General features: G+C 35.6%; 5 protein-coding genes and 1 long non-coding RNA gene across 8 annotated transcripts; 1 reads left to right on the forward strand and 5 right to left on the reverse strand.

The window, feature by feature from the left end:
• Positions 1–3,017: 3,017 nt before the first annotated feature.
• LOC129789713 (splicing factor 3B subunit 4) lies at positions 3,018–4,408 on the reverse strand. The gene is made up of 3 exons (XM_055826727.1): positions 4,341–4,408; positions 4,095–4,178; positions 3,018–4,029 (listed from the first exon to the last, which is right to left on the reverse strand). The coding sequence occupies exons 1-3, from the start codon at positions 4,372–4,374 to the stop codon at positions 3,059–3,061; spliced, it is 1,089 nt and encodes a 362-aa protein (XP_055682702.1). The 5' UTR covers positions 4,375–4,408; the 3' UTR covers positions 3,018–3,058.
• A 2,420-nt stretch (positions 4,409–6,828) lies between these two features.
• Positions 6,829–26,753, reverse strand: LOC129789645 (protein lozenge). The gene is made up of 6 exons (XM_055826634.1): positions 25,641–26,753; positions 24,472–24,711; positions 19,073–19,186; positions 15,133–15,402; positions 8,653–8,793; positions 6,829–8,103 (listed from the first exon to the last, which is right to left on the reverse strand). Exons 1-6 carry the CDS (start codon positions 25,879–25,881, stop codon positions 7,484–7,486), a joined length of 1,626 nt encoding a protein of 541 aa, XP_055682609.1. The 5' UTR covers positions 25,882–26,753; the 3' UTR covers positions 6,829–7,483.
• A 4,774-nt stretch (positions 26,754–31,527) lies between these two features.
• LOC129789574 (phosphoribosylformylglycinamidine synthase) lies at positions 31,528–37,752 on the reverse strand. 3 transcript variants are annotated; one of them, XM_055826459.1, is made up of 3 exons: positions 37,593–37,752; positions 36,109–36,226; positions 31,528–35,579 (listed from the first exon to the last, which is right to left on the reverse strand). In XM_055826459.1, the coding sequence occupies exons 2-3, from the start codon at positions 36,184–36,186 to the stop codon at positions 31,617–31,619; spliced, it is 4,041 nt and encodes a 1,346-aa protein (XP_055682434.1). In that variant the 5' UTR covers positions 36,187–36,226; positions 37,593–37,752; the 3' UTR covers positions 31,528–31,616. The 3 variants fall into 3 exon arrangements, with proteins under 3 accessions (XP_055682434.1, XP_055682436.1, XP_055682435.1); XM_055826461.1 differs by having other exon boundaries at positions 37,609–37,689; XM_055826460.1 differs by lacking the exon at positions 37,593–37,752 and adding an exon at positions 36,566–36,610.
• A 145-nt stretch (positions 37,753–37,897) lies between these two features.
• On the reverse strand, positions 37,898–52,166 carry LOC129789625 (mitogen-activated protein kinase kinase kinase 7). Its single transcript, XM_055826597.1, has 8 exons — positions 51,853–52,166; positions 51,417–51,716; positions 49,930–50,424; positions 49,416–49,679; positions 49,293–49,350; positions 38,989–39,233; positions 38,801–38,911; positions 37,898–38,682 (listed from the first exon to the last, which is right to left on the reverse strand). Exons 1-8 carry the CDS (start codon positions 51,925–51,927, stop codon positions 38,347–38,349), a joined length of 1,884 nt encoding a protein of 627 aa, XP_055682572.1. The 5' UTR covers positions 51,928–52,166; the 3' UTR covers positions 37,898–38,346.
• Positions 40,874–43,385, forward strand: LOC129789799 (uncharacterized). The gene is made up of 4 exons (XR_008750496.1): positions 40,874–42,133; positions 42,223–42,477; positions 42,576–42,635; positions 42,721–43,385. It is a non-coding gene; the product is annotated as an uncharacterized LOC129789799 (long non-coding RNA).
• Positions 52,167–57,661: 5,495 nt separating the features above from the next.
• LOC129789262 (uncharacterized) lies at positions 57,662–60,374 on the reverse strand. The gene is made up of 2 exons (XM_055825914.1): positions 59,675–60,374; positions 57,662–57,789 (listed from the first exon to the last, which is right to left on the reverse strand). Exons 1-2 carry the CDS (start codon positions 60,372–60,374, stop codon positions 57,662–57,664), a joined length of 828 nt encoding a protein of 275 aa, XP_055681889.1.
• Positions 60,375–60,948: the final 574 nt, after the last annotated feature.

A 60,948-nucleotide genomic window follows, 5' to 3' on the forward strand; every position in this document is an offset into this window, starting at 1 on the left:
TAGAAGAATGAGAGCTGTTATAGTCATTTGAATGTTCTACCATCGAAATGAGAAAGCTATGAACTTAATGAATTCCTGGATAGGGTTGATCAAGTTTAAGCAGTGTCACCTTTCTTTAAAGTGGACGTGATACGAGTTGCTCACGTGATCAAGAATTCTTGTCAGAAGTTGTGGTAGCGTTTGCCTCACCGAATTTGGCTGACGCAGTCAGGAAGTCCGGTGATTGTAGAAGTGCGAATGTCAGCAGAATTTATGTTCTGATCGGAAGAAGGAATCAGTCGATTATAGCATTGCTCGAGTTAATTATATACATATTCAGCGAGTTCAGATTGAACGGAATGGCCGATATTGGTGTCGAAGCAAATCTAAAAAGAGGCAAAGGTAAAGACAAGTTACAAAGGCAGAATTAGCATCTCGTTGATCGTAAGAAGCATTCGTATAATTGGAAAATGAACGAGAATCTGTAGTGACGAACTCCCTTATCAACTGCGTTCTAATAATAAGAAACATTCAGTGAAGAAAACCGTAGTTGAAGGTAATTAAATGACAAGGTGTTAAGTCACAGATCCGGATGGAAGTAGCATTTGTGACATGAGTTGCAAGATTTCCCGTAGGGTTCAGACAGGAGGCGTGTAAGGCAATTAAGCAGATTTGCATTCGTAGGCTGATGTTTTTAGAAAATAAATCCGATGGTGAAGTATGCTGCGATTCATATGAAGCCTTTAGGAAGATGTTAAGGGTCGGTGAGTAGACCTCCCGAGTAGCGATTCGGCGGGATCGCTCCAAATAATGTTGCAGTAAGAAGATCTTGCAGGTTGGGAAGTGAAGCCTGAAGTTTAGCATAGCGTCAAACGTGTAGAAGAGGATGTCAAAGAATTCTAAGTATGGTTGGCACTGGCGTTACAGTGGCAGCCCTTGTAGATGATATCAAGTACGCAGTGGATAAGATTGACAATAGCGTAACTGTGGCTATCGCTAGAGAATTTGACAATAATTACATGAGGTAGATCTATAAATTGAGGTTCTAGAGGATTTCTAAGGGTAAAAGATACATATTAGAGCTCGTGGAGTCAGTAATGTCCATTGAGCTGAATACATCGAGACATAGTGGATAAATTACGAATTAGAAATTCGACAGCTGGAAGTTGTCGAGAAGCAGTAACATTAATGGAAGCGGAACTCAATAGTAGCTGGAAGTTGAAGAATTTAGTTGTAGAGTGTCAACAGGAACTATGAGGTAATAGCAGTTGCAGAGGAATTTTTTGTCAGCTAGGGATAGTAGCGTTTGACAAAGGAAACAGTTGAGAAGGACGCTACACAATGAATAAGTCGAGCTATCGAAAGGAGATCATAAGTAGTAAAGCAGGACCGCCAAATCTTTCCATTTTTTGTGGAAATCGAAAAGAAGAGATGTTTGATGCTCAGCGGTATGCTTCCGCTCAAAGAGGGGACTGTTCGGAAAACTTATGAAATAAAATAATATTTGAATTTGGCGCGCACTCGAAGTGGTGAATTCGTGTGGTGAAAATAGAGAATGTAGGGAAAAAAGAATGATTTGGCGGCAAAAATGACAGATCGGTTTTGGAAGGCAAGGAATACGGATGCAAACGTGCCTGCTCCGTAATAAAGTGTAATTTATCGCGTATAATTCGGGGAATTTCGCGAACAGCCTCTATCAAGTACCGTTAAGCCGATATAAGGCAATATTACAACAATCGGTACATATGGAAACCTGTTTTGGTCTATATCTCTGAAACCGCGACATAAATTTTTTTTATTTTTTTTTTATTAAAAGGTGTACCTATCACCTATAACATACTAAAATTTAATCGAAATCTATCGTCCAGTTTTTGAGATATTAATCGAAAACTGGTCGAAAACTCATCGAAACTTTGGTTTTTGATTGTAGGCCCTCTAGCGGTAACTTTTGAAACTTCCTATGTATAGATAATTGTAGACCTTTTTGAGATCTTTCATTCAAAACCGGTTTGGTTAAAATCGGTCAACCGGTTTAGGAGTTATGGCCGACTTTCGATAAAAGTCTATATTTGCTAAACCGCTTGTCCGATTTTTGGAAATGGGGTATCGTTGAAAAGGTCTTAAGGGCCCCTACAACATATTAAAATTTCAGACCTCTAGCTATAATAGAGGCTGAGATATAGCGAAAACAAAATTGAAAAAAATTCAAAATGGCGGATGCAGGGGTGGGGGGTCGAATTTGATATCATAGTTGGACGACTTCCAGTCGATAATTGAACTTTGCCGGTGACCGCAAGTCTCTATCTATTACCGTTCTCTTGTAATTGAGCTTCAAACTACGGCCGGACGGACGGCCGGACGGCCGGACGGCCGGACGGCCGGAAAAGTTTTTCGGCGCATACGTTTTTTGGAATGTGGGGACCCTAATTCGTGCTCATACCAAGTTTGAGCCCGATCCGACGACCTTGAGTTTTAGAGTGGACACAGAAGCTGTGCTATTCTTTTCTTCGAAAGAATCACAGCTAAAATGTCATACAAAATGTCGCAAAATTTATTTTAGAATCCACGCGTTCTTTGGGCCGTGATAAAGAGCGCATGTTTCAATGGTGTACTACGCTGAAAGAGTTTTGGCGGCTGTGGAAAATTCCATTTTCTTCACTCTTACGCAATTTTCAGAGTTTTCCTGTCACAGGGGGTTTGTGGGGGTAGGGGACGCGTGTTCTGGGGGTTTTCCGGGGAGCCTTTGGCCGCCGGCAGTTTTGTTTTATACTTTCTTACGACTTTTTCTTCCCAGAAATGGATTTTTTAAAAATATGTCAGAATTTTTTTGTCAATTGACGCGGCGTCAATTTCTGGTCACAAAAAACTACTTCCGGTTGGAAAAATTGACGAAAAACGCGAGAAAATTGCGAAAAAGAGATCGTGTGAGGGAGACGGATAGCGGTGAAATGTGCCAAAAAGCAGTGGCGTTTTTTGGAACTAGAATTAAGGGCGCCAAATTAAAAAAAATTGCTAAAAATGCATGAAAATTGGGAAAATTAGACGCGAAATCCTTTATTAAATTAAAAGATGGTTATAATTAAAAAGTATTGAATGTATCGCTGCTGAAATTGGCTGGAGGCGGGGGCGGCAAGCCCCTTGGAGGAAATGGTGGCCTGGGAAGATTGGTTTGAGGTGGAGGCGGCATTCGGGGAAAATTCGGCGGTGGCGGAGGAGCAGGCCCTGGTGGAGGCGGAGCAGGCGGAAATGCCCCACCGGGAAAGCCTGTTCCTGGTGCTGGATTTTGTGCCCATGGTGGCTGCTGTGGCATCATCCGCGGTGCCGGTGGAACTCCCATCGGGGTAGGCGGAAGTGGTGGCTGTGAAGGCGGAATAGGCGGCTGCATGGGGGGCAAAGGTGGTGGAGGAACACTCGATGGGAATGGAGCATTTGGTGGCGGCACCGGTGGTGGGGGCGGTGCAATCAGAGGCGGGGGAATCATTGCTCCCATCATTCCGGGTCCCATTGGCATCATCGGCGGCACTGGTGCGTCCGCAAAGAGCTGATGTGGACGATCGGCGTGTGAAAGGGGATTCTGAGCAGCCAGAAGACGTTCAGCAGCTGATCCGTGTCGCTCCCCTTTGGAATCCTTCTTGAATGCATAAGACACGGAAATGGGGCGATTGCAGAGGTACTGCCCATTCATGGCATCCATCGCAGCATCAGATGCCTCGAAGCTGGCAAAGTTAATAAATGCAAAGCCCTTGGAATTCCCCGTCTCTGGATCACGCATAATCTTTGGAGTCTGCAGAATTACTCCAAATGCGGAGAATGTGTCGTACAGGAGCTTCTCATCAACTTCCGTATCGAGATTTCCAATGAAAATATTGGCTCCTACATCGAGATTCTTCTGATGAGCCGATGCTTTGTTCACTCGGATGGGCTTCCCGTACAATTTAATCATATTCATGATTTTTATGCCATAGTCAGCATCCTCCTCACCAAGAAACTCCACAAATCCATAGCCCTGATGCATCTGAGTTACTCGGTCCTTTGGCATATGGACATTTACTGGAACCCCAAAAAAAAAGTTAGAATAGCGGCAAAGTAACTTGCAAGATCATGAGGAAACTTACCCACAGGTCCTGCCTGGACAAACAGCTCCCACAGCAGGGATTCCGAGACTTTATCGTCCAAACCTCCGACGTAAATCGTTGCATCTGCAAAGAGAAAGTGAGGTTATCATTGCAAAAACATTGGTTAATTCCATGCAAAGAACAATACTAAATGAGCAATTTCAATTGAATGATGGAAAAGGAAAGTTTTTCCCTCATTTCGAATCATTTTTACACAATAAAATTGCTTATTTCTGTGAAAATTACCTTGATTTCGCTCTGCAATCGGTCCGGCTGCCATCGTTTGTTTACGTTTGCTACTTTATCTATCGTCCACCAGAATTATAAAGAGTAAAAGAGATAAATATATCGGATTTCTCATTTCTTGTTAACGATTCAAACCTTTCAAAGTTACAACATTATGCAATAACTGATAATTTAATAGACGATCAAAACCTTTCAAAGTTACCGGTCGGTGTTTTTCCCAACTTTTCCTTCTGAAACGCGTTTCCGGTAAAAAAAGTAATCGAGAAGCACCAAAAAAGCGAAAAAAATTGTCAATAAACCGAAAATTGTTTTTTGGATGAAAAAAAAAATACAAACTAAAATTTGAATTTCAAATAACCGTTAAAAAATTGCAACAGATTTTCGTGGGAAAACTTCGAAGTCTTTCCGGAATGTGCATTTTCAGCTCTCACGGGTCCCCAGGCAGCTACAGGAATAGCTGGAAAACTCCATTTCAGCGGAGAAAATTAAAAGGAAAAAAAGGAGGCAAAAATGTAAAAATAAGCAGAGGAAAAATCGCGGTTTAGGTTTTTTTTTAGTTGGGGTGAATAGGGACACATTTGCATTTTTTCCTTATTTTCGGTTGATCCAATAATGTAAGAACTTAAATGTTGAGTCTTATCGCAATTTTCTTTTTTTTTTTTTAAACTCAAAAAAAAAAAGAAATCAATTTGGAGAATTTTGGTTAAAACTGCGGTTTTCAACCTTCTCATAGACATATTAAATTTCAAATATATGCTTAAAGACACTCTTTAAGATCTTAAAGATCTCCAGCAGATAATTTATTTTAATGCTAATTGAATTACTTCTGTGGTCATGGGGGCTCGGTCGTCTTTCCCTTTCTTTTGTGAGAACTCCCTTTAATTGCCTAAATTTGCATTCTGATTTTTGTAGGCCGCCCCCGCAGAATTCCCACCACGAGGCATTGTGGCCACAAGAGGCGGTCAGAGGGCTCCAGAAGTGTGGCTATACGAGCGTGTCAGGGCAAGTCCTAAATGTGGGTTTGTCTCACAGGGTGAGAATCACTTTGCCCAAATAAAAAAAAAAACCATAAAAATGTCCCGAAAGCCACATCGTTTGTGGTCAATGGGCATACCTATTCAGGTGTGTGTGTGCAATGGGAAAATTAAAGGGAAAATTAATTTCATCTTAATCGGGTGCGAATAGAAGAATAAGGCTCATTGAGCAAGGAAGGGGGTCCGCGGTTTCAATGGCACAAAGCTTAAATTAAATGTCTATAAAGGAAAATAGATTTTCCAATTTATGTGGTCTTCTTTTCTCTATAAGAAATTGTGTTAAAATTTCGCCAAATACATTAAATTAATTTTAAATTAGAAGAATTTGAAGCTCCTGGCGGCCATTTTGTTTTTTTTTCTAAAGTTTCTTAATACAGCTCATTAGTGCATATTATTTAAGCGTAAAAACCATAAAAGGGTATGTAAAGCAAGTTAGAGAGGAAATCAGAGTTCATTTATGCCCCAAAATACCTCATTTGGGTTGCTGAAAACTTAAGCCTTTAAGCTCGTTTCACCAAAAGTTTAACAAAACCGGGGCAAAAACAACATTTATGTTCATTTTTTTCAAGAACCATCCATCCATATACCCATCACACAGATAACGCACACAAATAGGAAAAGCGATGGGAAATGTTAATTTTCTTTCTCATTGTCTGTGGCTCTCGTGTTTTAAAAATAAATCATATTTTTTTGTTCATTGATTCATTTTGAAATTGATTCATTTTTTCTTCCCTGCTATTGGTGGGCATGAAAAGAGGCTGGAAAAAAAGATAGCAGAAGGAATAATCTGACGAAGAAACATCACACTTGGCAGCATTTCAATTTTGCAATATGCACTGTACATTAAATCTTGAACAATAACCGCAAAGAAAATGCATGGAACTGTTTTATTTTTACCTCGCTCCTTCGCAAAGCACCATGTCCCAAAAAAACTGTTGCAAAATTAAATTAAAAAAAAATGAGAAAGAATTTTCCTCAAGGGATCTAATATAAGGCTACAGACAAGTTATATACAATAGTTATTTGAAAAGTATGTAAAATAAGTAGGTATAGGTAGTTATTATTAGTTGTTTAAATCTAAGAGCTAATATATTAAATGTTTGAAAATAAAATTCAAACGTTAGAAAAGAAACGTCAGAGAACGTTGAATTTTATAAAAAATGTCAAAAATCACAAAATTTTAATGAAACTGACGGTAAAAAAGTTTAATTTTTTGCGTTCTTAAAATAAAAAAAATCCCATAAACAAAAAAAATTCTCGCTACACTCGTGCTGTACATTTTCTGAGTTTCTCGACAATTTCTTAGGGACACGGTGTGCATCAACTTAAAGTTAAAAAAAATAATACCTACCTACCTATTTTTTATTTCATCCATATGTGTCTCATTTTTGTATCAATATTATATTTATCCATAGATAGAAAAACCACAATGTGCACAATATTATTTTATTTTCATTTACTTTCATTATACAAATTTCATTAATAAATCAACAAAGTCTCTCTCCTTGGCTTCTCACTCACTCAATATTCTCTACCTATAATTCACAAAAAGACCATAAAAGTATTTTCACGTGGAAACTAAAAATTGATCATAGTAGTGACATCAAAGATTCAGAATTTTCTTGATTAGTTGGCGTCATTGAGTGAATTGAGAAGTTAATTTTTTTATTACACTATTTTCATTTTAAATAATAGCTTATATACATTGTTATAAGAGAGTTTTTATTATGGCCAAGAAATTCTTTTTTTGCATGGAAATGATTTTTCTTATAGTTTCACCATTTCCACGGTCTAAAAAACAATTTTGATTTATTATAGTTTTCAATGGCGGTAGAAATTAGGTAGACAAGGACCTAGCTTTCTACACTAACCATTAAGCCGTTATAATTTTTCAAAGCTTGATGGAGTTGCAAATTTTTCATAGAAAGAATTTTCCAATCCACATAAAGCTTTGATTTAGGGAATTTATTAAATATATTTAATTTACTTATTTATTTATTTTATGTTAAATTATATATTTTCAATGTCTTGGAACGACGATATGCTTTTATTTAACTAAAAGGGTCGTTTAACTAAATACTAATTTATGTTAAAAGTGCCATTTTGTCTTCAGTACGGACGCCACACGCTGTTGGGATCCCCACCTTGGACGTCCCTCGTGTGCTGCGTTGAGTCTTCATTTGGATCTTCCTGATCATCTGTGGACATCAGGGTGGGCCCTGTCACTCCCGGGGGTTCAATTTCAATCTCAATACAACCACGACTAGCACCCAAGGAGCTAATTGTGAGGGAGTTCTCTGGATTAAGGTACTGCTCAATTTTATCCGTTCCACCGTGAAGGTGCAAATGGATTTGATTTTGATTCACGGTGGAATACAGCTGGGGGTAGAGCAGCATTGCTGGAGCTCCATGATTGGGATATTGATGTTGAACGGAGGAAGAGTGTGGGGGTGCAGGTGGTGGAGGTGGAGGTGGCGGTGGACATGAACTGTACTGGTAGTTGTTGTAGCCGTTGGACCAGTTTGTGTTGTAGGGTGCATATGAGTTCATGGGGTCAAGTTCTGTGGTCATTTTAGTGAGACCCGATGTGGCTGATGGGTTGAAGGAGCCAACATGGCAGCCAGATTGGGGATGATGACTCGGGGCACTCACACTGGCCAGATGATGTGATTGGCTTGTTGTGGAGTGATGGTAATCTGTGGCACAAAATGGTGGTTGATCTGTAAGAACTGAAAAGTCATGCAAAACCCTAATTAGATCACGAGATCTTTTTTTTTGTAATTCTCCAGTGGCATTGCTAGGAGTTTAAGTATTTTTGTTAAAGAAATTTGTGTCATGTGATCTTAAAATGTTAGAAAAAAGGTGTAAAACATTAGAGAACAACCGTCGAACATTTGAAAGCAACGAATATTAGAAAATCAATGTATGCATTATCAAACGTTAGAAAATAAGTGTCATACATAAGAAAAAAAAATGTCAGATCTTTGAATTCCACAAATTAATTGTCAAAGGCTTTTGAAAAGAATAGCACAGCTTCTGTGTACCATCTAAAATGCTACGTCGTTAGATCGGGCTCAAACTCGAGATGAGCATGAATTAGGATCCTTTTAACCTTTCTTTAATTTTAAAAGTTTAAAAATTAAGTTTTACATTTTGATTAGCCGTGACCTAATGGTCGCGAAATGGTTAAAAAATATATTGAAAAAGTGTAGTACGAAATTAATTTTTAATGTACATATTTCAACAAGAGATTCTATGTTAAATCCAGATTAGTTTACCTGTAGGCAGGTGAAGATTTGTGTGATCAATGGGTGTTGCTGCTTCATAGCCATACGACGCCGGGGTTGGATACGGTGAATATGTTGAACATGATGAACTCGTGTATCCTGTCCATTCAGCTGCACCCATCATATTACTTTCTGAAATTAAAAAAAAACGTTTTAAATTTAAAAGAAAGCCGACATATGGACTTAGCAAAAAGTTTGTGAATCATCAGTGAATATTTTGCATTATTATAGTATAGAAGTCAGCTATACAAGAGAGTATTAGGTAGGAATAGGCATTTGTCACGACGAGATTTATATCTTTTAAAAATTTGCATGGATAAGCAATTTGCACAGCAGTTTGCGCACATTAATTTAATTGATCGACTTTATACAGAAATAAGTGTTAAATTCTATTTTTATCAATCATGTAGAATTAAAAAGAATTTTGTGCAATGCTAATGAGGAAAATCCCGGAAACTTCTTGGAAAATTAAGGCATCGTCATTTTCCAATGAGGAAGATTTTGCAATTGACTGATAAATTGTCGTACATTGACTGACAGGCAAACACCTCATGAAATTACTGAGAAACAATAAAAGTTTTTTTTTCATCAAGATCTTCCCGATTCTGGAGGATTATTTCTCCTTCATATTATGAATAATTTCTCTATAGAGTCAAAAATCATATGGTGCGTTTTATTGAATCATTTTTGCTTTAAAAATATTTCACCAACTAAACGACCTTGTCGATTATGCGGCGTTTTTTATGCTTCTCACCAATTTACACGTGAGATTTATTTCTCTTTTTCCCCCACATTGCCTTATCTCGAGTCATCATCATTAAATTGAAGATATGTGTGGCCATTTGTAATTTGTGTGTTTGTAGAGCTAAACCGTCTAAAAATCAAAGAATTTCCGGTGGATTCTCTCAAGTCAACTAATCATGTCTCAATGTGTTTCTTGTTTTCCGAATTGAGAAGTTTAGCGCCAATTGATTGGATCTTTTTATTCTTTCTCTAGGAACATTAAGGGAGAAGTTAAAGTGAGATGGAAGATGCATAGAATGAGGAACTATTAAATTCACAGACAAATTTTTAGTCATGGATTTTTTCTGCGGTATTTGTTTGATGATGGACGAGACAAATTTACCAACAGGTATATATTCGGATTAATGTATCCATTGAAATGTCCCGGAAATCATTCGCCAGCAAAAATTTTCACTTCTTGCGAGGGCCTTTTACATTTTTTTTTGGTAGGTATCAGAAACTTTATGGGATTTTCATTGGCGGTAGAGACCAAAGTGTGGGATTCTTGAGCAATTTAATACACCTGAGAGGAGGCACTTCAATTGGGTTAGCAACTGTCCTCACGTTTTCAACTCATAACGTGATTTCCTCTGCGTGCCCCGATGGATCCTGCATTAATAAAAAAAATAACAATTCAAGTGGGAGCAAGAAGTAAGAAGCAATAATGGGGATTATTTCTCAGTGCAAATTGTGAAGATGCAAATGTGAAAATGTGCGTACTTGTGCCCTCTGTGACCCAAAATGCAATCAAGAATCACGGTGTACATAATCAGAAGCTGCAGCCACCTCCCTTTTTTTCTTACCTTCACCTCCACATCACACCAATCGATTGGATTGGATTGCGTGATCAACCTTCCCTGGGACGCAAATGCATAAAATATCTCATTGTATATTTCCCAATGGTGCGGGGTGAGAAATAACAGCATTCCATCAGCCCAAATTAGACAGCTCATTATACAACACACATCAATTTCACACTTCAAAAGTGCAATCATATCGTCCAATCTTCATTTCTTCTCACTCTTCCATCATATTTTTTCTGCACTCTATTCCATTCATATTATGTATGAATGAACACACGATGCCGTGTCAAATTAACAGTTGCTGATATTTTTTTCCTTATTTAATATAATTTCTGATCGAAGAAAATGATCATGTATGTTGTACCAGGTATTAGCTTCCTTTTCTTCCTCATCCACGCACATATGTCTCCCCCACGCAGTATAAGGAAATTAAATGAGTCCGTGTATCGCGTGAATTTCATTGTTCCACCCTGAATGCAAACACCGCCCCATTTGACCCCTCATTCAAAAACATCCTTTTGTATTCACACTAAATATCAACATCCTCTCCTTACACACCAGGCTCTATTGAAATCCCGTATGTATCCAAATACAAAAAAAAAAAGAATTCTTGCAGTATTCTTAGTAAGATTTTTTTTAACACGATACTTTGCTGAACTGAAAGCTTTCTTTTGTGAAGCATACAGAGTGAAGTACCCCCTAATCAATGAATTATATTTAGTTGGTACTTTGTAATTTACGAAAGAAAAGGTAAAGGTTCACTGTGCATGTTATTGACTTCCTGACCTCTGCGCTTGCCAGGAAGTGCGCCAAGAAGATAAAAAGCTGAGATTGAAGTTTTTTTGTTAAAAAAATTTTGAAGATTCATTTCTTATTTATTGTTAAAAATCATACTCGATTTATTTTGATAAAAATTGTGAAAATGATCATCAAAGAATAAAAAAAATGAATTGAGTTTGTTCGAATCAGATTAATAATTTGATTAAAATATAAAAAATAATATAATAACTTAATTTCAATATGTCTCAAAAATAAAATTATTTAAATTTTTTTTTATTGATATACAACTAATACAACTAATATTCACCAGAAGTATCCAAACCACATAATTTACAGGTTTTAAGAACGTATATTTGTGTTGTTTTTTAACGTTTAATGGTTTTTAACATTGAACGTTTATTTTTCTAAAGAATTTTAATCTTTTTCTACGGTTTGTAAATCTCACTTATAAACTTTTTTACATAAGTTTTTGCCTGTAATTGATATGGTAGGCATATGTAATATTTGGACACTAAAACGTCCTCCTTGACTATACATTCTATTAAAAAAATATTTTTTTTTGCTATTCCTATTAAAGGAAAAACTTATTTATTTCACTTTTCATTATTATGTCAAGAACATAAATCTTTGCTTACATTAAACATAGAAGATGCGAGTTAACGGAGGTTTTCTTTACATTTTGCCAATTCCTCGAGATGACGAGAAAAAGAGCACGCGAGTGCAAAAGAAAATGATGATGGTGATCGATGAAGCGAGAAATTCAAACAAAATTGAACTCAAATTATTCTAATATTGTACTTTTTTTCTTCGTTTTTTTTTTCAAACACATTATTTTCTTATGTAAAATCACTGCACTTTTTCACCTTAATATTCTTTTTTTTATAATATTGAAAATATTATTCTCTTGCAATTGAAAAATAAATTAAAAAAATGGCTGTCGAGGAAGTTCTTTTGCTGAGATTCCTTGTGAAGTTTAATCTCCCTCACGTATCAATTTCAATGAAAATATTGAGCAAAAAAATATCTTCTCATTTACATCTCCTTTTTATTTATACGGTATATTGATATTTTTAAGGTGCAATTTTTTTTCACCTTTGATTGAATAAAATGTGTGTGGTAAGGTCGTTGTAGTCAACACTTTGCAAAATTGCAGCTGAAAAGGCAACGTAAATTGATACATAAACACGAGATTTTCTTCTTCAATCAACTTTTTTCTCATTCGCTTGACTGTTCAATGATACGGAGAAGAAAATCATTTTGCACGGTGAAATACGATCCTCCTAATGAAATTGTGACGACACCGTTGGGCTTCTGCTCGAGAGCGATAAGTTTCATCGAAAAATTATTTTATGCACAATGGCGGAATTATGATTTTCTCTACAATTTTTCTCCATAAAATAATTATTTTAAACTTTAAAAGTATGTTTAATTGTAGAAAAACAAACTTTATTTTTTTTTGCATGTGTTGCAAATAATTCCGTTCTTATGCACTATATACATTGATTGCATTCACATCCGGTGTATTATTGAATTTTTGTTCACAGAGAAATCGACATTATTGAAACAAATAATAATAAATGGAAAGAATATGAGTGTAAGAGGTTTAAGGAATAATAACAACAATTTTCACTCATCCCAATGGGTTCAGTGATGAGCACACAATCAATATATTCTTCTTTTCGATGCACTGACTCCGAGTGCAAAAGGGTCGCTCGCGAAAGAGATCAGTATCATACAGAGGTTGTGCTGGATGCATTAATAATAATGATTATTAGGTATAAGAATGGAAATGTACAAAGGGGTGGAGGTGAATTGTTTGCATCAAAATTACATTGATGGATGAATTTATTGAAAGAACTTTATGGAGTGTTGAAGAGTAAAATAATGTGCTGCTAAATTTGCCAAAAACACTTCAGCTTGTCGTAATTATATTGGAGAAAATAATATAAATTTGGGGTTTAATATTTAACTTTGGAATTAGCACCCAAAAATACATTTAAGCAAAGGTGCTTCAGGGTGGGCAATCAATATTTCAATATTTTCTGGGTTTTTGTGGCTGTACACCAGAAGGGTGCGGGAGCTAAATTAAATGTGGTTTTTTTCGTGTTAAATTCTCGATTTAGATTTTAAATTGAGGAAATTTGCTTAATATAACGTACAAATTGTTGCAGAAAATTAATATATAACAGTGTTGTATTAAATTTTCGGGCAATATTTGAGGAGGTAAACCTGTCAAAGATATCCTTGATGTGTAAGTTAATTAATAGAATTACAAAGTTGCCGTGCAGACATTGTAAATATCTTCCAAAGCGTCTATGTCACTGGGAAGGATAATTAATCTAAATATGCTGCATATTTATGGTATGAGGATGAGGGGAAATCTTAACGTGGACGCTTACCTTAACAAATACATTGGAAGAAAATTTTATGTTGAAATTACTACTTTAAAAAAAATGTTAATCCACACAGGAGACTGAATTACTTTTAAGAAAATCTTAACATTAATTTCTAAATAATCTGAGGATTTTTAAATACTTTAAAGAAAGAACAATTTAGCTGTATGGATGATTTAAAGATAATAAATCCCAGATTCCAGCATTTATAGTTTATTGAAGAAATATCTTTAAGGATATTTTGCAATATACGAAACTGTGTATATCTTGACGAGATTTTAACTAATATATTGCCATGATTCCTTAAGTTCCTAAAGCATCACCCTCCACATTTACGATGAAATTTAAAATGAAGCATGAGGAGTGACGGAATTGTTTGACTGCTTCGTCAATTTGATATTAAGGACAAAAACACATCAACAAACTCTGCGTTTGACATATTTTGTTATTAATTACCCTGGCATGCTTTTATAATATCCTTGTTGAGCGTTTAACAGCAATTTTCAAGCATACGTACCTCGCATGTTTTCCCTTTTCTTTCAAATTTCCCGCGAAAAAAATCACATACATAGCATACATACATATAAATTTTGAAAGTGGATTCCAAAGGAATTTTCTTGAAAAGGATATTGCTTGGAAGCACTTCAAACGGGGTGGGTGTTTTTTTTTTTTTTGTTTAACTGAATGAACCACTTGAATGTGAATGGAAAAGACTATATGTTGTATCAATGAAAGTGTCTCAAAACCACATAGCGGGAAGCTATATATGTTTTTTTTTCAACCTCAGGAGAACCTTATTGAGTGGTTAAAATGTATGTAATTTCATTAAATTGAGGAGCCACGAATATGTGGTCAAAACTCCCAATGACCACAAACTTTGTCGAATTTGATTTCATTTGGATCTTTCGTGGGTGATGCACCGACTAAATTTGTGTAGTTTGTGTTTTACTGGTTTACCTAATTATAATTAAATTGTTTTCCCCACTAAATCACGCATTCATCATGATTAGATTTTGGTTTTGGCTCAATCAACCGTCCCCGCAACTGATTTTCTCTTTTTCAATTTTCGGTGCGAATTAAAATAAAAAGAAAACTGTGGGGAAGAGACTGATTCCAACAAGGCAAGTTAGTAATTTGATGCTCTTTCAATATATAGGGGTTAATTTTGTCCAAATAACACTCAAAGGTAATCTGAGGAATGAGGTATAATATAATCTGCATCACTTCCCATGCATATGAGTAGGGAAATGATCTTAACAATCAACAAGAATACAAAGAGAATGGAAAAGAATGAAATTCAAGTTACTTTTGATTTTCAAGTTCGTTTTCTTTAATATTTCTTTTTGATCATTCTGTTGTCCTTATGGCTAAAATTGAATTTTGGTTGGACTGCTCATTGAAATCTCTAAAATATTGAGCATTTTAATCCATATTGCTCACTGTATGTTCGGTTAATCTATGTTGATTTGGGAGATTTGGGATGAAGATTGCACAATGATTCGGTTAAAAAAAATAAGTTTTAGAACTTCTTGTGAGAAATTTCAAGAATTTTAATTTAATTAAGTTAGAAGGTTTTACTCTTTATCATACTCTACGATTAAAATACATATTGAGCTGAAAATTTTCTAATTTTCTAATTCATAATACAAAGTAGAGATTTATTCTATAATAAATCATTTTAGGAGTTTGCAGAAAATAAAACATTTTCTTACCTTGTATTTGTGGAGCATTCGGTTTGTAGTGATCTTGGCAGTCAATTGTTGAAGCTGACGATAGGATTCCATTAGTTGATGAAGATGACGATTGACTCCCCGATGGACCAAGAGATGCGGCTGAAGGTGCTGAAGGCAACTGATTTGATGACGATGTTGGTGCTTTTCGTCGATACGATTCCAATTCCCTTAGATGACTCGGAAATGGAGCATCGAGGAATGGTCTCTGACCGAGACCCAGAGCTCGATATTGATGACCACCAGTTGGACCTAATTTGGGATATGGTAGAAGGAGAGAAAATGCAACAGTGAGTTAACCATTTGATCTTCTTTCCCCGCCATGGTGTGGTACAGTCAATTTTGTGCCTATAATTTGGGCTGCACACAAAATCATTTCCTATGCATCCTCTCTATTTTCTTCTCTATACATATGCCCATAATCAATTCATCACCGGATTGAGGGTCTTTTTCGGCAACAGTTGCATGGCTTTGCAAGCACATGCAATTTTCCTGGCTGGGGGATGTTATGTATGGGTGTTGGGATGTGTTTTCACCTGATTTGATAGTCGCTTGTGGCAGTTTATTGACCAGAAATTAGACACCTCACCTGGCCACTGTGCAGCAATCCGCACTAAATGCACACGGATGTGACTTTTCAGGGTGAAATAGTATGGGGTGGGTGTGGGTGCGGGAAAAACACCCAGGCAGCAGTGACGGGAAAGTGGATGAATAAACGCAAAACCGAGCGTCCGTTTATCTGTGTTTTGTGGACGTAATGAAGAGCAGCGGTTTGATATTCTAATCCTATTTCTACCCAAAATACACGCAGTGCCCTACCATTTTGTATATAGGGGGTGCAAGGCATGGAGGTATTTTTAGAAGCGAATTGCTGGGTTCAGGATGGAACAGGAAATAACTGTTGGTACGCAATCAACCAGCCAGGAGGAGCACCCCGACGGTCCTCTGAATCCCCACACACACACAATATACCATTTTATGCCTAAAGAGAAGTTGAATTTTCACACGGCATCTCCTGTTCAAGGCATACAATGCACCATACCATGCTTGGGAATAATTTCGCGCAAAATTTAAAGGGAATTTTCCATCAGGGAAGTGTTGTACACAAGTTTTCACAAACAAGCATTATTTGACCCCCCTAATATAAGGGTAAGAGGTTGGTGGATTTAAATGCGACATGCAGTGTGCTATTAATGAGGCTAAAATCATTAGCAGATGGGAATGCGTGCTCTGGACACATTGTATTTGTCATTTCAGAGGGTGTGGGTGGAGAATGTGTATTAAAATATTTTGCATATTATTATAAAGTGTCACAGCGATCATTGATATTGCTAGCGGCTATCTTTCACTGTAACACATCATTTCTCTTTAATGTTAACAGATAACTATTGAGTGAGAGGATGCTAATTCTGAACGCGTGAGGTTTTAAACATTGTGATGTCTTTTCAATAAAATGTTTTTTTTAAGAGCGTATTTACCACTAGAAGATGTAATGAGCGATTCAGTGATATTTAGAACGCAACGGGTGGTTTTCATTTATTTATTTTCTGGCTCCTCCCAGTGTTACCAAAAACAATGTAATTGACCCAACTTTTGCTATTTAAGGACATTTTAGTCCTCCACTAATTTATTGTATAAAGCGAAGCATGGGAAAATTTTGTAATACATCCTAATTCATTCTATACAACGAATGGTGCAAAAGGTATTGGGGTTGATGAATTGTATCAAATCAAATCACGTGCTTCCTTCCACAGTTGCACGCGTTTATGGATAAGCGCCACTGTTTTCAAGAGTACTTTTCGCCATCACAAACGCCCACACAATTCACTTCCGGTGTCCAGTGATCAGTCTCCCCATGTCAGTTACTAATGCATTTTAGTGGTTGGGCTATTTGCAAAGTTGCATCCATTCGAAGATTTTGCCACGGAAAATTTATTTTCCACGTTGTGATTTGGTGCGATTAATTTGTGTACATGAGGTAACTGACGAGAACTACGTGGGATTAGACTTTATGGATGGTTTTTCGCTATAATAAGTACAGAGGGGATTTTTTTGCGATGCAGTGAGTTGGGTACATACAACAGATTTCAAAATTAATTTTATATTAAGGATTTTCTTGCTGTTTATTTATCAATCTTTAAAGTTGTGACTATAAAGAAAATTTAGCATCAGCATGAACGTGATAAATTTTGCCAAGATTCAGGACGTTGATTCCTTTTATAGCATAATGCATATCATACTTTTTTTTTTTAAATTATTTATAGAGGAGACCAGAGATAACGGAAATAAAATTAATCAGGCCAATTTTGAGATATTTTGGATTTTAAAAGGAAAGTCTTATTGGAAAAATTTTCCTAATACTTTGTTAAAAAAAATGCTATGCTGTGTTAATAATCTATGAATCGTATACAATTAATCAGATTCCCTCTTCCTCTATAGTTTATTAATGATGCCATTTGTAGTACTTTTTACTACAAAACACAAAAATGTATTTTCATGTATAAAGAAGATTGAGCGTAAAATGAGTCACTATGTGTGAAAGATTTGTTTTTAAGAGCTACGTTTTGTCATTTGATTTCTATTTGTGGCCTAGAAAATAAAAAAAATTAAAATAAATAGAAAGCTCATTTTAAAGTATTTTCTAGCAGAGAAAGGAGATTAACCACTTTCCACAGGGAAAATCTTCATTCGAGGAAACAATCCGGAATCCTCAAAAATGCGAACAATGACGTCATCATAGAGTTTTATTTGTCTCTTTCAATGGCTGACACATAAAAGTACTTTTTCAAAACTCACTGACGAAACATCAGCGTGAATGTTTCATGCAGTTAAGGATACATACAATAAACTGTGACGTTATTATTTGTATTTTTTAGACAAATCATTGAAAAGCTGATCCCAGGGTAAAATGGGTGAGACTGTTTGGCAATCTCTGAATAATTTCTAATTTTTGAGTTAAATTTTTAAAATTATGTCTTTCCGAGATTCAGTAGCTTTAGTGGCTTTAGTGTACCCAGACGGAAGTTTCTGGAGAAATTAGAACATATTTAATTTAATTTTAAATCTTCATCTTAAAATTGATTAAAGAATAATAAAGCAAACATTTCATTCTTGTGGGCCCGATACTTTAATTTATTTCTTATCCATGAGAGTTACTATCCGACAAAACTTGAGACATTTCTCACGATACATATATTTTCCTTCTTATCGCAATCGTACACGTTTTTTTTTTTACTAAGCACCATGTGAGAATAGAATAAAATGTGATAAAAAAATCATGTGTTTGTGCATTTTATGTGTGAAATGATGTATAATTAGAAAAGGCGTGAAATGCTAAAAATTTAGGATTGTCAGTACTTTTTATCTTCTCCCCAGCTGAGAATTCTCATCACTATCGGTGTGAGAAATTTATTTAATTTCATTGCGTAAAAGCTGCGAGACTTTCTTATCACAAATTGGTTTCGTATTAGCCTATTTCACAATATGTTTTGCTTATTTTTTTTCGTTGTTTTTGCGGACACTCCGTGGTTTGTCGATATACTGACCAAAAAGACAGACTGTGAGATTTGTATATAACAATATTTTAATATCATTTTTTTCGGTATTAAAGTTAATTGCGGCTGTGTCATGTGGTTAGTGAGAAGTTGATGGTTTTGCAAATACTACACCATTTTTTTGTGAGAGAGTCGTATTTTTTTTTAACATCCACGCTTAAGTTCATTACATGACTGCAAACACACAATATTGATAACACGACACATAAAATTTGGCGCACGCACAAATAATGAGATGCACATGTGGTATTTTGGGTGTCTCACCACCTATCTGTTGAAATGCAACATGTGCTTTGGAAGATGGAGCGAGCGATGTGGATTGGAGGGAAAAAGGTTTTAAGAAGACAACAAGAAAGGGGTTTTCTTACTAGTTTTTGATCGTGGTTCCCGCGGGCCATCCACTGTCACCTTAATTGCTTTGCTGTAGGTTGTTACTTGGGGTGGTGTAGTTGAAATTGTAATAGTCAGACTAAAGCTCTTTCCTAAAAAAAAAAGAAAAAAAAAAATTTTATACCTACATGGGTGTATAAAAAAATCTATCTTATTCTTCTTTTATTAAAAAATCCAATATTTTCTCTAAGTTGCAATTTAAAATTTTTTATAGTTCTTTTGCTGAGTTTTGCGTGAAAATGAAAGCGAATGGCGGCATAATAGCACATAAAAGCAATTGATTTACGACACCAGAGAGTCTCTTCATAATATTTGATGGTGTGTCCATAAAGGTGTGTGAGAAATATTGGGGTGTTTTATTTATGGTGAAAATTGCAACAAACAACGAAGAGATCAATACCATAAAGCACTCCACTACCTTTGTATATAGCATACAAGACACCACTAAGAAGTTTTCATACAAAGATTCATCCGTGAAATTGGGATTCAGTGGCCGCGTTGAGCTTTTGAAGAAGATACAGTGTGTTCGGTTTTTTTTACCTCGCTTGTGCGGGGGAGGTGCATTCGGGAGATTCACGCACAAATATAATTATAGGTTAAAGTTACTTAAAAAGCAATTAGCTTTATGTTTCAGTAGCAACCACAAAACCACCATGAGTGGAAGCTATCATGAGAAATTGCTACAAATTCAACGCTATATATCTCACACTTTTTTTTCTATCTTTCTTTTTTTGGATATATTGACTCAAATTTTTACAAGCTGCTCCCTTTTTTTAAAGTTTTCCTTAGCTATTACTTTTCCCTTTTAAGTCATCCAAGCTATGGTAAAGGAGCGCAAAAGACGAAAAAATAGAGGGAAAAAATAAATGCGACAGCATGTGGCAAAAAAGTCCTTTTTCAATGAATTGATTATTAAAAACTCATGGCAATAATTTCAGAAACTGACTTTAATGAGCCACATTATTACTTTTAATAGCTTCAACAATCGTAAAGAGGGAGGCAACAAATGCGGCTGAGGGCGCGTGAAGAAGAATCAAAACACCGAAGCTCAACCACACACAATTGACCCTTTCGCCTTGCAAGGCGTATAGTAGGTGCTGTGCCAGTGTTCTTGGTGATGAAGGAAAAATAGGGAGCTGTGTTCCAGAGTTGACTGAATCAGTAAAACATTCAATCATTTTTAATTTTTAATTAGAATAATTTATAGCCGAATTTCCAAAAGTGATTTGAGCTGGGTGTTGGTTGAGTTGAGTTAAAGAATTCTTAGAATAATTTGAAAATGCGTGTAAATATTTTAAAATTAAAGGAAAAACGATTTGTGAGGTTAAATTAATAAATTAAAAACAGATTGCCGAATGATCTTGTTTTAAATAATTATAGAATGATGAAAGATTGAAAAATCGCCAGAGATTTTCCATTTCCTCGAAAAACCCGGAGAAAAAATTGTCTTCCTACTTTTTTAAAATTCATCAAAAAAACATTAGCGTAAATGATTATTGCATTTAAAGTGACGTAAAATACTATAAAAACGACTTGAAATTTCAAGAATTTCTTCTCAAATTTCTAAAATTTAAAGGATTTCTTGGTCACTTAACACGACCCACTATTTATATTCTTTGAACAAATAAACTTCTTTATGTCTGATAACTCCACCTAAACCAAAACAAAGAGCAGGGTCATAATTGAAACAGTTTCACCTAAACAGAATAGAGTTTAATGTGTACACCGGGCGACCGCTAAGATCATCGTTGAAATGAGTATGTAAAATGGAAAATGTACGTGGAAACGAGGTAAGGATATATCGATTGCTTTTAGTGGTGGATTCCTAAAAAAAAGTTCGGCCTGATAATTAATTTTTTTGTTGCATAAAATAAATAATTTTTGGCGGTGATTTTGTGTTGTGGGTGCAAAAAGGGTTATGTGTATCGCATAAAAAAGGTGTGCATATAAAAGTGATGAATGATGATTTAATGAATGTCAGCGGAAGGATTGAAGTCTTCAGTGATGCTGTACGAATGCCAAATCTTAATGTTCATAAAACACGTTCCCGCAGTATGCCCCTATATAGGTGAAATATTTTCGTTGGAATACTATTTGGGAGATTGCCGAAGATGAGTCTTTCACTTCTTGCAAAAGGGAAATAATTCATGTAAATTAATGGCACGTGTCAGTTAACATAGAACTTAAAAAGTTGTGAACCGATTTATCTCTTGCGATCCATTTAGGAACCTCTTTCGCTTCAATCTAACTCATTTTTCTCCCTCTATGGTGAATAATTAAAAGACAAAATCGTATCATAATGAAATGGATTAATGGGAATGGAGGTTATTTTGTATTTAAACTCATACACACTCCCCTTCTGGCTATCTTGTTTTTCTTTTTGCTTTGAACCTTCGAAAAACTGAGAGAGTTCCTCAAATTCTTTCACTTCATCATATGGACAATGAAGATGGAGTGTTTGAAATGATCTTTGCTACAATTTTGACTTTTGTCTGCGCTTCGGTATTTCCATCTCCATTCAAAGTGTTTTAAAAAAAAATTAGGTTGCCGCATTTTTTCAACATTCCTTCGTCTTCCTTAAAGAAAATATTCGTTGCTCTGAAAAATTTAAAAATTTAACACCTGTTGATTTCTTTTTAGGGAATTCCCTTATTCATCAGAATGAAAGGAGGATTAAAGCTAATCACAACGATTTTTTACCTAACCATATAGGTACCTAGAGGTGCTAATTTTCCCAATTTTACAATCAAAAATTTTTCTTTTAAACAAAAATTTTCAAAAATTTTCAGCACAACCCACAAAATCTACGGTACGTAGAGGTTAGTGAAAGAGTCTGTTAAAGCTTTTCAACACTTTTGTCGAGCAAAGTTGGTGTACAAGAGAAAATATTGCGGGAGAGAAAAAAAAAGAAGATCTCGGCATTTTTATTATTTTCAAAAGAGGACGATGATGATGTTCGATGGTGTGCACACTCAAATAATGAGGATTTAATGGGGATCCATTTGTATTGTGGCTTTGTAGTCAAAAGGCGCGATTTATTATGATAAATGATAACATATAAATTATACAATTTTATACAATAAAACAATGTTGGGGTATCTATGGAATTTTCACCGTTACCAAAAGATTATCACTTCTTTTCTTACAATATTCAAATGAACTGAATTCTATTTTGCCAATTGTATGATCTCTGGATTATTAGCTGCGTGAATTAAAATATGATTTTTTTCTTCTTTGAAAAGACGAATATCTAACTTATGAGATTGAGTGAAAAATAAGATTATTAAATTGGTTAAGTGGATGGGCCTTACAAGCTGTAAATGAGAATAAATATTTTCAAAAAAATGAAACGATTTAAAAATATATAATAATTAAAATTTCATGATTTTGCATTCTAAGAAAATAATGAAGAATATCAGTTTTTGAGAGAAATGTAGAAAGTTTAGAAAAAAAATAGATTTATTAATTATAAAATGTCTTGTTGGATTTTTATTGGATATTTTCATTCGTTTTAATTTTAAGGTAGGAAGTACTATCATATTTGTCTGTCTCTTTGAATTCTTTACTTGCATGAAATTCTGGAGTTTCAGTAGTGTTTAATTTCTTCATTTAAGAATTGCCTAACAATATTATGACCTGATGAAGGAGACTCAAGTCTTCGAAATTGGTAATGGATATGAAAGATATGGTACCCGTCTATCTTTTATCTTTTTTATCTATTATCTATTTAATAGATAAATCTATCTTTTATCTATTTTTTATCTTTCTATCTATCGCATTAGATAATTAACTTTGACTAACTTGAAACTACTTTAACGGAATAAAAGTTAACATTATAATGTTCTTGATCACCTAACAAATTTTACATACAATAAAACTTTCGATAATTTTAACTCATCAAACTATCGCACAACAAATAAACTTGTTAGGATGGGTTATAAAATATCCAAAATCGATAAATCCAAATTGTCCCATGAATTTTCCCAAATAAAACGAGGGAAATTGTAAAATTTGTGTTGTAAATTGTGGGAATAAATGGGAAAGCAATATTGTGAGATATTTTCATCGGGGTGCACTCTCGTACTCCCTCATTGTCATTCTCACACCCACTATATGTATTTTTACCGCAGTTGTTGCGTATATATATTTTTCCACGGAGCGCCATATCAAAATGTGAAATTCCGTGGAAAAGAGGGTCAGAAGGGCGATGCTTAGGGGGCGAAAATGTAGTCATGGGTAGCGAACCGTGGCCGTTGCAGTGGGGGTGGCGAAAAACACTCTCTCGTGCAAATGGAGTGGGTGTTTCCCAGTTTGGTGGCTCACAGAGAGCAAAAATAAAAAATGCTTCGCGGTTGGTTAACATCCGCGAAAATACAGTAAAATATAGTGCAGCAAATATGTGCAAAACAAAATATATAATACAAAATGGGAAGAGTTTATTCCAACGCGATGGCCAAAGTTGCGAGGGGCAGAGAAAGGTCAAAGTTGGGAAAGGGGGTTAAAGCCTATTTAGCATGATTATGAGAACAGTGAGTAAATCGTTTTTGGGGTTGAATGACAATGCTTAACCAGCATAAAAAATATCATTTGATCTTTGTTTATTGTTGATACTTGTTGAGACAAATCCGCTTAACTCATTTTGCTGGCGGATGTGCTTTTTATATTCCTTATTGAGTTCCATATATTTTGGGTCATATACCGGTGTGGAGCGGGGTTAAAAGGGTGAAATGGCAGTGGACATCAGAGTAATGTGTCAAAGGGTATAGCGAAGAGTAAAGCAGTGGTAATAATGAAAAACAGTCAGTCTATTGCCGTTCCTCAGCACATCTCCATCCACGTTGATTTTGTCCATTTTGGGGGTATTTCAATTGAAATCGCGGTTGGGGTTAAATGAAACTTCTCTCATCAGCAGTTCAACTGTCATTGACAGTTGATTCAAATCAAATATCACGGAGGGACGAGCTTGATTATTTCATTTGCAGCGAAAATTCGCATATGTGTAATTAAATGACATTAAATTGGTTAAAATTTGTGTAAAATTTAAGAAATATTACATAAAAATTTAGCCTAAAATTGATTGGACTTTTTTTGATAAAAGGATAAAAGTTATTAAATAAAAAGTTAAAAGATCTAATAAATAAAAATATTAATACTTAATTAAATTAGGTTTTTGCTAATACCAATTTGATTCATGGTTAACCCATTTGATATGCTGTTTTGAAATAGATCTGAACTTAAAAAATTTTCCTAAGGACTTTTCCTAAAAACTTTCTTATTGGCAATACTAAATCTAAGTTTAAAAAAAAATTCGTTAAAAAAGTGTGTAAAAATCATCATAAAGCTATACGATTAAAATAAATTATGGGAAAAAACTCACCTCGGCCACTTCTTCCCACAAATCGAAGATCATTGAATTTGGCAACTTGGTTTTTCATTACTGCCGAGCAATTTCTGAGTTCTGCACAGTAGTTCTCATCATTGCCAGCACGGACGGTGACCATCGTGCCATCACCGACATCCACAAGGGCGACCACCTTGAAGGCGATCGGGAGGGTTTTATTGGAGCGCCAGTGATTTGGAAGGGCTGAACAGAGGAAATATGGACTTCCCGTTCGAACTGCAACAAGAAACTTTCATCAGTCAGTGGTTATTTTGCCTTCTCACATCTTGGCACAGTGATTCACTTCTGTGTGAAGCCCTTCAAGTAGGGATGGAGATTGGAGATCACGAAGGGGATCAAATTTAGTGATCTCTCTCCTTCTAATATAACACAATTTCTTACATTGATCTTGGCTTGTTAAAAAAGTTATATTGATCTTTATTCCTTGTAATCCTCCTGTTGATCAAACACAGGTATTTTTAAATCGAATTGAGCGCAATATAATTTTTTGAACAATAAAATTCGTTTCATACTTAAATTATTAAAATAAGTGAACTATAAATCCATTTTTCAATAGCTCTGAAGTTTTACAGATAATCCTCAAAACATTAATTTGATACTTTATCACACATACATATATATTTATTGTAATTAAGTTCTTATGGTTCTTATGTATTTTATAATGCTGAAACTCTGTGAATTTGATAAGCTTTTCGGATTTTCCATTTTAACTTTAGGTTTCGATAAAAAGTATCTTTGTTTGAGGATTTGTTTATTTATATACATTTCGGAAGAATAATGAACTTCTTGAGATAAAAGTTAGTGAAACATATCATTTTATTATTCTTTAAGAAACATAAACACAGTCATTAAATTCCTAGAATACTAAAACTAAAGAAAAGTAGTGAATAAATTTTCGTTCTTCTTTTAAGAATAAGATCCATAAAAACTCACGTAAAATCAGTAATTTATAGAAATAAGTTAATTAATTAGAAAAAATTTTAAACGAAATTTAATTGTAAAATTTAAATCTGTCAATTTAATTTTTACTACAAATTAATAAAAATTCTTCTCTTTATCAATTTCATACACTCCTAGGAAATTTTAACCAGAAAAATCATAATTTTCTTAAAAAAAAAAAAAAAAGAATTTATTAAAGAATTTACCTAATTCTCCGGGATACTCCTGCTGCGCTTCGAAGACAAGTCGTTCAGTCCACCAGAGATCTTGTGATCCTGGAGGTGAACTACTACAGCTAGTGCCAGGGGGTTCCAGTCCACTCCCCTTATGATCACTCCAATCACTTCCGGTGGCGGCATCCAAACCGCCGCCGTTTCCACAGTTTGAATTGCCACCACCACCCCCTGCTTGGTGCACTGCCGTTGCCCCCGACGCTGGCAGATGCATTCGGGTTGAATTTAGTGGAGCTATTTTGGCTGTTTGGGATTCACAATTTTTGTCAAGAAAATGGAGAAAAAATCAATCACTGCACACTTTTCCGGTGTCACAGTCCACTTGGTAATGATCGCAGCACTTGGTAATGGGATTTTTTGATGAGCGCGCAGAGATCACTCACAGAACCCGCAATTTGTGGTTCTCAGGCAGCACCACCCCACAGAGGTGATTGAATCCCACAAATTCGCCAAAATATCACTACAATTCTGAGTAATTATTGATTTTAGTCATCAATTGGTGTTGAATTTTAGTGAATGGACGAGATTCTCTTAGTCATCCAGTTTGCACGGTGTGGAAATTCCACGCACTGTGCATTTCTTCTCCGTACACGACGGTAGCTCACTCACAATATCCGTGAGATTCTCATCTCACAGAGTTTAAAATAGTTTTTTTTTCACGACCGGCTCACTATCGTACGTAAGTTGAGGAGTATTTATAAAGCACTTAATTTGGGGATTGTACATGAAATTTGGCGGGAAATTTGTCGATGCGAACGCATGAATGGGAATGGAAAAAAAAACTTGTATTCAAATAGTGATGATTCGTCGTCACTTTCGTAGAATTAACACACTTTCGATTACATCACAAAAATTACCACGTCTCTCGAGTCTACGGGATTTACCATCTGATTGCACACTTTTTTTTGTCCCCAGACCAGGTTAATCTCGTTAAAGAACAAGATTTTCCAGGGGAAATTTCAATGCAGAGAAAAATGAAATGAAACCTGCTTTCGCGGGCTTTTCTCACCCTTGCTACTCACAACGAAAGCTACACACACGGTAATCGAAGAGCTTAGCTGAGAGCGTGTAGGAGCGACAGGTGCGTCCGCGAATCATGCACAACGGTGACTAAATAGAGTCTATGAAATGAGAAGTGCCTCGAGCCCCACATGTAGAAGAGAATTGTGCGACCGAGAGCACAAATAGCAAACACATGGTGGGCAGAGTGAGTGAGCTCCAGTCCATGACGGCAATCCGCCAGTTGATTCCGTGACTGCGAATGTTTGCTTCGCAGCGCACACAGAGAAGCCACGATCTAAGAATGATGTGAGATGAATGACGACAGTGAATGAGTCGCACAAGAGGAGGCATATCTGTGGAATTGTCCGGAAATTTCACGGGGGGCACACTCAAGGAAAACCGGGGAAATTTCCCTCGAATGCGGCTCCATGAGACATCATACACTTTGGCTAATGGGAGATCCAGGAATTCAGGAACGTGAACGTAACACAGCTGCTGAATAGGTGGCAAGGAATCCCCTATGATTTATATTTCTTCCAACACTATGCTTAATTATTTAGAAAAGTATACATTCATTGACGAAGTTGAAAAGTGGGTGAAAAAGTATATGAATTTTTCATGGCGATAACCGCAAAGTTTTCCGGGAGTCTTTGGTTTATAAGATGTATGCCAATTTTATCAAACGGAGTTTTCACGCTTATTTTTTTTATCGTCTAATTGATAACAAATGGTACATGGTTGTTGACCTCAATCCATGTGGAATCACTTGATTCTTAAGCATAACTAAGATTTTTTGCTGATTAAATAATAATTGATAATAATAATTGATTAATATTTTTTTTTCAAATATCATACTCATTAACCATTGATTCTCAATTAAATTCTAATGTTACTCAATTATAAGATCTTTCATTATAATAATCATCGATAATATAACCCTAGGGGACAACCTTATAGAGCTACTATTACGCAATAATTCTGATATGTAATAGACAAAACTAATATTCTTTCGGCTGTCTGTGAGGATTTAAAAAAAAATCTCAGATCAAACCGTGGGTCCTAATATTCTTCCTAATATTCTTTATTTCTAATTTTTTATAAGTTTTCTTATATGAATAAACCATTAATTTTTAAATGAATTTTTTCAAAATATATTTTTACAAAGAATTTTCAAACAAAAAATTTCAACAGTGAAGTCATTTTTAAATAAATATTCTTGTTATGGCAGCTCAAAATTATAAGCTTCATTTTTTAGGCATTGGGAAATAAAACGTTTAATTTTGTGAGTTTTACTCTAGAATGGACAAAAGACTTTTAATAGAGAAATGAGAAGTTAATGAAACGTAAAAAGATATCATGGGGTTGGTCTCCTCTCATGATATTGTGCGCGAGATTTCCTCTCACTGCGCAGAATGTTAAATAGTATAAAAAAGTCAGAAGAAAATTTTGATACAATAAAAAGAAAAAAAGGCCTTTTTCCTAATTTTCCGCATTATCTCTATTAATTTTCTAACAAATTTTCATACTTGATAAAGCCTCAATGAGATAGGAAAAAAAATTATTATTATTGCGATGATTGCGATTTATTAAATTCTCCATTACCCTTGATATCTTCTGAATATAACTCGAGCAGAGATCATTTTCAAAAGTTCAAATGATCATTAAACACAAAATCATAAAGTCTAATTGAAATTATTTCTTCTCTTTGATTAAAAAAGGAATTATAGTTTTGCAGTGAAGTAACTTTTCATACACGGAAAACCCTTTAAACTTCTCACCGACTTAATAAACTCTGTCTTTTTTTTCACTCCACCAGAGAAAGGTTAATTATTTCCTTCTTCGAAAGTCTGACGTTTTCTGGGGAGGATATTATTTTAATGAGGGAACAAGTTCAAAAAGGGACTATTGTATAAAATATACTTTTTGAGCAATTTTAGTAGTAATGTATGTATAAGGAGCATAAAAAAAGTCGAGAGAGGGAGTGGACGATGGGAGCACATTGGGGTGCGGAAAAGGAAGGAAAAGCAGCAGATATTCCCTGTGCACATTGTGTTTTGCGGTTTTTCGACACAAATATTCTTGGACTGCATGTAGACACAACAATATAATGTAGGGACTCGCTTGCTTGAGGAAAAAATTGGCTTTTGAAAAGGAGAATGTCAGTCATCCCAAATATAACTTTCCTAACTTTGTGAAAATATCTGTATAAACAATGCACTTGTACTTCGTCAAAGGCGTCAAAGGATAGTTGGAAAGTATATTTAAAAGTATTTTACCTCGGATGGTTTCTTCTTAGGTGGAGTATTATATGATTAAATCGTTGAGAATGCTAAAGAAAATCCAAGTTAATTTATGAATACCTGGAGAAGTTATACAATATTCTCGCATAAGCATTTATTTTTAATTAAAAATTTAAAATTCCTTTAAGGAATTCTTAAAACCTTTCATGTCAGTTTAATTTGTTCAAATTCGATCAGGCCTTTTAGCAGTAATACTTATTAGGAATTAGTAGAGCTTAACTAATGGCTGAAATCTCAAAATTTGAACGAATAATAGATGTGGTATACCAACTAATAGATAAAATTACTGAGAATGCTTTCTTGGCCCTTAAAATACTTTTTTGAGAAATTATGATCAACGCCATATAGGCCATAGAGAGTCGAAATGCTTAAATTTCAAGCATACAGCAAAGTATCTTCTTCGTCTCATTGCTCGTTTGCACTGCACTTCCCTGTTATACTTTCTATATCAAACAACTCCAAGTTTTCGGATGAATGAAAATCGTTAGCAGCTTTATAATAATTTCGGTGTCATCTCTTTCACGCAAGAACCTTTCATGAAGACTTTGAGACGAATGGTATATTATTTCCCTTGCTCCAGACATCTTCCTTTCTGGGTGTTGAAAATGATACACGCGGGGAGGCTTCATTGAAAAACGCGAAAGATGCACCAAACTCTCATAAGGACTTTAAAGAGTTCCTCAGTGGTTTTGTGGTTTGTAGAACATGGTGTGTGTAAAATATTTATTTTTTGCACAATGGATGCTTTGTGATTGAATGTGAAAAAAATTACAATATTTATCGTTCTCTTTAAATTGGCGCGGCAGCAGGAAGAATGCGAGCAGGTCTTCTCTTTCATTGAAGATTTTATACAGAAGGGATTTTTTTGTAGCCGGCTTGTGTGCTCCTTTATGTGTTTTAATTGCCAGGGATTCTCTTGATGGAAAAACATTTTTTCCGCGCATGTGTTGAGGAATTTTAGAAAGGCAAGATGAGAATTTTTAGCATCAAAATTAATTTCTTCGCATTGGTAATGCTAGAATGTTGCGTTTTGTGGATTTCAGTGAACCAATGGAATTTCTCCACACATTAATTTATTGATTCATTGATTGAGGAGTGAAGATATGAATGAAAATTCCATTGCTGGTGGTTTGAAGATGATTTTTTGTAGCTTTTTCGTGCTTTTATGATATGTATTTCTCAACCGTTTGAGGGGACGTTCTCTTCCAGACTCATGAAATAATCTCGTGGTGTATGCAGCCGTGAGGAAGAGAGAGACCATTGTTTGCGTTTGAAGGTGTGGTTTTGCCATGCTCCGCCTCTGTTATATTTATATTTTTCTGCCCGTGAAAAATTTCTTTTTCAATGAAATATGTAAAATAAAATATTAATGGATGTCAGCACAGATATGCGTATATTTCACATAAAGACTCTCCATCAGGCGTATTTGGATGGAGGTAGAATAATTGAAATTGTAGGTAAAGTAAAGTATCAATAAATAATTTAGGGTGTGAATATCAATACTTGAACCACCAATAAATTAATGAATTTCACCACATTTCATTAAAATTTTATTGCAAAGAATTTGTGGAATTTTCAACATGAACTTTCAAGGGGGGGTGGAGGTGAATTTAAGCAATATTCTTTATGCCTTTTTCATGAATAATTTAGCTATTAATAGTGGCTATTTGTATTCATGAAAAGATAAGGAATTAAGTAGAATTTGAATAAGTTTTAATATGAAAAAAAAAAAAATTCTGTATCGTCGAACATTTTTTTATTGATTTCTAAATTCTAAATCTTTAATAGTTTTTTTTTAAGATTCTGCAGAATTTAGGCTTTCTTAAGTTTGGATTTATTGCAAGAGTGATAGATCCTGATCATTCTCTGATTCCATCAGAATCAATCAGAATATACTCGAATTCCTCTATGGGATTCGCAAAATCTTAAAAAAATAGAAAGTTTGAACGAAAAAAATCTTTTAAAAAAATCTTCCTCATTTATAGAAATATTCACCCTCCTCATAAGAAATCTCCCAGTTGAGCACTTCACTGAAATGTGGCGCAAGAATCTGATGGGAGGAAACGTACGATAACTCGAAAGACGGATAAAAATAGATGTTCGTTTTGCATTTATCTCTCGGCGTTAATTTGACTTTTTTAATCCCTTTATCGTGAGATTAGGAAGTACTATATGGGTATGGAGGAGCGGAAGGACAGCAAAAGGCAAATAATTTAATGGACACTGAACTTTTTTTTCAGCACGCCCCGAAAAGCCACATACATGCGTATCCGTTTTTACTTAAAGTTCCATGGGAAAATAACCACAGATAGTGTGGAATTTTTATCTCTTTGCCGCAAAAATAAGCAATATACAAATATGGAAGGAATCAAACATATTTTAAAGTCAAAATGTTATATTTGGGTTGATTGTTAGACTGGAGAGTATTAATTTTTTTTTTTTATTAAGAATCTCCAAGAAAATTTCCAAAGAACGAAATTCCTCGATCTTATTTTCATTTATCAGTCAGCGTTAAGTATCAGTTTTATTGCAGACGACGTAATCTTTATTAATATACCTTTATGTAATTATATCACGTTTATTGATAAATAAAGTATACAAAAAAAATAAATGGAATTGTTCTGGAATTATAGAGAGATTTTGAGAATTAGACATTCTGTGTGGTGGATGAGCACCACAGGAATCCTTCGTTGAACATCGTTTGCCATGGGGAGGTTTTATATTTAAAGTCGTGTGGCACATACGGCCATTGCCAGAGGATGCTGCATCTCTCGGGATGTGGCATGATGGCCAAGTGACGTCCATCATCTGATGTAATGCCAGCGACACCTTCAGTACTTCCATTGGGATTCATTGGGTACTTCTCTGTAGGCTTATGATCATCATCGACGTAGTGAACAGCAACGGCATTTTTGCTCTGAAGAGCATCATAAACAGCTCTTGTGCGGAATGAGAAGCGTCCCTCACCGTGAGCAACCCAGCAACCGATCACTGAACCCTTCATGCGCTTTAGGAGGATGGAGTTGGTGTCTTCGGCGATTTTCAGCGTCGACCAACGACACTCAAAGCGCTCTGAGCGATTACGCAGTAGAGCAACGTCAGGCACATCAAAAGCACTCTCCTGGGCATCTTTGTTATTTCCCACCCATCCAATGAGACTCATAAGTTGGCATCCATTGCACACACCTAGAGAGAAAGTATCCGTGCGACGCTTGAAGTGATCAAATTGAGGACGTAGGATGTCGCTGAAGAGGATTGTAGCGGCCCATCCTTTGGCAGATCCCAAAGTATCAGCATAGCTGAAGCCTCCTGGGAAAATGACACCTCTATAGGCATCCAGAGTGGTTCTCTTGGCCAGCAAATCCGTCATTGTTACATCATGCACTTCAAACTTTGCATTGAAGAGCGTGGCGATCATTTCTCTGTCACCATTAGTGCCCTCCTCACGAATCACGGCCACGCGAACTGGAGCAGATGGCATCCTCGTGATAATCTCCTCATCGGGATTGTAGGTACATGCGTATCGAACAATCTTCCTCTGTTTGAGACCCTCAAACTCTTCTTGTGCACACTGTGCATTCATCTGAAGCTTCTCAATGGCATAACTTGTAGCTTCCCATTGCTTAAAGAGCACAATGAGTTCTTCATTCAGCAGCACTTGGCCTTGACTCTGAATACGGACTGAGGAATTGAGGCCACATCCCACAGAAGAGCCAATGTGATAAACAGGAACATTATCAGCACGGAAAGCTTCCATGATTTCGGCCAAATTGTGACTCTCTGCCTCAAGAACCCATCCGCATTCTTCGGCAAAGAGGATGGGGATATGATTGTCGGTACTCTGGCTTTTCAATACCGACGAAATGTCCAGATTGAGGCCACACATCCCTGCAAAAGCCATCTCTAGCACACAAACAACTAAACCACCATCGCTAACATCATGCCCAGCGAGTAGTTTGTCTTTCTTGAGGAGCTTCTGGGTTATTTTGAAGGCCTTCTTCAAGATATCCGCCTTCTGAACATCTGGACACTCATCACCCTGCTGACTGAGGGCCTGTGCAAAGGCAGAACCACCCAGGCGGAATTTATTTTCAACACTAACGAAGATCAACTCTCCACGTCCTCCACGAGCTGGCATCTTTAGATCTGGTGTGATTTTTACACGGATATCTGGGCATTGTACATACGTGGAGATCACGAGTGTTCCTGGAGACTTGATAGTCTTTCCATTAACACGAGCAGCCATTGAGAGGGAATCCTTTCCACCATCGACAGCAATATTGAGTTCCTTCATGAATGAACACATTGCCTGGCAGGCTTCGTAGAGTTTCAATCCTTCACCCGGCAACTTTGCTGCCCACATCCAATTTCCGGAACATTTAACATCAGCCAGATCAGAGATTCCCACAAAGACAAGATTGGAAAGAGCTTCAGCAACGGACATTCGGGCACCAGCATGGGAGGAGAGAAGTCCCTTAATTGGTTGAGTTCCAATGGATGTAGCGATACCTTCATGGCCAAAGTGAGATGTAGCCGTGACAGCAAAGTCCGCCAAAGGGGTGTGAAGGGATCCAACACACTGTTGTTGAGCAATTAATCCCGTAACACAGCGATCTACTTTGTTGGTGAGGAATCTCTTACTTCCAACTGCGAGAATACCCAAAACTGTCTTGAGAGTATCCTGGAGGTGAATATTTGGGATTTTCAGGGGAGCTAGTTGCTTGGGAACGCGATCGAGGGTATATTCTTTGCGTGGCATCTCTCCCAGCACGTCACGAAGATGCAGATCAAATGGCCGGGAAGATTGCTTAGGAAGATTCTCACGCTGTAGGTACTTTTCAAAGTTGGCTTCCTCCTCGAGGAGGGTGACATAGCCATTTCCCGTAACAATACCCACAAAGCTTATGGGGCACCTTTCACGCTGACAAATCTCTTCGAGAAGTTGCCGATCTTCCTGACGACAGAGAATGGCATTGTTTTCCTGGTACTCAGCTCCCCAGAGCTCCAGAGCTGTGATTGTAGGATCACCAAGTTGGAATTCCTTTGAGAAGATCACAGCTCCTGCATAGCCTGGCTCCACGAGCTCCTTCAGGACATTTCCATTCCCGCCAGCACCTTGGTCGTGAATTGCAAGGATTGGATTCCTATCTCCGAGTTCAATGCATGCCCTCACAACACGATTGAGCTTATTTTCCATCTCAGCATCACCTCGCTGGACAGCATTGAAATCCAATTCAGCTGCATCTCTACCGCCTTGAACTTCCACGGAACTAGCAGCACCACCACCAACGCCAATTCTGTAAACGGGTCCACCGAGTTTGGCAAGGAGATTCTTCTTCTCGGGATCGTGTTTCTTGGCATGGGTGGCATCCATTGTGCCTAAACCACCGCTGAACATGATTGGCTTAACGTATTCATCGCGTTCGCCATTACTGCCACGAATTCCGTATGAGATGGCAAATCCCGATATGAGGGGTTCTCCGAATTTATTCCCATAATCGGATGCCCCGTTGCTGGCATCGATAATAATTTTTAGGGGATTTGCAAATGATGGTGGGTACGTCCATGAGGGGTCTTCGTAGGAAACTGGTGAGTCAGGATTGAGAAGAGCTCCAACACAGTATCCTGCTGTACCAGCAATGGTCAGGCCACCTCTTCCTACACCCTGAACATCCCTAATGCGTCCTCCGGTGCCTGTTGTGGCTCCACTGAAGGGTGCTACGGCTGTTGGCATATTGTGCGTCTCCGCAGTGAAGATGAGATCCATATCTTTGTCCACAACATTCATCTTCCCGGGTCCCGTGAATACCGCTGGCTGGAGGACTTTTTGCCTAAATCCCCGGATGGCACTGCTGTTGTCGCTGAATTTGATTGTATTATTTTTATTTGTTGTCTCCTGCGTGTCCACAATCATCTTAATGAGGGACTTGTCGACAAACTTCCCATCGATCTTCATCTTCCCCTTGAAGAACCAATGCCGGGAGTGCTCGCTGTTGCTCTGTGCACAATCAAAGAGTTCCACACTCGTTGGATTTCGTTTGAGAACATTCCTGAATAGATTATAGTAGAACTGCAGATCCCACTCATCGAAAGCCAATCCGAGCTTCGCATCAACTTCCCTCAGAGCGGGAAGTCCTTTCTCCAGCACGGGAACTTCGTACCAATTATCGGGCTCCTTGAGAAGAACTTGCTCATAGAAGTTTTCAACGGGAAGATTCTGCTGTGTATATTGGCATTCAGTCATGCGATCTCCAAGCAATTCAAAAAGTTCATGGGATTTCGCATTAATCCATGGATTCTTGGACATGATCATGTATCTCAAGGACACTTCAATGCGCTGCACAATGCCCTGGAATCCCACATTTTCGCAAATGCTAACGCTATTTGTGGAGTCTGCGGTGGAAAAATTAAACCGAGGTCCAACTTCAACGAGCACCGAGCTTTGAGGGCAATTCAGGAATGTGGACGACTTTTTCAAGGAATCCTCCTCCTGGGAATGCTTCAGGAGCCAACGAAGGATTTTTTCTTGCATCTCAGTGATCTTCTTGCCAGGAGCTGTCTCCACGTGGTAGCATTTCTCAATGCTCACATCATAAATGGTTTCATCGACCTGGAAAAAACGATAAATTATTCTTTTGAGATGTAAACAGGAAGTGCTTATAAAATGAACAGGAAATAGTTAATGTTTAAAATATTTTCTTTTTGTACCAAAATATTAGATGAAGAATTTTATTTAGAAAAAATCGTAAATTTTCATTATATTTCTTTAAAGATTTAAAAAAAAAATTTTATACTAAAAATATTTTTAAAACAACTATCACAATTAAATCTTAATTAGTAACAAATTGTTGTGATTTTTTTTTACTAAATTATCTCAACAATCTTAACAACAACATATTGGAACATTATTGCAACATATTGCATCATCCAGTATGCCATATGGAGCAAGATGACCACGGGGAAGATTTTTAAAAAAATCGATAAATTTTAATTTTTATTGAAGAACAAATAATTAAAAACTTTAACTACATTTTAACTACAAGATTGATTCAAAAACTGCTCAAAAAAACAAATTTTCCATAATTATTTGGATCATTTAATGGTTTAAAAATTGATTAATTAAATGTCTTAAAACATACCTTGCGAAGTCGCTGCAAAAGCACCTCCTTCTTGGCCACTTCCAAATTTTCCAGTAGATAGTACCGCACGATTCCCATCACGAAAGCTGATCTTCACCCCGGAACGGATCAATTTCAACTGAGGAATGAAAATTTTTGAGTGAGTGAAATGAGATTGTAACAGAGAAATCAGCACAAATAACATTTAAGGGGTCACGCCTGAGGTTATTAATCGGGATGCATGTTCAATAATATTTTTCCGATGTTGATCATACATACATAAATCTAAATATGGGTCTTGCTAAGGGAGATTATCACTGATTGAGAGGAGTAAGCAAAAGGTTAAACAAATCAATTAACCCCATGACGCAATCAATAGAATTGGATGAGATTCTAAGAGGAAGAACTATGGGTTTAAGATTTATTCAAATTAAATGCTAATTTGAGCATAGAAAGTGATTAAAATGTATTATTTTACCGGGCTGTTCACTCGAAATAATATGTCACTTCTAGTTGGTGTTCCACTTCGTGATTCAACACCAAGTAGTGTAATCGTCGAAAAAACCGACCACCTAAGATCGGACTCAAACTTGGTATGAGCACGTTTTAGATATCACACATTACGAAAATTTTGGTGGGGGAAATAAATAAAGTATCATTTTATCTAAATTATAAAGAAAAAAATTTCCTTCAATTAATCACAAAATGGAACCTCACAACAGGATACAAGACTTACTCGTGCTTATATATTGCTTATATATTCCTGGAAGAATTTGCCAAAAGTTGAGACAATTGCAGATAAAGAGATTTCAAAAGAAAATGTTAATGTTCTGTCGAAGGGCCTAAGGTATAACCGGTATAACCAGAAAATTATCTTCTCAGGTCACAATGCGAGAGGCACATGGGCACAACTGCACTGCACATGTTAACATGGATACACAAGAAGCTGAGATATGACCATTTGAATTTCACGAAAAAACTCAATTTTGCATCTTCTAATAATGCTCAAAAAATCATTTACAACAAGAAACTTTAAAATATTGTGGGACACCAACTCTTATAACTGGACGCGTTATGATTGACTTTTTTTTATGGAACAACATGCTATGAAACAACATAACCACACACGTGTTTTGGGATCGTCATATATTGTTCATTTAACACTTAATTTATATTACGCCACATTCGCGATTCGCATAATTCGAGGGATATAACAACCATAAAAAATAATTTTGAATTTTCTCAACAATCAATTTGATCTCAAAAACTAATTCCGTTAATTTTATTTATCAAAAAAATTTGATAAATCTCAATAAAAATCCTTTAATAAATTAACAAAAGTTATAAATTAAATTTTAAAAAATAGAAAATCCGTTTTCGGAAGAAATTTTCCAAAAAGATTGATAAGATCACATGATTTAAAAGAAAAATAAAGTAAAAGATCACTACAAAATGTGATCTTCGTTGAGAACAAAAAATAAAAGGAAAGGAAATAAAAGACTTACAATAACAGAAAATCACCAAACACACAACAGGAACAATTAAACACTCCACTTTACTGATCCTACACGTCTTTACTGTCTGCCAGATAAGTGATAAGTGATCAAGACGATCGAGGAGGTAAAATCTCTGCTTCTAACTTTTCCCTTCTGTCAGTGACGTCTTACGTTCCACAAATCTGTACCTATTTGAAAAACTCTGTTGCTTTCAAACAGAAATTTTGGAATCAGCGGCTAAATTGTAAAAACGGTTAATTCCTTTAGACTTTTCTCAATGAAATACCAACAAATGGATAAAAAATTGATAAGAATGTCGTTTTTGATAAAATAGTTCTTTATTAATATAGCGACTTTTTTTCTCTTTATTTCAACGTGAAATAATTTATGACTCTGATGTTTTAACAAACAATTTCTAAGTACAATGATCTCGTTTTCAGCAAAATGTCCCACAGTGAGAAAATATAGAGTGTATTTTGAGGGGAGAATCGAGACAAATCTATACTAATCAAACATTTTCTTTTTATCAAACAATTTATCATTTCATCGTCGTTTGGAGGTAAGAAATGTTGGCACTTTGATAAGTTTTAAGAAATAAAGAAAAGTGTAAACATGAAAGTTGTTAGATTAAAATGTGGGACACTATGAGGACACTGGTAGGGATTTCCCATTTTTCTTTCATTGTTGTACAAGTTAGGAAAATATCACATCATATTGGGTTTTTTTTTTCTTCATTTGCTTCACGCGGGGATTTTAGTTATTCTCAGTGTATGGAGGACTCTTTTCCATCCTGATCAAAATTATTATTCGATGGAATCAGCACCCAATCGGGCACAGGTGGAGCCGCTCTCGTTGGCACATGATGATGTGCTTGATTGTTATTTGGTGTTTGATGATACTGTGTATTCCGGAACTTTTGCTGCTGTTGCTCCTTGAGCTGCTGGAAGTGTCGCTGTTCATCCAGCAGAAATTGTTCACGCTCATCCCTTTGGATGGCATTGTATTCAGGGGGATTCCCGAAATTATTATTGATCTTTGGCGCTTTCTCCAGCAATTCTAGCTGTCGTCGTAAGTTTGATTGTAGCTTCAATAGAGCTTCCTGTTAGAAGATAAATTTGATGAATGTGGGTTTATTGAGAATCTTTTTATCAGAAAATACAAATAAATGATATTATATTTCACATTATGCGATAAATAAGCTGATTTTGGGGATTTACCTTCTCCTCTAGTCTTTCGCAGTACTCTTGGCGTGCTTGCCTTTCTTGTGGACTCATCGCTGCCAGAATTTCATCCCTGTGTTTTGTTACATAAGCAATTTCTGTTTGTAACTGCCATGGGAGAGAATCCATATTAAATTATGTTTATTCTATGCACAGAAATCTTTTTATGAGGAATTGCTTCGTACCTTCAGATAGTTTTGTGCAAGTTGCTTATGCTCTTCAAATATCTGCATGGATAAGTCATTTTCCGGATCTGGCGTGGCGGGTCGTAGATGTGGTTCCAACATGAGATGCATTGAATCTAAATTGAGTGATGTGTAGCTATCTCCACGATCTTCTTCCACATCACCCCCAGTCTGCCTCTCTTGATCCTTATCCGCAGGGATACGCGTTTCTGCAACACTCAGACGTTCCTTCCCTTCACTATTGGCTGTGTGGCAAAGAGGAGAAATTTTTGGTCAGTTTTTGTATTAAAAAGCTCCTTTGGCTTGTTTTTATTTTTTTCTTCTTTTAAATATGTATTTTTGCGCATTGTGCAACAACGATTCATTTGCCAATTATTGTTTTCACGTGCTTCACACAAATTTTCCTTTTTTTTTGAACTACAATTGTTTGAGATATTTTCACTAATGTGCAAAAATTTCTCACAGCCATAGGCATTTTTTTACGTAATATATTTTAAACGCGAAAAAAGTTTCGGATACGGGAAGACAAATGATGGCACATTTTTGCACTATATTAGTGATAAATATCCAGATACCACAAGAAGATTCTTTTTATCTGTGAATTGCCATTCTTTCTCGTACTATAAATTATCCAACAGCAATGTAGGGTGTCTCTATTTGAGAGCATTGTGTCACACATAATTAATTATTTTGCTTTCAATTTTCTCGCCTCTACTTGATGGTGTTGCGCTCTCAAGGAGGTATAATAACAAAACACAGAGCTTTCAAGAAAAATGAAAATACACAACAGTGAAAATGTTCTGCCCTGCAGGAGATTAGAGACAACAGGCTGCAGGCCAAGACTTAATCCTCGATTAAGGAAAAGTATATAGAGAACTTTTTTTTTTGGTGTACAGAGATTCGAAATAAAGAGTTCGGGAGTTTTGTCGAAAAAAAATGACGTTGACTCAGCGGGGTTTTCTCACAGACTGAGCAAAATCACAAGGAAAAGTGTTTTTTCTCAACGACCATCTCTTTTTCCTCCTTTGTGTGATACATATGAGTAATTTTTCGATGAAGTGGCGCGCACATTTGCCAGGAAAAGCCTCTCTATACGATGCGCCCAAAATCTGCGCCATGAGTCCCACATAGGAGAGATTGGAGAAATAAACTAATGAATTTCCCCAAAATTCGTTCGAGTTTTCCTCAAAAGTAACCGGAAAATAGAACTTCTTGTATTGAAGGAGACAAAAGGCAGAATATTGACGTTATTGTTTAAATTCAAGCAAACATTTTGTCGAAGTTTCTTAGCTAATCTCAATGATAAAGATGATAAATGAAAAGTCTACTAATACAAGATTAAAGGTCTTCTGATTGTTTCCTCGACTGTGAGATTTTCTTGTACAGAAACAAATAAACTTATTTACTTTCAATGCTAGATTTGAAGGTTTTCTTAAATATCACTTAAAAATCATTATATTGATCTATTTTATCAAAATTTTCTAAATCGCCTTAACCCAAGTTAAAAGAGCCAACAATCAGACAAAAAATTAATGTAAAGATCATTCCTCTTTCTTTTGAGTTTTCCACGCGTATTACTCATGCCACTTTTTTGTCTCTATTTTTACTTCTCCCTCTTTGTATATTTTTATCTTTTCTTTCAACTTTTCCCATACATATCTATCCTTTCTCTCCTTTTTGCCAGACACTTTCCTTTTTTTTAGCGTCCACTTTGACGGAAGCTTTGGTGGACACTTGGCAGTCAAATTAATAAAATTTGACACAATTTATAGATGGATTTTTTTCAGCCCCATTCTACCTAAGAAATAGATTTTTTTTTATTTTCTCCCCCTCAATCTGTGATGTTCTACAATGCGTTCAAAAGAAATTGTGGGACACTCAGCGAAAACCACGTACCACGCAAGTTAACCCCCGTGGTGCATATCACCACGATCGAGAAGAACCACGAAACGTGGGCATATTCACATCAAATCGTGGTACAACTTTCAAAATGTGTGTAAAAATCACTGAAGAGCTTTATCCTCGAAAAATTAACCCATGAAATATGGTACTTGTGGTACTATTCACCTCGTATGATCACAAGCTCTGGAAATCAACCATGTTCGTGGTGCATTAGCTCACGCGTGAACCTACGTGGTATTTGTGACGTAAGAATTTCTATTGCCTCAAAAATTTAACCCACAATCAGTGGTGCATATGCCCATGTGTGGTTAAACGAGGTACTATAGATCTGTAAGTTATATAGACCTCAAAAATTTAACCCACACTTGGGGTGCATTTGCTCACACGATGGTTTTACGTGATACTTCTCATTTTTATTATCATCTTTTGCAAAGAAAATCAACCCCACTTCGTGGTGCATTTGTCCACGATCGTGGTACAAGAGTGTGAACTTAATTTTTTTTCACTTCATTGTACCACATCGCTAGTCACAGTAGGTACAAACGCAGAAAATCAACCCCTATTCGCGGTGCCATTCGCCACGATCGTGGTGAAAATATGTATACATAGTAATTGTTAGAGAAATATTTTTAATTATTTTTATAATTAATGATTTTATAATTATTGAATAATAAATTACAAACTTTTAATATTTATTTGGTTTAATTAATTTTTTTTAATATTATTTTTATATAATTGTTTATTGCGATTTTATTATTATACTTTCGTTTGATATTAAATTTTGTTAATTTTTTTTACAACGGGTCTGTAATATTTAAACTGTCCCTTTTTTGGTGTAATTTATCCAAATTTCTTTAATTAATGATTAATTATTTATAGGCTTTGATTAATTATTTATAGAAATTTAAATGAAAAAATGCACCCATGATGACACACTTTTCCAAGAAAAATGTTTTTAAGAAACATGTGGTCCGTGATCCGCAGTGGAAAATTTTGTGCAAGAAATATTTTTATGATATGCAATAAAATGTTTGTTTGCATGGGTCCCTTTTTTCCTCGTGCGTCCTCACTCTAATACCGTCCAGAGTTCGGTCTATGGTATTCAAAGTTTCTCACTCATCTTTTAGTTTTCTTGAGATCGTTGGAGTGGTAAGAATGAGAGGAAGACCATAGTTTTATAAATTATGTGATCTAAAATTAATTACAAAAAATTAAGTGGTACTACGCATCTGTAGACAAATAGGTAAGTATCTCCTTTTTTTCTTTTTTTTACGTGTCCTTGTTAATGAAGTCTCTCCATTCGTGTCTATTTTTATCTATACCTCATTCCAGAAGCGCCCCATTTTTTTTTAAACTCCATCGAATAGTACCTTGCATCTCTTTTGAAGACGACCTCTCACTCTCGTCCTTTCCGATTCAGAAATTAGCAGTTTCTTGGGCATTTAGTCGGCATCCAAATGGACGTGTGACCAAGCCAGCGAAGTCTCATCGATGCCGAGATGTCCGGTTCTCCGTAAAGGCACTTCAACTCCTTGATTCGTCCTCAAACGGAACTCATCAGTTAGTGCATCGTTCACGGAGCCGTAAGTAAGTATTTACTTTATACATATTTTACTACTAAACTATAGTTACACATAAAGTGTAGGTACTTTATTAAAATAAATTTGAATGTTTTGTATTTTTAGTGCCAAAAAACGAGGGAATCTATTCGAATCAAATGACCAGCACGCCAAAAGTTAAGCGAGGTGAGTTAATTATTTATTTATTATTATCAATTGTAAAGGAAAGAAAGATTCTATATTTTTTATGAAAAATGTTATTATTTTGCAGTTCAAGAAACGTAAAGTTTATTAGCTGTGATTGTTTATGCTGGATGTCTTTAAGGAGGAGGTGACATAGTTCGAGTTATCCCAGAAGACAGAAGTCTCCACACTAACAGTCTTAAAGCAAGGAGAAGATCTCTTGTGAGTATTGTATGTATTGTAGTGGCATTTTTTTTATAAATTAACTTAAGAAACGAGAAATATATTGATGGTATTTTCAGATAAAAATTAAAATCAAAATAAAGAATACCCAAGATTACGTACTTATAATGTTTCAAGAAAATTTCCTAAATTTAAGGCCCATTCTTATGATTTTAGGAGTTGAATATATTTCAAGATTTTCTATTCTGAGGTAGAGTCATAATTAAATTATAATCTGAAATTTATTGATTTCACGTAAAATAACGTAAGTTTTTGATTTCTATCTTAATTTTGAAACGTTCTGTATCGCAGAATACCACCAACTATCACGATAATTTATTGTGATTAACATAATATTCATTTGCATTTGCGTCTGTTGTAATATCATAGTACTTTACAAAATAGACTTAATATTACTTTTTATAATAATAAAAAAATATCTGTATTTATAACAAATAATAATTTGTAATAATGATAATTTATGTATATTTATTGTACTGTTATATGTATTGAAATAAAATAAAACAAAAATAAAAAAAAATATATTTTTTAAATTTTCTGTACCACGAATGTGGGTTGAATTTCTGTGTCTGCACCACGATCGTGGCGAATGGCACCGCGAATGTGGGTTAATTTTCTGCGTCTGCACCACGATCGTGGTGAATGGCACCGCGAATAGGGGTTAATTTTCTGCGTCTGCACCCCGATCGTGGCGAATGGCACCGCGAATGTGGGTTAATTTTCTGCGTCTGCACCACGATCGTGGTGAATGGCACCGCGAATAGGGGTTAATTTTCTGCGTCTGCACCACGATCGTGGTGAATAGCGCCACAAATATGGGTTAAATTGGAAAGTTTTGAAGCACAATTCGTGATCATTCGTGGTGCATATGACCACAGGAACCAGTTTGCGTGGTTAAATATGTGACGCTTTTTTGAACTTTCAACTTTCAAAGTTTTGAACTTTTTCGTAAAGCTGTGTCCAAAAACCACGTGTGGTGAAATGTGGCGATATTAACCACGTTGCATCACAAATAGGGATTAGTTCAATTTGTTCGTTTTCGTGGTGCATTTCACCCCCATTTGTGGTGAATATGCCCACGTTTTTCGCTGAGTGGAGGAAATGAGAAAATGTCGAGGTCAATGATCAGATATTTGGCATTTATTGAAACTTTATTTTCCTTCGTGAATTTGAAATGAAAATAGAATTTAATCATCCACAATTAAATTCAACACAACAAAAAATTAAATCTTCTCTGTTACATTTTTGCAAATTTTTTTTATCTTCCTTGTAGTTGTGGAATGCGTGAAATTGCGATTTCTTGCCACTCTTCAGCTCAAGTCTCATGACTAGGCGCCTCTAACTGAGGAGTGAAAAATGCGTAAATATTGATTTGTCTGAATCTCTCTCGTAGAAATTTTTCTCGTTGATTTTTTTTGTTGGAATGAACACAAAAATTGCTCTGATATTGCAAAGAATAAAATTTTTCTGTTGATTGTTTTGAATGTGTGATATTTTGGCTACACACAATGCTCCTTTCAGTGAGATTTCGGGAATTAAGTATATTACATCGCCTGTCTTGTCTTTTTATCATGTCGCAGACGAGCTGTTGTGATTGAATTATAATGTTTTAGGCTTATAGATTTTCAACAATCGCTCTGTTAGCTCATTTAGCTGTGATTTATGAAGACTTTTAGGCACAAATGTTTTAGCTAAAATTAAAATGAAAGATATTAGAAAGATTTTGGGGTTTTATCCCGTCAGAGATTTGAAGAGGTACCTCTGAGAATTTCTTTAGTGTATTTTGTCTTGATTTTTTAAATTTTATTTCATACTTTCGTAGTAGTAGTTTTTTTTAACCCATTCATGACCATATATAAAACAGAAAATTAATTAAAAAACATTCGGTCTTTTTATCACGATTTAATGTCCTTAACGCAATTCCATTTTGAGAAAATGATTAATAAACAATTCAAATTCGGGATAATATACAATGATTCACGTTTGAAACTATGTAGGATAAAATTGAGGCAAAAGTGTTAATCAAAATGCTTTTTATAATAAAATCAGTTCATTCGGTTTAAAAAATTAAACCCTTTGGAGATTTTAAAAGGATTAATGGGCATATTGTGTGATTTGTATTTAACGCAGTGACTTTAGGTCGCAAATCTATTTCCGTACTGAGAGGAGAGTAGGATGGTTTATATGGGTGTGAAGAATGAGTCATCGGTGAACGTCTCGCGTTCCTGAAGCGCGTCGTCTTCTAGACGCCTTGACGAGTAGCACAAACTCCCATGATCGCTACACTCATACACGATCAACAAATAAACCTCAAGCAGGATTGCGCTTTCACCATTTAATTTGACATAGTTGACGATTAACATGAATATGTATATGCGATTTATGATTTACCCTGGGGGTAGAATAAAGGGGAAAATCACAAGTTGATATAAAATGAAAGAAAAAATGTTTTATTGCATTGTGAAAGAAATATGATGCGAGGACAATATGAGGAAAAACAGCCATTTCGCCTTAGGTATCCATCTGGTTATGATATTTCAAAGATAGTGCGAATTGAAATGATGAGCAAAAGACCGCACACGAGGGGGAGAGAGTTACGACGTGTGAGGTAAATTAGTAAAGTCAACTAGAAAATATTATGAGGAAAAGTTTAAAAAAATTCCCATACATTTCATTTCTCGTAAGCTTCAAGACAATCTTTGAGGAGAAATTTATGAAAATACTTCTAATGCGAGAAGCCCATTAATTTTGATTGATATTGAGAGTCACATAAAAATCATTTGTCACTGAAAATGTTGTGAAAATCTTGGTGAAAATTGTACAATTTCCCCTCAGACATCCAATGAAAAACGATATGATATCCTTGAGAGATGGAAAATTTATGTATATTTTCATTTTCCGGGAATCTATTTTTGGTTCATTTTCTATTTACTTTTCCCATAAAATCCTCACACACTCAATCGCCCACAGTATGGGCAATTTTAGGGGCAAAACTCTATGTGGGAAAAGAACCTCCCAAACACCCCACATTAATTCGTCATGTGCGTAAAATTTTCAACAAATAAACACACACGATTAACCTACTTATTTATTATTTTTGTCACTTTATGTATAACATCATCCACCTCTCTTGAAAATGCGATATGATTCTCATTGATTGACCCAATTAATAATTTTACATGTGGCAAAATTTTTGCCAAAAAACTGCCCCCCCCCACAATTTACTGCAAAATCTTCTTTGGAATTTTGTATACAACATTAATTTTGGAGAATATTTCAAAGAAAGTTATGTGACGTCAGAGGAAATTACAGTTTTCTTTCGAAACCACATGACAACAAACAGAACTAAATTGGTGATAGATTTAAGATTGTTATATTTGATTAAAGAAAAGAACAGAATAATTCAAAGAGTTTTAAATATTTGATGTTTAATTTTGAACGATTCATTTAACGTTTAATTTCTAACGTTTGACTTTTCACTTTTTGCGTTTGAAGTTTTATTTCTAAAGTTTGAAAATCCGTTTTTAAAAATATGTTTCACACAATTTTTGCCAAGAAAATAATTTCTTTTTATTTCTAAAGAAAAAAACTCAAACTGCATCAACTTTTTAGATTGTTTTAAAACCCAAACATCCTCGTCCGCCCTTAATAAATATTTTACGGTTGTAGCTCAATCCTTGATATAAAATTTGTTCAGCGTATAATCCTTTTAGCAAAATATTTTATCTTAAATAAAAATGTTGTTATTGTTAAACAACTCTGTAAGAAGAAATTGATGTTTATCCACGTGGGTCTATGGCTTTTCCTCTGTTTTTCGATAGATCTCTTTAATGAGAAATTTTGGTACATGAAAGAATGTTTGTTTGACTGTATGCTCTGTTGATCTTGCCTTTAAATTCTTTGACGAACAGAGCAATGATTGGAAGGATGAGCATATTTTTCTTGGCAACAATCTCCACAATATTGTGAAGCGCCCCTTCTAAACTTTTTAGTGCGGCAAACACTATTCCACAATTTTATCTTTTCGCTCACCAAGTCACTAATTGAATCGGATATTGTCTCTCCTAAACCTGAGAGGTTGTTTAACTTTTAGAAAATCACATATAGTTTGTGTCTTTCTCATTTAAACAATTTTGTGATCTTTCGCATATTTTTTCTCTTTGTATTCTTGTCAAGCGAAAAGGGATACTTTTTGGCATTTATTACCCGTCATTGTTGGCTCTCTGTTGCAATATCTTATTTCAATTAATTAGATAGAAATTAATGAGCTTCACGAAATGTGGGCAGAGGCGAAAGTTTAGACTTCACGAGCAATACAAAACTCAATCGCCAGACTGTCTCAAGAGACACTCGGCACTAAACTAAAAGCTCCCTCAGTGCAGTTGATTCCCTTCGTGCATTAGAAGATCTTTATTATTGTTTTTGTGGCTAAAAGTGTTGGTGCTTTGGATGAGAAATTGAAAATGAATTTGAAATGAGAGAATTATCGTTGCAATTGTATGCGCAAGATGCGTGTACAATTTTAGAATAAGAAAAAAAAACTAAAGCTCTATAATTGAGAATTTAATTATTTTTATGACACATTTTTCCCTCATAAGGGAGTGCCATTTGAGCAGCACTTATTATAATTATTCATCGCTGATAGAATAATATAAGATAGTAAAAGATATTGAAAATTATTAAAACTAATTTATAATTTTTCCATAACTTGTTTTAGCATTCAAGAAATTATTAATCCTCAGAGAGATAGATGAATATTAACTAATTAATAAAGTGATTACACTGTGGGAAAATGTGCGTCAATTTGAGAAATAATTCAGAAAATTTGGCTCAGGACGTGGAAATCCCATGAAAAGTCAATTAACGCACACCTTTTATATCTGTCATCGTGTGTGAAAAGTGGAATTTTCACGTACATAAATTCGAGGGAGGGCTTTCTTATTTGCAAAAATAATGTGCAATTTGCAATTTCACACGAAATTTCCGACAACACTCAATGTGATCGTGTGTGAAAAATAGGTGATCATGCAAAAACCAACCCAAAAGACATTCACACGGAAATGAAACTCTGTATGTTAAAGTGCTCTTCCGCATAGCCCTATCTTGTGATGCTGCTATCTCATTCTATCATCTCCCCAAAAAGGGAGCAAATATTCTGTGAGGAAATATCGATGGTAACACAGAGAGACTAAATACAGTGACTTGATGCGAATGAACAGATGTTTATTTATCTTATTCTTTCTCGAAGGCTCATGCGATAGAATCTCGCGCGCGCGAAATTCTCTGCCACACATTGAATTGCTTGTGGTGACTCATTCGCCACATGATGTATTTTGGGATTGAGTTTTGCCTCTGCTGTTCTCAGCAATAATAATACTAATAAAGAAAAAGAACTAATAAGGCACGACAGAGAATACATATTTAAGTTTTTCTCTTTTTTTTTACTTTATATCGATCAAGGGAAATTAGGGAAGAAACATTTTTTTGTTCTCTTTGGCTTAATTGTTAAAAAATTTATATTGTGTGATTTAAGGTGGTGAATCGTTCCTAAAGTGTGAGAAATGTAATTTAAATTGATCACATTTTTGCCCTCCTTGAATACTGCCAAGAACAACGTCTTCACAATGAATGAGTCAACAGTCGTCACTGCAGTTTGTTTTTGTTCTTTGCACTCTTTTTCTCGAGTGAATTTTCAGTGTTTTCCCAGAATAATAATATAAATTTATTGTCTGATTGGTCTATAGGAGAATCTGCTCAGAAATTGCTAAGAATTCCCTTTGAAATCTTTATCAAAAGGATTATACAGAAATTAAATGAAAATCTTTAAGATTTAATTTTTTTGTATATTAAATAATTAAGAAATAATTTTGACTAATCTTTTCAATCATATAATATTTTAACCACCATTGCCACAACATATTGTGATCTTTAATTATAAATTTCACGTCCCTTTTGTCCCATCGTGATCATTACTCACTGCCCGTGAGTCTGTGGTGTATGTGAAAGATTTGCACGAGATAGAGAATACAAGTGATGGGTTTATTTATCAAAACACATTTTAGTCATACCTCGAGGTGTGAAATCTAATCGAATCGGAATGTATTGCAGTGTGTACCCTAATCTAATTTTATTTTAAAATGCCTTTGGGGAGATGGCTTCTTGTCTCAAATCCCCACATTGGTTCTTCTTCCTCCGACCAACAACTCACAGTCTTGCTTCAATTCTCGCTACGCATTGATTAACCACATGATTTTGCGCGCGCGCGCTTTTTTACGCACACTGTTATCCATCCAAAGTTTCTTTTTTACGTGTCCCTCTCAAAGTGTGGTGATCTTTAATCCACATACATAGCATACGGAGGAAGCATAGATGTTTATCTCTCTAACAGGAATATTACAACAACAACAAAAAACTTACCGAAATTCCCCAGGAGCGTCTGTAAATCCTCACTATTTGGATCCAATTCCCATGCATTCTGTAGCAAAGTGAAAACAATTTATAAAATATTGTTTGCAAAGGAAAACATTTTGGGAAACTCACTGGATCTACTTGAACGGAAATTGGCTCCAGAGGTGCCGCTCCACTCTTGGGGAGATTTTTAACAGCACCACCCCCCTCGGGATTTTCCTCAGTTCTCGTAGCATTTGGTGCTGTAATCTGTGTTTGATTGAAAACTTGAATGAGGTCCGCAACTTGACTAGAATTCGTTGTCCCAATCGTATTGTCCCTCTCAGTGCCAAAACCCCAGTCGACGTAGTCGGATTCTGGGTCTATGTCCAAGCTATCAACGTCATTGTCGATACACTGTTGCAAATCGAAATGGTAAAATTGCATTAAATAATTTTTAGGGGAATTTATTTGGTAAATTTTAAGACAAAATAGAAGCAAATAAAGCTCTTTGCATTCAAGGAAAAAATAAATGATTAAAAAATAGAACTTATCAAGTATAGACACTTTATGATAAGGACAATAATAATTCTTTGGAGAAAGTATTACATTAAATCAATTAAAAATCAAAAACCAATAAAAAAGGTAATTAATAATTTGAACTCACCCCTTCCATATCCTCGTATTCCAGAGGAATATCTCCTCCGGGAAAGAACTTGCAGAGCTCTTCCATTGTGGCAACTACTTTGGACATTGATGGCCTATTGGAGGGATTGGGATCCCAGCATGATGTCATAAGATTCTCAATGGGACGTGGGCATCCCTCTATCAGGGGTGGACGGTGTCCCTTGTGGACGCTCCACATAATCGTGAACGTGTGCTCAATCTCCTTGAAGGGCTGCTCGCGCGATAGTACCTCCCACAGGATGATTCCCCAGCTAAACACATCACACTTTTCGGTGTACGTTGAGCTCTCAAAGACCTCGGGCGCCATCCATGCGGCACTTCCTTTGTTGTTGGTCATGAGTGTGGCCTTGTCCGTCACTGTACCGAAGTCACATATCTTGAGCACTGTTCCGCCCTGGACAAGTAACAAGTTCGGTGGTTTCAGGTCACGGTGGATCAATGGTTTGGGGCTCATGTCGTGCAAATATGCCACTCCCTGAAAAGAAAAAGATGAATTCCCAAAAGGCTATAAAAATTTCAATTGCAAAACACATACATTCTCCAACTAAAAAACCGATATTTTCATATACTATTTTTAGTGGGCGGAAATTTTAGTTGATAAATACAGAATAGGGTGATTCAAAATAGCAGTCGCAATAAAATACAAATTAAATTGGTTAAAAAAGTGAAAGTAAATAAAGAAAACTAAACTTACTGATGATCAGCGATTGTTAACTAACATGCTCAAGACTACACGATACTTTGAGATATATGTGGTTTTGTATGTGATAAGGTTTCTGGGGATTTTTGGGGCTAGTTTCAAAGGTATTAGTCACCTAAGATGCTTTTTTTATATTTGCAGTTCAAGCTAGAATTGGTGCTAGCGGTGCTAGCAAAAACATTTACAATTTCCTGAGCCCAAGTGTGGTTTTATCGCTTACTGGTGGTTAAGTAATTTAGGTCTGGGTTTTAATTTCTATCAAGTAAGGAAGATAGACCCGAAAGATATTCCTCCTAACCATGGATAGTCAAAGGATGGTTTTGTTTTGTTTTCTTGTTAATTTAATTTTAATTAAATTGATCAGATTATGTTAGTTCTTTCAATTGTGTTAAAGAAATCCTGTCAAGGGTCTAGCGATTATTCTTGAGGTTGTGTCCTTCCTCGTCTTTTGGATTATCGGATGTAATTTTCTTACTTTTTCTATTTTTCTACATAGAATGATTATCTTTTAGGGCAGATATTCTATCCCTAATGGGAATATTTGTGGGTTCAGATTTGATTTGAGTGCTCGATGAGTGCCAAGGGCTATCAACTTATCTCACTCAATCATCCAGATTAGTCCAGCCCTGAAGACACGCAGGGTGTCCAAGTGCTAACACATATACATCAAAAAGGTTTCCCTATCATTGAACTAATTTCTCTTTCTAACTTAGACTTTTAAAGTTTGTTTTAAAGATGATTCTAAAATTGATTTCTTTTATCTTTACCAGCGCACACTGACGAGCCCAACTCATGGCATGTGCAGCCGTGTAGGTTGGTTTGGGAGTGCAATGCAGGACAGCATAAAGTGATCCTCCTTCGGCGTATTCCATCACGAGGCATACGTGGGGCTTCTTCGTGCATGCACCGTAGAGGGCTACAATGTTGGGATGTGCCACCCTCGACAGCTGTCGCACCTCCACGGCAAATGCATTCCTCTCTGATTCGGGTTCGATGTACTTGACGGCCACGTAATTGTCTCGCCATTTGGCCTTGTACACCGTCCCAAAGGATCCCTTTCCGACAATCTGCAAAAGTGGAGGATGCAAGGAAAATTAGATGACATGGAATGACCCCTTGGAATGATAACCTCCAAGCAATCGCAGAGGTGGAAACATTTCTTTGGAATCACTGATCAACATTCATAAAAGATGGAAAACCTACCGCTAAATGATTAATCTCCTCGAAGTTCACCTCCTCCACAAATGGCTTGGGCATGATGGGATTTTGTTGAGCCATAGAGCCTCCAAAAAGTTCTTCTCTAGAGCACCCAGGAATTGATTTTCATAGCTATGCAACACGCCTCCTACTGACTGGACTCTACTGATTTTCCTGTCCCTCCAGTCCCTAAGGTCCTTTTCCTGCCCTATCTGGCCCTTTTCTCCACTTCCTTTCACCAAGAAAATATTCACAAGAACAGCAATCAAAACAAAACTCTGGTTAGAAAGTGGTGACAGCAAGAGAATTTAGGGGAACTCACATGAAAAGAACGTAAACGTAAAGCGTAAAATGTAAGAAGAGGAAACAGAGAATATTCTCACAGAATGTTTTTCATACGTGATAAAATGTTGTTTTTACATTATTTAGCTAATATAATTCGGAGTTTTTATTAAAAAATTAATTTTGCTCTAGATGAAATACAGAAAAATCAGAAAACTTATTACATATTAGTTATTGCAATATTGTGGCAAAATGGGCAAAATAGGACAGAGGGAAATATTTCAATTAAAATTTTAACTTATATTTTTAGAGAGGAATTTATTCATTTTTAGTGTTTTTTTCCGTTTGACTCAGAGAATATGTAAAATATGCATAAATCTTACGCTACTGGTTACATTTTTTCCTTTCGTCGTAATGTGAGTTCCATTACTAAACAATTAAAGTTGCACGCAATTGTTTCACACAACTTGCTAGAACGCCATCTGGTTGGGGGGAACATTGTCTTTCATAGAGCACAAAGAGGTGGCATGAGGAAAATTACTTTCCTCTCACTCTGGCATTTTGTGTAGGTGAGTTTTTTTTAGTGTGCAAATTTGAACTTTAGCGACCTTTTTTTTGTTTTTCCAAAAATGCGATTTTTCTTATTTTTCCTTCAATTTTTGGGCATAAACCGCATTTTTGGGATTTCTGGGGCACTCACGGGTGCTCCCGCGCCCCCGAGAAGCCCGTATGTGCGGAAATTGGGGCTCGCAGAAATTTTGACGGTTGGGTTTAAGATTTTGAAAATTTTGACGGTTGGGGATTTTACACGCACTTTTTTTTCCGGAAATGGATTTTCGTGACTTTGGGAATTTTTGATGCCAAAAATTCAAAAGTGTTTTCCTGGTCACAAAAAACACAATTTCCCCGAAAAATTTGGCGGAAAACGAAAGAAAACTGCGAAAAACTAAAAGTGTGAGGGAGACGGATAGCGATGAAATGCATCCATCTCATTTTCTCTTCAACAAAATGTGCCAAAAAAGGCGCCAAATTCAAAAAGTAGTTAAAAAAACATTTTTGTATGGGGGCGCTACGAAGGGGGGCTCTGGGGGGAAAATGAATACGGCCACTCGAAACCGCCTGATATAAGGAGCCTCTGTACACAGCAAATCTATTTTCCTGTTAAATTTACGGAATGTCCAATCGACCGACAATTCCGTAAGAATTCCGTAACTTTCTTTGCAACAGGAAATTCCGTAACGTCGGTGTTCTCAGATTTCTGTTACGATTACGGAATTTTCCGTTAAATTTTTAATAATTTGAACGGAATTCTCTGTAATTAATTTTAAATATTTAAACCTAATACTACGGAATTTTCTGTTTAATTTTCTACAGCAAAAATCCGTTTAATGAAAGTTTTAACGGAATTTTACTGTGTTTTAATTATTATTTTAATTATTTTTTTTAATAATTTTATTTATTTTTTAATAATAATTAAAATATTAATTTTTTAATTAATAAATAAATAAATTAAATTTATTTTATTATTATGCAATTTATATTATTATAAATTGCATTCCATTTGTGCCAAAGCTTCCACTTTGTCCCTTAGAGTAGTGGCTGCTCTGCACCATAATAAAAAAATAAGTTGTAAATAGAGTATACTCTATTTACATCTTAACTCCATGAATTCTCATTTGCATCTGAAGAATATTCGTGGATTTGAGAAATTTCACTATAAATTCTGTAAACTTGTCTTACTTTCCAGTAACTTTAGCGGAATTTCTTGTTCAGTAGATACTAAATTTCCTGTTATTTCAACAGTTTTTTGAGTAATTTTCGGTTTTACGGGAAATTCTGTTTCAATTACAGAAAAATCAAACGTAACGGTTTTCCATGGAAGCATTTGAATATTTTCAGTTTGAATTTTACAGAATTTTCAGTAAACATACCGGAAAATACATTACTCGTAACTGAAATTTACGTTAAATGGGGAGTTACACTCAAATTCCGTAGCCAGTAACGGGAAAAACGATTTACTGTGTACCAAATTTCATCACGATCGGACCAGCGGTGTAGAAATGCATAGCTGAAAAGACGCAAAATCCTTTCCATATTAAATCCACACATTTTATTTACTTACCCTTTGCCTTGCAAATCAGGGCAATGCTGGTGAGAAGGACAAAGGGCGTGTAATCTACCCTGCAGCTGTGTCCATCACACTTCCATCAAACCCTCCTCCCTTTTTTATACGATAGAACTTTTAGTCAAGAAACGACTTTGAAGGTTTTGAATCTTTTCGATTTGGTAAAATAGTAGATTTAAGATTATCATATGCGTCTACTTGCCTATCTTTTTTTAGTTTTTAATCAAATTTTTTCGCCAAAATAAATTATGTTTTATAGAGTCGATAGTTTGAATATTAACATTTATTTAGCTGCAGTACAAAAAATACCAACTATGACGTCACTAATGTGGTTTTTGTCTCATTCAATGCTCGAAACATTCGCGTAAATGTTTCAAATATCAGTTTTGAAAATATCAAGGTTTATCAAAAAAATTTTATCTTTGAACATTATTTCTTCAACTCAATTTTCTGAAAAGAGCCTCGAGTTAGAGAAGGTGGGTGCAATAAAAAAGGGATTTTTCCTGTAACATTAGTGTGGATTGGAATAAGTATCGGAAATGTATTTCGTTCTATCTTTCCTTTTATTCTCATCTGATTTGCGTTTATTTGGACAGGGTTGTCTGGTAAACAAATTATAAGGACATAGAGAGGATATTCAGGCACAAATTCTTTCTATTGAAAATTCAGTCAAGTTCCCATTGAAAATTCTCGCATCGATTGTGTAGGTGGGTTTATATTGAGAGGATTCCGATGCGAGAGCTGGGGAGATAATGAAATTTTGGGGATGTGCCGGACAAATTACACTTACATGATACAACCACGAGGATTCGGGGCGAAGAATGATGGCGGTGTATGAAGAAGGGGCGATGCTATGTAGATGGGTGGGAAATGGAGCGACCTTTCAAATGATATATGTATGCAAATTACAAAGGTAAATTTCCAATCTCTTCCTCTCTATACTATTTCCATTCATTGTCCAATGTCTTTGGCGAGGGTTAGAAGAACGTGGAATTGTAGCTGTAATTGAAGGTAATTTTTAAAATTATATACAAATTCAAGTTTTGACTTTCCGGTATCAAAAATTCTTTATATCGGTATTTTTCATATTTTTAAAGAATTTTTTACACGGATGACAATGTAAATTGCCATGGTCCTTTAATTTTTACATGGACAGAATATATATAATGCAAATTGGAATAAATTGATTTGAAAATATAATCAACGCTTTCCACACTGGGCTTCTCGCCTTTTTCCCGTAGCATTTTCTCACTTAACAATTTGCAAAAGGTTCATTCGACATCATTTGGGAATTGAATTGGGAGAGAAGCCTCCGCATAGGTGAGACATTTCCATTGTAGTGGGTGGATGGAAATGGGCTGGGCTTTTCTCGAATTGATAGGCGAGAATTGGGGGGTTGACGATGCTATACGCAAGGGGCCAATTATTTGATCAATTGAATACCATGCCATCCTGTACGATTTACATAATTTATTGTGGCCTGTGGCTGTGTTAAGTCATTCTCATTGAATAAATTTGACACACAAGAGGAATTTACTAATTTTCTTGCTTAATTTTCCCAAATGTAGCTATGTGGAATTTAATGAATTTTCTACAATAGGGCTTTTTGAAATATCTATACATATAAAAGAAATATAGAAACAAAAACTGTTATTGTATAATTTCCTGTGAAAACTGCAAAAAAAACTAAAGTTAAAAAGGAAACGTTGCAAAAAATAATTGCATTTGGAACCACTGTCACGTATTCCAATGTCCATTACTTCTCTCGTTTTCCTTTCGCAAAGTTGTAAGTTTTCATAGGATTTTCTACATCCATTTCTTCCATTTTACTCTACTTCTGACAAACTTCTATAAATGCAATACATATACCTACTCTTGACTTCTTTTTATGCTCTCGCAAGATGTTTTAGACACATGTTGTTATTCGAAATATTGCCTGAAAATTAAAGCGTCGTATAAAGGGCTGCCTATAATTAAAGTTTTTATACTTATTCAAAAGATTTTTAAAGTATAATACAAATAAATCAGATATATTTTGTAAAGTAAAGGAAGGAAATATCAGAAAGTTTTCCCTAAATATCTTGAATTATTCTCAGCATGTCTCACTACATTTTTACATCATTCTTGTATGGGAAAGCCGAAGAAACCCTGATGGAGAAATTTTCATCCTTCTCGTCCATGGCATCACACAAATTGAAGTGCTGTGTGAGAAAAGGAACAGCATCTGGTATCAATTGGTTCAATTGTACAATGTCACATGATTATTACTTTTATTGGGTCACTTAATGGCATTGTCGCCCCTAACAACTAGCGATAAAAGGTGAAATACATCAATAATGATTCTGGGGGTATTCAGCATTATGTATGCTGGACACGAAAATCTCTCTTTTACACCATGCATATGTTTCACACTTTTTTTTTTGCTCTCTATCACCCATCCTATAAAATCATCCCCCATGGGGCATACTTTTTGCCTTTCACACGACATAAAATAGCCCTCTTTGTCCTCTTAATTTTATCTATATAACAACTCCCCTGGAAGATACTTTTTTGCAGTATAGGTAGTACGGTTAGGTATATGCTTCCAATAAAATCGACATGTGTATCAAATATTGAGTGTATATGGGGAGGTGAATTGAGACAAGGGGATCACGAAGCATGCACCACAAGGGTAGAGAAAAAAAACACAACCAACTGAAGAAGTAGAGGAGATATAAAATGTGAAAGTGGCTTGAGAGCGAGTAAAGAAAATCTATCCCAAAACACCAATTCGCGTAGCCAATCGACATAAAATACAATGATAGGCCACCAAGGTTTAAATTCCCAAAGGTCCTATTTTTTCCACCCCCACCCCCATGGAGTCCATATTACTCGCAAAATCCAGAATTTAATCACACATTCGCGTACCATTTGAGGAATCAAACACCCCAAACCTTCTCGTCTCTTGGTGAATGAATTTACAATTCACTCGAGCAAGAATCACACACAAAACATGCATTTTCCGTTCTGTTGTACATTCCAAAAAGAAATGATTTCCCAACCCTCCATGGAGCGTGGCAAAAAAAACGCGGAAGGGGATGTAAAAAAATCAAAAAAGGAACAGCAGAGTGAAAATTATACGAGGGAAAATGGAAATCGCAGAATTCGTCACATGGGAATTGTCTTTTATGGTAAATTCATTCCAAAACTCTCCGAGATTTTTCTCATCAAATTGCTCCATCACTACGAAATTTTTCCCAACATACCCGGTATCATAAAAGAGAAATTTTATTTACATAAAATTATTCTTATCTTTGCTGTATATGGCTTATTCTAAATTTAGAACAAAAGTTGAACAAACTTATTTCCCTTTAATTTTTTAGTAAAACGTCCCCTTTACAATTTACTTTTCTCCCATGCTTCTATTTTTCACACCCCAATCCAGAATCCAGGAGCAAAATGTATTTTGATCCTTATGGAAATGACCATTTCAAAGGAATCGGAAATTCTCGACATAAATTCCTTGAGGACAACAAGCTCCCATGAGAAGGAAGCTGCTATACAAGAACAAGGGAACTTTGAAGTGTACAAAAACATGATGTCTACTTGAAAGGCCCCCAAAGGGTCAAGTGAGCATTTAAATAATTCAGTATCAACTCCACGCTATTTCCTTGAGTGTATTCTCCGTCATCTTTGGTATACGGACAACTCGGACGATTTTTTTTTATCCATCTCGCCTCTCATTTGCATTTCAACTCAAAAAGGTTACCTATAGATAAAATATTCATGATATCTGCAATGGAGATTTTTTTTAGGAAAGGTGTTGCGGAATCACATTTAAATACGAAGAAATAGGCTTAGAATTTTACGTTTTGGAAAAGCTTTTGAAGATCTCCTTTATAATTTATTCATTTAAAATATTTTGAATACAATAAAAAAATCAATAATGGAAACTGGAGGATTGTGGATAGATTCGATATGAAGTGCAACCTTTCTACATTCCACCATTTTGATTATTATAAAATTAGGGGAGAGCGGGACAAGAAAGTTACTAAGGTGTTTAGAAAAGGCTTAAAAATATAATATTTAACACAAATATTGTTCAAAGTTTTTTTTACCAATTTTTTTAGGGAATTTTCCAACAACACTTTCTTATTTTGAACTTCTCTTAAAACTTCCCTCACAACTTGAATTTGTAAATTCCTGTAGAAACATTTAAAGGTCCGATGTATAGGTATGTGCATTAATATCTTATACATTATGTATATAGCATTTATTACTCTTTGTAGTATTACATATTCCACGTCATAATGAATATTCCTTGTCATTATCCATGTTTGCCTGGGCGAGATTTCAATGGTGGTTATGTGGATTTATTTGTGAGATATTTCCCTTTTGCACGAAAGGATTCTCGGTGATGAAGACACACATTAATTCCTCTCACCTGAAAATATCTCATGAGGAATATGCCAAAGAGCGATGCTTTCATAATGGTGAAAATCTCGTACATAGCATTCTATTCATTTCTCCGGGAAGGATTTAACCCGATGGGTGGTTGGTGTGACACCCTCTATTCACACAATTTGTGGAATGAGTCTCGGAGCTTCCGGTGAAGGGGGTAGATGGCAAAAAAAGGGTGGGTGGAAAATGAGTATACGAAAGAAAGGTGAGAAAACAAAGAATTGAGAAGAATAGGCGGCATATTCTCGGGAATTGCGACAAAAACGGCGGAAGAGTGTAAAATTCTGGACGGAGGGAATTTCCAAGTCATCTGCCATGGAGCTCACCAAACGTCAACCCTCAATTTCAACCCCTTCCGGTGGTAACACATGTACCAGGCGGTGGCACAATGAACTCTCCCCCCGTTCTCTCATGCGGGTCGGAGTGTGAAACAATGAGCCAAAGAGAGGCGCTTAATGGCATCCTCTTGAAGATGGATGGAGAAGTGTTTTGTAGAGCAATCCTTCGCCTTTTGTCCTTTCAGTATATAGCATGGTATAAGTGAAAATCGCAAGGGGTGAGTATACTCCGTGGAGTGCACTTGAAACGCCAATGTTTTCGAATTTTCACATTTAAATTTGTAATAGTTTGATGTATAAATATTTTGGGAAAATTATAAGAAAAAAAAGGATAAAGTATTGTCTAGACTACCCTAATACCAACTCTTAAATAAAATGACAGGAGATAGAAATATTGATTATTTTATTTATATAATGATTTTTTTATCTTTTCATGTTAATAATAACCGTTTTTCTCCATGTTAGGTTCAAAAAAGGTAATAAATTTAATAAAAAATATAAGAAGTTAAAATTGGTTATCAATAAAAACAATAATCAAGTAAAAATAATAATTATCTTTCCTTGTTACTTCCTCTGAATTAAAAGGTTCTTTTGTGTAACATGTCTAAAATATTCAGACATAATTGTTTTGGAATTATTTTACATTCACGAATTTTTGCTTTTAGAGTTTTGTAGGTCTCTTCTTGATATTTGGCAAAAGCATCCCTCATTGATACTTCTTCATAGAGGTCTTTAACACGTTGAATACATGCCTTGTCCTTCTTCCCGTAATTTTCCTTTATTGCAGCCTTTTGAGCATCATTGGCAAGCTCAACGAAGGTTACGGAAAGCCATGTACATTTCCCATCTTGAATGTCTGTTCCGACTTTTCCCAAGATTTTTGGGTCTCCGTAACAATCCAGGTAATCATCTTGAGCCTGAAAGAAAATTCCCATTTCCAAGAGAATTTCTTTTTCACTGTCGCATTCCGCATCTGTGTACCCAGCTAGGTACATTGCAGCAGCTATGGGCATATGAATGGTGTAGTAGGCAGTTTTGGTTAATGTTTTGCACCTAAATTCTTCCATTGTAAAATTCAGGACATCATCATATCTTCCTCTAGCATCCATATGTTCACCCACAGCCACAATAAAAGTATTATCATTAAGTAATTCAAAAAGTTTTACGTAACAACTCAAATGTTTGAAATGGTTCTTCAAAATTAAGAAAATGCCAGCATAAATCATAACACCATCGTTGATACCTTCCAAACGGATATCTTCTTGCGTGTACCAGCATGGTTTGTTTCTTCGAACGGTTCCTCCATCAATTACATCATCAAAAATCAACATCATTGAATGCATCTGTTTCATAATTTCCATGAATAAACAAAAAACACTTAAAAAAGCAAAAGACGTAAAAAATAATAAATTCTTACAATTTCCACACACCAGCCTAAGTAACCTGCTAACTGTAAGTTACTTTCCGTGAGCGCGTATTTCGGAGCAATTTCTGCAAAAGCATGAATTACAGTCATGCCACGAATATGTTTTCCTCCTAGCAGGTTGTAGTTTAAAGCCTATTAGTGTTAAAAATAATATTCAGAAATAAAAATAAAAAAATAAAAAAAATTGAATAAGAAAAGTGTCTACTAAAGATGAAAAGAAAAAGAAAAATAATCATGCAATATAAATTATGACTATCACTGTAATTATCCGTAACTAACCACAATAAAAGTTAAGGAAAAAGTTTTAAAACTAAAAATTAAGATTTTTGTACTTACTCGTTCAATTCACTGGCCTTTCCCAATAGTATCGTACAAAGCAGCATAACTTTTTAATTCTTTCACCACGTCTGTGTAACGGTATTTAATTAAATGGTGTTTTATTAATCTACATTTTTATTTAAAAATGTATTTAAATAGTTCCTAACCTTTGA

Source organism: Lutzomyia longipalpis, chromosome 2 (genome assembly GCF_024334085.1).
Source record: "Lutzomyia longipalpis isolate SR_M1_2022 chromosome 2, ASM2433408v1".
NCBI classification, from domain to species: domain Eukaryota; kingdom Metazoa; phylum Arthropoda; class Insecta; order Diptera; family Psychodidae; genus Lutzomyia; species Lutzomyia longipalpis.

Excerpts from the sequence above, each read along its gene's own strand:
- LOC129789625 (XM_055826597.1), bottom strand. The coding sequence starts at position 51,927 with ATGGCTCAACAAAATCCCATCATGCCCAAGCCATTTGTGGAGGAGGTG. Across the intron at positions 49,680-49,929 it reads AATACGAGGATATGGAAGGG|TGTATCGACAATGACGTTGA; the intron begins GTGAGTTCAAAT and ends GATTTGCAACAG. Across the intron at positions 49,351-49,415 it reads TTTCCGTTCAAGTAGATCCA|AATGCATGGGAATTGGATCC; the intron begins GTGAGTTTCCCA and ends ACTTTGCTACAG.
- LOC129789574 (XM_055826459.1), bottom strand. The coding sequence starts at position 36,186 with ATGGGAATCGTGCGGTACTATCTACTGGAAAATTTGGAAGTGGCCAAG. Across the intron at positions 35,580-36,108 it reads TTTTGCAGCGACTTCGCAAG|GTCGATGAAACCATTTATGA; the intron begins GTATGTTTTAAG and ends CGTTTTTTCCAG.
- LOC129789262 (XM_055825914.1), bottom strand. The coding sequence starts at position 60,374 with ATGCATTCAATGATGTTGATTTTTGATGATGTAATTGATGGAGGAACC. Across the intron at positions 57,790-59,674 it reads AAAAGCAAAAATTCGTGAAT|CAGCTTCCTTCTCATGGGAG; the intron begins GTAAAATAATTC and ends GTTCTTGTATAG.
- LOC129789645 (XM_055826634.1), bottom strand. The coding sequence starts at position 25,881 with ATGCATCTGCCAGCGTCGGGGGCAACGGCAGTGCACCAAGCAGGGGGT. Across the intron at positions 24,712-25,640 it reads GGAGTATCCCGGAGAATTAG|TTCGAACGGGAAGTCCATAT; the intron begins GTAAATTCTTTA and ends TTCTTGTTGCAG. Across the intron at positions 8,794-15,132 it reads GAATGCTCCACAAATACAAG|AAAGTAATATGATGGGTGCA; the intron begins GTAAGAAAATGT and ends TTTTAATTTCAG.
- LOC129789713 (XM_055826727.1), bottom strand. The coding sequence starts at position 4,374 with ATGGCAGCCGGACCGATTGCAGAGCGAAATCAAG. Across the intron at positions 4,179-4,340 it reads GATTGCAGAGCGAAATCAAG|ATGCAACGATTTACGTCGGA; the intron begins GTAATTTTCACA and ends TTCTCTTTGCAG. Across the intron at positions 4,030-4,094 it reads TGTCCAGGCAGGACCTGTGG|TAAATGTCCATATGCCAAAG; the intron begins GTAAGTTTCCTC and ends TTGGGGTTCCAG.